A 72,089-nucleotide genomic window follows, 5' to 3' on the forward strand; every position below is an offset into this window, starting at 1 on the left:
TCTACTATCTCAATTTTTAAAACTTGTTCCTGTTTTCTTTGCCACAGGTGTAGGGAAGAGCAGTCTTCTACTGCGCTTTGCAGACAACACATTTTCAGGTACCAGTATGCTCCATTTATAATTTTAATATTATATTTTATTCAGATTGACCAGTAAAATGCATAACACTTGAGGGTTCTTCTCCTTATACTGGCTTGAATATATACAGTCATGTGAATATATACAGTCATGTTAAAAAAAAAAAATAGGTACACTCTGTGTGTGTGGTTTGAAAAAAAAAAAGCAAACATTTCATCCTCTTTGAAACCATGCCTATTAACCTCTTAAAGCTCTTGTAAAATTAGCCTAAAGCGCCTATCCAAGGCATACCCAAAGTAAAATTAAAGCTGTTCTTGAACCATTTGGAGTACATGCATGGTTTTGGTCTCTTTTGAAAGATGACACACTGAAGTTTTTTCCCCCCAGACTCAGAATCATTGGTAGTGCTACTGGTATTTAATAGAAGTTTGAACACATTGAAATAGAAGGGTTTTTTTTCCACCTACTTTTTTTTTTGCATATAGATGACTGTAGACAAGTGCATAGGTTTGATTTTGACATGGGTGGGGACATAAAATCAGTTCGTGGACACAGAGACAACAACATGTACCTATTCAAAGCTTTCATTTCAAACACACATGGATGAACCATACAGTACATCTGCCTAACATTTGTCACAATACTGAATCTCACTGCTAACATATCACCATTCATTGTTCGGCCTCAACTGTGACCCTGCACCTGCCTCTCTTCCTGCTCTTTCCAAGATACTACCTGTCAGGACTGCTTCTGTCACCTGACCTGACAAAATAACTCATTGAAGCTTGTCACATGAACATCGAGGGAAAACATATATGGCTTAGTTAAGTGTTATTATTGCCATCATTGTTGACTCTACACATTGGAAATTGAGAAAATATTTTAAGTGATTTACACTTTGACTTGTTGTAAAGTAGTTCCTTATGTCTGTGTGTGTGTGTGTATGTGTGTGTGCCAGTTAGACTAATTTGGTGATATACTGAGTCAGGGTGGTGGCCAAAAACAGAAAGGTGGGCATTAGGAGCTACTTTACAAATCAAAGTGCACACACACAAACTAATGTTTAGGCTCGTCACTCATCCCGTTAATATGGGATTGTCACGCATTGAAAAAATGCACTGTCCCTGAATGAATATGAGACACGATTGATTTGTCCTGCATTTTCGTGTACAGAACTGTTAGTATAAGGATGGTGTCTTCCTCACGTACTGGTAACCTGCATGATGCACATCTAGTTGACGGAGCTTTGGCACTTCGTACAACCAGATGTAGATACGGCCTCAAATGTTAGGAAGAAATGGCAAAGCCAATCCTATTAGCGACGTGGGTTAGGGAGGCGGGACTCATAGTAGAGAACGAGATCTGTTAACCGTTTGTGTACCTCAAATTGTGCTGCTGCCTGTCTTGGCCAGACTTTTCCTGCTTAAATAAAAGTTAAATAGAAAAAAATAATAAAAACCACAAGATACCAACAGACAACAGTGGTTATATAAAAATGTATTTTAATTGTTTGATCAAAATTATTTCTAGGAACAATTCAGTAGTCGCTGGATATTGGTAGGGACATGTCCCTAACGTCCCAGCTAAATTTGATGCCCCTGCCTGCAGATGACTACAACTGGAAGCTATTAGCTGGAAAACATAATTGGACCACAGCATGAAGCCTTTCCTAGTCCAAGTTCAAATTTGATAATACCAAAGAAAATTAATATTTTACACCTTTTTCTAATGGTATGTCCATGCTTTTTACCAAAATCACCTTTTAGAGACTCCAAAGGGCCCTTGGTAACCATGTACACATACCTAGGATAAAAAGGCTACTACTCTTGATTTTTCTCATAATTTTGGGCACTAATGAAAGGTGACACTAAGAGCTATCATATTACATATCCAGCAATCTACAAAGTGTGTGTATTTGTGTAAACATTATATATATTTGTGTGTGTGTGTATTAATTGTATAAAAATCATATAGTCATAGTGCTCTCCACTAATATTGGCACCCATGGTAAATATGAGCAAAGAAGGCTGTGAAAAATTGTCTTTTAACTCTTTGATCTTTTGTTTAAAAAATTCCCACAAATACTCTGCTCTCATGGATCTCAAACAATTGCAAACGAAACACAGGTTTATATAAAAAAAAATCTTTGTTAAATATAGGTGTGTAACAATTATTGACGCCCTTTTAGTCAATACTTTGTGCTACCTCCCTTTGCCAAAATAACAGCCCTGAGTCTTCTCCTATAATGCCTGATGAGGTTGAAGAATACAGGAGAATACAGGGATCTGAGACCATTCCTCCATATAGAATCTCTCCAGGTCCTTTAAATTCTGTGGTTCATGCTGGTGGACTCTCCTCTTCAGTTCACTCCACAAGTTTTCTAAGTCACGGGACTGGAGTGGCCATGGCAGGACCTTGATTTTGTGGTCAGTAAACCATTTTTGTGTTTTTGATGTATGTTTTGGATCATTGTCCTGCTGGAAGATCCAACCACGGCCTATTTGAACCTTTCTGGCAGAGGCAGTCCATGTTGCCATGTATCCTAACAAAATGTCCAGGTCCTCTGGCAGAAAAACAGCCCCAAAACATTAGTCACCATATTTAACCGTGGGCATGAGGTACTTTTCCATATGGCTACCTCTCTGTGTGTGTCAAAACCACCTCTGGTGTTTACTGCCAAAAAGCTGTATTGTGGTTTCATCTGACCATAGAACCCAATCCCATTTGAAGTTGCAGAAGTGTCTGGCAAGCTGAAGACGCTTCAGTTTGTTTATGGATGAAAGTAGAGGCTTTTTTCTTGAAACCTTTCCAAACAACTTGTGGTGATGTAGGTGACTTTGGATTGTAGTTTTGGAGACTTTTTGACCCCAAGAACCAACTAACTTCTGCAGTCCTCCATCTGTGATCCTTGGAGATTTTTTGGCCACTCAAACCATCCTCTTCACAGTGCGTTGAGACGATATAGACCTACGTCCTTTTCCAGGTTGATTCATAACATTTCCAGTTGACTGGAATTTCTTAATTATTGCCCTGATGGTGGAAATGGGCATTTTGAATGCTTGTACTATTTTCTTAAACCCACTTCCCATTTTGTGAAGCTCAACAACCTTTTGCCGCACATCACAGCTATATTACTTGGTCTTACCCATTGTTATGAATGACTAAGGGAATTTGGCCTTTGTGTTATCTCATATTTATACCCCTGTGGAACAGGAAGTCATGGTTGAACAATTTCCTGTTCCTAGTCACCCAGGTTTACTGAAATGTAAAATGTCAATGGGAATATACTTCAAATATATTTTTCTCATATAAATTCATAGGGGTGTCAATAGTTGTTGCACACTTATATGTAACAAAGTGAATTGTGTGGTGGTGTTGTTGTTGGGTTTTTTTTGATAAACCTGTGTTGTGTTTGATATCCAAGCAGAGTTTTTTTTTTATTTTTAATTTTTTTAAGGTTTAACAATAAAGACAATTTTTCACAGCCCTCTTTCCTCATATTTACCAAGGGTGCCAATATTAGTGGAGGGCACTGTGTATATGATATCAGAATTTTTCGCTAATAAATTTTGGTGCCAGCCAACATGTCTGGGAATGGTAAAGTTTACAGGACAATCAGTTCGTTTCGGTGTTTATTTTGCACTGTAACGTTTTGGACTATGCTTAGTACGTGCGGTTGTGGCGGCGGGGGTGTGGTCGAGTGTCTGCTGTGGATGGAGAGGAGGTGGCTCGATCCAGCAGGTAAAGCATGATTCCTGTGTTAGATTAGCCCGAGTTAGATTTACGTGTGTGTGTGTTTGTTTGTGCTTTTAGTGACCCCCGTAATGAGAGGGATGATCACCACAAAGATGTGTGTGTGTGTGTGTGTGTGTGTATGGTTGAATGAGTCTGCTGAAAAGTGAAAGTAAAAATAGAGAATAAAAAGGCCTTTTGCCTCGTCCTCAGCCTGCCTCCCGTCGCCTCATCCCCAATCCAGAAGTGTTACAGTGATACTATTTAAAATAACAAACGGCAGTCATGGAATTAGCGTCTAATAAAACCAACATTCAAAACAAAAACAAGGCGCAGCAAAACATTAAACTTCAGTTTGCCACATACTTTTTCGTTTACAAAGAAATATTAAAATAATGAAAATCGTATCACTTCCCACTCTAATTTGTTTCTCCTTATTTTTGTGACTATTTTCTGTGATTTATCATGGCAAAGAAGTACTCTGCTGCCGAAGTGAAATCGAATGTGTCCAGTCTGAAGCTTGAGAAGCGCATCAGTCTGCTGACCTTCTCCTCCTGAAGGTGGCTACACAAGGCTGTTTTGATGCGAGCCAATCAGAGTACACATTACAGGAGAAGCATGTGAAATAAAATAATTGCGCAGACACAGAGACCTTATTTAGGTGTGCAATTGCGAACATACTTTGTCTAACGCATGTCTGCTTTGTGTTAATATTTTTACCGGACATTGTGTCCGACAATTTTTGATTTTTTCGGATATTTTGAATTTTTAACTGTCAAAAAACAGTATTTACCCGCTAACGGAAACTCTGATATATATCAATGAGGGGTAAAAATTCTCATACAGTTGTTGTGTTGTGCAGGTAGTTATATTACCACTATAGGAGTTGACTTCAAGATCCGAACAGTAGAGATCAATGGTGAGAAGGTGAAGCTACAGATCTGGGACACAGCGGGCCAGGAGCGCTTCCGAACCATCACCTCCACGTGAGTAACAACAACCAGCACAGTAATGTTTGACATGTGATCATATTCAGTCAATAAATTAGTGGATCTTAAAGACACTTGCTCTAGAACTGGAGTCTGCTTTACTTGATTGTAGGATGCTATGAAAATGTACATTTTTAAAAACCATACAGTTCATGAGGGTTTGTGGTATTGAAGTAACTTAAACATGTTTTCACTGAGGGCATTAATTTACAGAACACACTGTCACATCAATACATGCATTAAATTGTTTGGCTTCAGAAACTGCTAGAATTTTTTAAAGCATGTTTGATATTAGGATTTTTCTCAGTCTTTTGTGGTTGATCAACACTATAAAAATATATATATTTTTTTTTCAACGTGGTCTGCAGAATCGATTCTACAGCAGTTGCAATCATTACATGTCACTGTTCTCCTTATTTGCTGTGACCATTGGCAATAGACATACCACGTTTCCTCATACACGAAGCACAGCGAGTCTGTAGAAGATAAAGGGGTGAAACAATTGGCCTCATTTATCAGTCTTAGTAAAGTTGTGTGTAAATGTTTGTGCAAACGAAACTACAAATTTCTGCTGGATTTACACATTTCAGAAACACTGATTTTCTTTGTACTTGCACATGTATATGTTGTTGAATTTAATTTAAGGGTGATTGGCAAAGCATATACACGGAACAGCTGATTTGCCTGTAATGATGCCCACAAAACTGCAAAAAGTTCAAGTGCACAAACAGCTTTGAGCATGAAACAATTGATCAGGGTAAAGCCTGGAAAACAGAACTTGAATTTTTTTTTTGATGCATTACAATGTCAATAAAAAATATGTAATGATGTATTAATAATAGCAAGGGTGTGTTAAATGCTTTATGAGCTTCTCCATCTTTTTTAATACTTTGTTGCAAAATCATTTACAGTCAATGACTGCCTGAAATCTGGAACCCATAGACATTCACCCAACAGATGCTGGGTTTCTTCCCTGATGCTCTTGACAGACCTTTACTGCAGCTCTTTACTGTCAAGAGCATCAGGGAAGAAACCCAGCATCTGTTGGGTGAATGTCTATGGGTTCCAGGCTTCAGGCAGTTCATGCTTGTTCTTGAGGCATTTTGCCTTCAGTTTTGATTTCAGCAAGTGAAATATTCTCAACTGAATTCAGATCAGGTGATTGACCTGGCCATTGCAGAACATTCCACTTCTTTGCCTTAAAGACTTGGGTTGCTTTTGGAGTATGCTTTGGGTCATTGTCCATCTGCAGTGTGAAGCGCTGTCCAATGAGTTGAAGCACTTGGCTGTAATCTAAGCAGATAATATAGCCCTATATATTTTTATATTCTATCCTATATTCTTTTATTTTCTATTCTAATTGGTCAATTACTTTTGGTCCCTTAAAAAAGGGAGGGGGGACCACATATAAAATGTACTTTAATTTCTACACTGTTCATCTGATTTGGATGTAAATACCTTCAAATATGAAAACCTGGAAGTCTGTACTTCAGCTCCAATATACTGTGGTAGACAACTAAAATAAACAATAAATTTATCAATGTTCAAATATTGATGGCGTTGACTGAACATTGTCTTTGAAGTTTAGAAGTTTGGTCAATGAATCATGATCTCAATTCTAAGCCAAAAAAATCATGATTTCTATTTCATTGAGACTCATGCAGCTCTATTCAGGGGAGCTGTATCATGGCTGACCCTGCGCTCTGACCCCAGCTTCCTGACATGCTGGGGTATGCGAAGAAAAGAATTTCACTGTGCTTTATATGTGTGATCAGTAAAGACTCATTATCATTTTCATTATTCTGTATGAGTCCATGGCTCAGCTGCAAGTATAGCTGCTGTAATGTTTCCTGTATGATGTTCCAAGCTGGAGCTGAGTTCAGTCAGAACAACACCTAAAAATTAAATTGTTTTTGGGTTTGTTTTGTTTTGATCATGATCCAAGGTGATTCATTTCTGATATTAGTCTATAAAATTGTAAAGTATGTGAACAAAACATTTATTAGTAGTATACACAGTGCATCCGGAAAGTATTCACAGCACTTCACTTTTTCCACATTTTGTTATGTTACAGCCTTATTCCAAAATGGATTAAATGAATTATTTTCCTCAAAATTCTACAAACAATACCCCATAATGACAACGTGAAAGAAGTTTGTTTGAAATCTTTGCAAATTTATTAAAAATAAAAAACAAAAAAAAACACATTTACATAAGTATTCACAGCCTTTGCCATGACACTCAAAATTGAGCTCAGGTGCATCCTGTTTCCACTGATCATCCTTGAGATGTTTCTACAACTTGATTGGAGTCCACCTGTGGTAAATTCAGTTGATTGGACATGATTTGGAAAGGCAAACACCTGTCTATATAAGGTCCCACAGTTAACAATTCATGTCAGAGCACAAACCAAGCCATGAAGTCCAAGGAATTGTCTGTAGACCTCCGAGACAGGATTGTATCGAGGCACAGATCTGGGGAAAGGTACAGAAACATTTCTGCAGCATTGAAGGTCCCAATGAGCACAATGGGCTCCATCATCCATAAATGGAAGAAGTCTGGAACAACCAGAACTCTTCCTAGAGCTGGCCGCCAAATTGAACGATCGGGGGAGAAGGGCCTTAGTCAGGGAGGTGACCAAAAACCCGATGGTCACTCTGACAAAGCTCCAGCGTGTCTCTGTGGACAGAGGAGAACCTTCCAGAAGAACACCTTCCAGAAGAACAACCATCTCTGCAGCTATCCACCAATCAGGCCTGAATGGTAGAGTGGCCAGACGGAAGCCACTCCTCAGTAAAAGGCACATGACAGCCCGTCTGGAGTTTGCCAAAAGGCACCTGAAGGACTCTCAGACCAATGATTGAACAAAGATTGAACTCTTTGGCCTGAATGGCAAGCGTCATGTCTGGAGGAAACCAGGCACCACTCATCACCTCGCCAATACCATCCCTACAGCAAAGCATGGTGGTGGCAGCATCATGCTGTGGGGATGTTTTTCAGTGGCAGGATCTGGGAGACTAGTCAGGATCGAGGGAAAGATGAATGCAGCAATGTACAGAGACATCCTTGATGAAAACCTGCTCCAGAGCACCCTGGACCTCAGACTGGGGTGAAGGTTCATCTTCCAACAAGACAACGACCCTAAGCACACAGCCAAGATAACAAAGGAGTGGCTACAGGACAACTCTGTGAATGTCCTTGAGTGGCCCAGCCAGAGCCCAGACTTGAACCCGATTGAACATCTCTGGAGAGATCTGAAAATGGCTGTGCACCGACGCTCCCCATCCAACCTGATGAGGCTTGAGAGGTCCTGCAAAGAAGAATGGGAGAAACTGCTCAAAAATAGGTGTGCCAAGCTTGTAGCATCATACTCAAAAAGACTTGAGGCTGTAATTGGTGCCAAAGGTGCTTCAAAAAGAATTGAGCAAAGGCTGTGAATGCTTATGTAAATGTGCTTTTTTTTGTTTTTTATTTTCAATAAATTTGCAAAGATTTCAAACAAACGTCTTTCATGTTGTCATTATGGGGTATTGTTTGTAGACTTTTGAGGAAAATAATGAATTTAATCCATTTTGGAATAAGGCTGTAACATAACAAAATGTGGAAAAAGTGAAGTGCTGTGAATACTTTCCGGATGCACTGTAAACATGAATTGTAAATGGTGCAGAATTATTGATTTGTTCTTAGTTACTCAAGCTAAAATAATGTAACCACAACTAGCTAACAAAAAAAGGAGCTATAAAGGCAACAAATAATTCACCATTATTTTCTTTACTTAATTATTAGCTTCTATAGAATATTCCTAATAACCTGAGTCTCTTGTGTAAGCTTTTTGTGTTTGTGCATATCAAATGGCTGTTGTTTGCTAATTGTATGCTGCTACTTGGGTCGTTTTGATCCTTCCCATTAGTGCTGTATTACTTTTTCCTGGACTGTGAATAAAATCTATAAATCATAATGAATGCATTTTTATGCATTCATTCATCTTCAGTAAATGCTTTTTCTTCGCAAGTGTTGCGTTATGGAAATTGACTAGAACAAATAGTTAATTGGGTCAAAGTCCAATTTGAAGCAATTGTTAAAATCTTCTTAAAATGAATAAATGTTAATTCATGATGTTAATTCCCATGACACAGACTATTTTCTCTCTCTCTCTCTGTGTCTCTCTCTCTCTCACAGGTATTACAGAGGAACCCATGGGGTCATAGTGGTATACGATGTTACCAGTGCCGAATCTTTTGTCAACGTTAAACGATGGTTGCATGAAATTAATCAGAATTGTGATGACGTATGTCGAATATTAGGTAAGGTTGATCCTGTTCCTCTTTGTCATAAATTACACACCTACAAAATACAATTATTACAAAAATGCTCCAAAGAAATAGGAAAAAATATTCAAACCAGAACCCCTAAAAGTATTTCTATAGTGGTCATCACTTTTACTTTCTTTTGATTGGTCAGTGCAAGACCAGCTGTAATATAGAACTCTAGCACAGCCTTAGTAAATCAAAAGCTTGCTTCCTAATGTGCCTTTGTTGCTCTTTGTTTTTAGTGGGTAATAAGAATGACGACCCAAACTCTAAAGTTGTGGAGACAAATGATGCACAAAAGTTTGCAGAGCAGATGAGCATCCGCCTGTTCGAAACAAGTGCAAAAGAGAACATTAATGTGGAGGAGGTGAGTGATTTGTAATGCGTTTTAAAGTTCAATAAAACCACCAGAGTGCTACAGGAAAATACAGTATGTTCAAGAACAACAGCAGTCTGGTTCAGAACTCTTTTATTGATGTTAGACTATGGAGCTTTTAAGTGATTTTTTTAAATTGAACTTGTACATTCATTATGGGAAGTACGTAGACAGTAGATAATTGTTTGTACAGTACCAGTATATTTTTGCCAGTTGTTATGCCATTGACAAACCACGACACCAACCATATAACCATCATGTAACAAATATGGTTTGTGAGGGCTTTTATTAATAGTATAAATCTGAACTTTGTGGTAGTAGTGGCATAGTGAACTGCAGTAACTGGTTGTGTGCACATTTTCTTTGTGTCTCTTTATGTAGATGTTTAGCTGCATCACGGAGCTGGTGTTACGGGCAAAGAAGGAATCTGTGGCCAAGCAGCAACAGCTGCAACAAAATGATGTTATTAAGCTCAGCAAGAACAGCAAACGAAAGAAAAAGTGTTGCTAGTTGATCTCAAACCTGACCGCAGCACTCACTCCAGAATCCCTATAGAGAAAAGGACTATGATCACCTAAATTAAGAGTGGAGAAAGCTTAATAAAGATAATCGTGAAATGCAAAAGAGAAAAACATGTCCCTTTTGGACATATACAAATCATGAAGACTTTTTAAAGAAAATGTACAGATTTTATTAGAATTAAGGAATTTTTAAGTGGGAATTCAATAGATGTGGTATTTAATAAAAGATCCTCCTTCTTTCTTGAAGGACCTGCAAGCTGACATGTTCACTGTAATGTGCAGATTTTTATATGCACAGAGTTATTCAGCCATGTCTGTCTTTTTTCTGTTTCTCTTTGGGTCTCCATCTCAGGAGTGTGTTTCTTTTTCTTTTTTGTTTATGGAATAGATTTATTTTCTAGAAAGAGTGAAGAGAAAAAGCAGTTTTTCTCCGAACATGAAATCTTAGATGCCAACAACTCATGATTTTTCACCTTTATGAAGTTGACAGAAACAAAGAATTACTTTGATTTGTATATCCAGTGACACTGGTGGTGCAAGTTTTTTGTTCTTGTGGATTTTTTTTTTTGTGTGTGTGCTCCCCAAGGTTTTTTTTTTCCTGGTATCTGCAGTATAAGCACACAAAATCAGTGCCATAGTGGACTGGTGTCATTCTTTAATGTTGCCATGCTAATGCATATGGCACTGCCAAATTGGAAGACTTGTTCTGGTGTGAATCTTCATCACAGAGGTCTGAACATTCATATCATCTGCCACTGTTTTCCATGTTCAGTCTTCTAGCTCTCCTTTTCTCAAGATGAACACTCTTTACCCGTGACTGAACAAGACTAAACAGTTTCCACCAGGTAATCAGAAACAACTATTTGATAGTTGCAGGAAATTCTGAGAAGGAGAAATGATGCTCATTAAACATCCTGCTTCAGAGTGACTCATTTTCTGTTTGAGGAAGGAATTGAACTAAAAGGTCATGTAAAAAGTAAAAGTATTGAGTCTTTATATCTATATAATTGCAGTTGAACTTGTTCTCTTCACACAACCTCATAACCTTAATCCACTATAATTAGAGCTAAATACCCAGAATCATTTCTGTATTAATGGCAGGTTGGTTTGATGTTCTACAAGGGCCATGTAGTGACCCATTAAACCAAGTAAAGGAATCATGGCAACATGTCTATCTGACTTTTTATCCATTATGCACGTGTGTGTGTGTGTGTGTGTGTATGTATGTGTATATATATATATATATATATATATATATATATATATATATATATATATATATATATATATATATATATATATATATATATAATGTGTGTAAATACACATTTTAAGCTATCTCTTTTCATCAGATTTAATCTATATGATCTCCATATTTGCACGTAGCCATGCGAGTGTGTTTGTGCTAGGAAGCACTTTCAGATGTGGTTCTGCTGTACACTGGAGTAAAGAAAATATCCTGAATCTCTTTCCCCTAATGAAGTAAAATGATAATAAATATTTTAAGTGGATTAACATTTGGCACAAACACTTGTCTGTGTGCCTTTATTTGCCTGAATCTTCTGCTGAATGTTTTCCAGTGCCAAATTACTTTTATTTCCTTGACTTATTTTCTGAGTGTCAGCAGTGATGACACTTTAAGACATTCTTGCATATTCATTTTATTATATCACATGATGATACACATTTACTGTATACTTTTCATATAATGAATGTTTTTTTTGTAAATTGTATGTTGTACACTAACTATATTATCTTGCATGAAAACTAAGAAATTTGGATCATATAAAAACCAAATGCTTCCATAAGTGGCCTTACATATGAATTATTCTCAAATTCTAAAGATGTGGAAAATTACCTAACATTTTTGCCATACGCTGAAGAAATTTGGGTTTGAGATCTAAAGATGAGCAGACAGATCAGAATTTCAGCTCTCATTTCCTAATCTAGATGTGTTAAATGGAACCCCGACTATAAAGACTTGTAGGCCTTAACATGCAATAATTGCCCGCTCCTACTAAAATACATTGTTAGAAACACGTGAAAAATGTATTACTTTAAAAATCCTTAATGTTTAATACATATTTTAACCTACGGAGGCCCACATTACATTACATGCGCAATTCAGTCTGAGTCGATGACGTAAAATGGTTGCACTTGAGCATTCTGAACCACACTCCAGCATAGCAACATTAAACAAAAAGAAGTTACTAGCCCCTGCAGCAGGAAAAGAATGCCACACTGTGCTGCTTTTGGTTGGAATTTTCAAGTTCTTGTGTGCTGTGATACACGGGATATCTAAATATAATCAAACCCAAAGCATCTTGTTAGTGAGTTTTTCTGTATATTCTCATAACGTAAAGCACCTAGCCAAGGCATATCCAAAGTAAAATTAAAGCTGTTTTTGAACCATTTGGATTACATGCATGGTTTTGGTCTCTTGAAAGGTGGATTAAATATTTTTACATAATTGATTTGTTTGGAACTTTGCCAGTGTAACAAGGCTGTTTTTGTCAGGATGTATTGGATCAGTCGATTACTAAATGGAACCCCGACTATAAAGACTTGTAGGCCTTAACATGCAATAATTGCCCGCTCCTACTAAAATACATTGTTAGAAACACGTGAAAAATGTATTACTTTAAAAATCCTTAATGTTTAATACATATTTTAACCTACGGAGGCCCACATTACATTACATGCGCAATTCAGTCTGAGTCGATGACGTAAAATGGTTGCACTTGAGCATTCTGAACCACACTCCAGCATAGCAACATTAAACAAAAAGAAGTTACTAGCCCCTGCAGCAGGAAAAGAATGCCACACTGTGCTGCTTTTGGTTGGAATTTTCAAGTTCTTGTGTGCTGTGATACACGGGATATCTAAATATAATCAAACCCAAAGCATCTTGTTAGTGAGTTTTTCTGTATATTCTCATAACGTAAAGCACCTAGCCAAGGCATATCCAAAGTAAAATTAAAGCTGTTTTTGAACCATTTGGATTACATGCATGGTTTTGGTCTCTTGAAAGGTGGATTAAATATTTTTACATAATTGATTTGTTTGGAACTTTGCCAGTGTAACAAGGCTGTTTTTGTCAGGATGTATTGGATCAGTCGATTACTACAAGGCTTCATATAAGGTGAGTTGCCTCCGTTTTGTAAGTGTTTGTTTGTATGTCGGTGGTCTGACAGAGATGTTGATTGTGGCTGCTTTTGTGATCGTATCTTGAAACGGTCTATATCAATCAAATCACAAGAATCTTAGCTTTGCAAATATATGAGTACTTTTGTACACACAGAAGCTGTGTAGATAGCATAGATTTGCTCATAACAGGGTGACAGCATGCTGTTAGGCCGTCTGCATTTTAACAGGATAAAGTATACAACGGAGAGATGGCTGATCATCTCTAAAATTATTTATATTAGAATACGTTTGATCATAAAATGATAGTTTAATTCATATGCTTACCTTGAACAACAAACACTCTCGGCATAGACAGTTGCCAACAGACACCATTGATTTTGCCCCACTCCCGCCTCCTCACCTCTCTGATCGTCTTCATTTTGATGTACATTTTGAGTAATGTCTTCTATATTAGCCTCCTCGCTTATGTTACGCTCGGGCTCAGATTGAAAAGGCTAAAGACGTTTATATCGCTGTACTGGAGAATCTAGACCGTTGCAACCATAGACGCTGCGTTGTCCACTGGATCATAAGTCAATGTCGTCGCCATATTGGTCTGGGCAACAGTAATAAGTCTCAGTTTATATTATAAACTAAATTGGCAATAATTGACATTTTCATCTATGCTGCCGTTTTTCTGCAAACTGACTTTTATGACAAGCTCCTCATTTTGGCTGAGTGACTGACATATTGTGAATCTTACTGTAGTTAGTTGGCTAGTTAACTTTTCTCATACGGAAGGTTTCCTAAAGAGAAACAGTTGAGGCAGTGCGAAGTAGCTGTATGACGGGAAGGTGTTTCTGCAAGTGAGTCCCCCATGCTGTGCAGTGAGCGCTTCAAGCCGGAGGACTTTGACAGGACAGGTCAGACTGTCAGGATTAGAGCTGGCGATAAACCATCTGTCTTCAGTTTCCCCACTCATCTCCAACAGTAGGTGTATTGATAGGCTATAATGATTTAATAGCTTGTCATCAAATCGTGGCTTATTATTATTATTATTATTATTATTATTAAGTTGTAATCACTAATAATAATAATAATCATCATCATCACATATTTTTACCACTGTAATTGTAAATGTTTTACTGGATCCATAAAGGATAAGCTTATAATTAATTATCTTTGTAATTGTCTGTTTTGGAGTATGTCCGTATCCTTTTATTGCTATTAAAATATAGAAAGCAGACTGACTGCCAGTGTCTCACTTTTTGGTTTGTATTTGCCAATTTTGTTCCATTTTGGTACAATGATGGTCAATTATTAGTACTTAAAGATACACAATTTTTTTGAGTATTTAAAACGAGCTTTGTTAACAGAATTCTGACCTGGAGTACAAGAAAAGCTAAAAGATGTGGTTGAAAACAGAAAAATCTATTTCCACAATGTAAAAACCCTATTCACATTTCATGTACATTAAATTATATTACATTAGGGATGTCTCAGCATTTATTAACCAAGAAAAATAAGCCAAATCTATGCTTGACAAGTGTGAGTTTTCACAATTCCTTATGACAATGAATAATTTTCCAAGTCTAACTATTGAAATTCTAAGTAACTGGAGACAGAATTTTTTGTGTACTCCACGTAGATCATAAACCATTGAAATCATTTGAGAAATCTAAACTTTATTGTGCTTTTTATCCAGAAAAACTGCAGCTTCCCCATTTACTTGTATTCATTTAAAGGGCACTCTTGCCCTGCTCAACATAGCGGACACATTGACCTATCGCAGCAATGGGCCAAAGCAGCCAATGCGACGTCTGTGTATGTCTATGGTTGCAACCATTTGATGTCAGTGCCCAGAATGCATTGCGACGTAAACAGCAATAGTGGCCTACAAGTGAAAGGATTTATTTATTTATTTATTTTTTTTTTAAACTGACATCTAGAGTGTTTTTGTATAGCGGATTTATATAGCGGATGTCAGCGTTAATCTAATAAGCCATACAAGACTTCATAGTATTTGGTGGCAGACCACCCAATTTTTAGGTGAGCAAGAGTATTAAGTCTTAAAGTATTTTTTTTTGTTCCTCTTTTGGCTGCTCATGTTTAGGGTCACCACAGTGGTCAGCTTTTACACCAGATGCCCTTCCTCATGCAACCGTCCCCATTTTCTGGGGGCTGGGACTGGCACTGAGAGTGCACTGGCTTGTGCCGCCCTCCAGTGGCTGGGGTTGGTTCTCTGACCTGGAATCAAACTTGGGCCACAGTGATGAGAGCGCCAGGTGCTAGATCTAAATATCAGGAAATGAAAGCTGAAATTTTGATCTATTGTCTCATATTCATCCTTTGATCTTGAACCCAAATGTCTTCAGTGTATGGCTAAAACAAAACAATTGGCCTTGCTATTCCAATACTTTTGGAGGGGACTGTATATGTGTCATGAAATATATGAACAACACAGCACAGTCATGGGGTGTTTGATCTTGATTAAATTGAATTTGCATTTGTTTTTAATTTGTGCATTCAAATCCAGTTGAATTTGATGTTTTCTTTCATATAAGTAATTTATCGCACTCTTTACTCTTGATAAAACTGAAAGTTCTTGCCATGGATATGTTTTTATAAGCATTGTGTTTCTCAGATCACTGTTTATTTCCAGATCTTATATTTGCTGTAGGCTACTTTGTGGCCATGTAATGTGTGCTGCAAGTGACTCATTGTCATATCATTCTCACATGCCATTTTACACAAATCTTTCTGAATGTAAAAGTCTAAATGTATGTAAAAAAGTTTTGAGTCAGAACCTTACACATGTAGTCTATGGAACTGTTTTCAATGTTGTAGGCTATAGGTTTTGTAAGTCTTTCCATGATTGTAGTAAAACTGTCATGCAAACATGAAAAATCCACACATGGCTTTAAAAGAGTTTCTTGTTTAAATGATTGCTAAAAATGTATGGTGTGTTTATTTGGTATGAGAGAAAATTATGCATTTATTATGCATGATTATGCAATCATACACAATTATGCATTAATGAAAGGGGATTCAAGACCCCAGAAAGACTTTTAAAAACAGTTTAAATGGCAAAATAAGAGGATCAAATGATTGACATTTACATTGAAGGAACATTGAAGTGACATTGAAGGAAAGAAAACTAAGAATAAATAACAAACAAAGACAGATATACATGGAGGGGTTCACACTCTACTGTCTGGTTCGCAACTGTGGAAGCCTAAAATTATGGTTCAATCACAAATGACTCCCTATTGGATATAGTGTAAAAAGCTAGTTGTTCTGCACTTATGTTTATGTAGGGAGCCATTTGGGATTCAGCCAACTATTCATATTCCAGTAGAAAATAGCACAGTAAACCCTATCAAACATTTCTTGATATTGATCAAACAGTAGCTTTTGCCATTCACAATTGTATCAATGATCGTATCAGAGTGGCTGTATATATCCTAGTGCCTGTGTCCTGCTGAGTAAACCAAACCTACTCAATTTTCTCTCAAAAGTGACCACTTGCAGCATAAAGAGAGGGGTGTATCAGAGGAAGTGGAAGAATAAATTGGAATGCTTCTGCCATTAGCAGTGATTTCCTTGGCAATTTGTAAACTGCTCATTGCCATGCTAAGCCTGCTGAAAAATCCAGCCTTTTCTGCCAAAACACAGAGTTGGTCAAGTTGGTAGATCACTAATTGCTTAAGTATTGTGCTATTTTCTTAAAACAACTTGACTACGATTTCATTAGTAACGGTTTCTATGGGCTTTACCAGCTCTGCTTGTGTTTTAGAACAAGCTGGGTTTTTCTTTTTTCAGAAAATTATTTCATTCGTTTGTTTGTTTTTTATCAACATCTTCATTTGCATTTTTTTTGGGGGGGTGGGGGGTGTTTTTTAAATTGGATCAGATTGGATCAGAATGACTGACTCCCCATCCCAGGGCTTATCAAACAAACTACACTTTAACTAAAAATATATGGGAATGCAGACAGTAAAGCAGAGACTCTGCTCCATGGCAGGACATTGCATCTCACCGGGGCTTCAACATTTAATCACAAACAGCAACTCACAGACAAATGAAAACATAGATTGCTCTAGAAAATACTTTTATCATTCAAAATTTTACATTTACAAATATATCAATTCTATTTTTTCCCCTTATATTTCAAACCTCTTAGTATAAAAAGTCATTCTTTGGGTTTCTTCAAACCTTCAGTTGTTTCTATTGTTAAGTGAAAAAGAGAAGACATCTGCATAGCTTCACTCAAAATGGGGCCCAAATGGTGCATTCACCCAAAAAAACAACATAAACAAAAAAATGAACAAAATGAAACAAAAAAAATCCTCTCCTCTTCCTCAGACACCCAAAATTTGTCTAACTTCCACTATCCATTGCAAGAACATAACCCACACCTAAAATGGCCCTTATGTTTCCATAGGCTGTTGTATGGTGTGTGTGCCATGCACACATTCAGGTTCAGGGGCAATACACATTTATTTATGATTAGTTCACCTGCAACACAATCCTTTAAACCTGGCTGTCCAATATCTAGAATATCTAGCTCTCACACCCTTGAAGACAATCTGGAAAAATATTTTTCCTCAAATGTAGGAGCACAGTTTACATTTTTTGTCAGTCAGTTTGTAGTCTTATAAAATAGCTTAATTTTTGTAACTTTACTCTACTGTGGGATCGAACCAGACAGGCTTCTGCCCAGGCAGTCTCAACCAGACTCCCCACACACATCAGTAAGCCTTGGGTGCCCATGACACTGTCACCAGTTCATCGGTTATGTGTCCTTGGACCACTTTTGGTAGGTACTAACCACTGCATACCAGGAACACCCCAACAAGACCTGCTGTTTTGGAGATGTTCTGACCCTGTCATCTAGCCATCACAGTTTGGCCCTTGTCAAAAATTGCTCAGGTCCTTACGCTTACCCATTTTTCTTGCTTCCAACACATCAACTTTGAGAACCTTGACAGGTGCCATTGTAACGAGATAATCAATGTTATTCACATCACCTGTCAGTTGTTTTAATGTTATGGCAGATTGGTGTATTTCCTTTTAACTGTTAACTGATTCTTGTTAATAATATGTTTCTTTTTTATTCAAGCAATAGCTTTTATCAATTATTGAATCACGTTATTTTGATTCAACAACAGACTAAATAAGAGGCCTCTGAAGCATCTTTACAAATGCAGCAGTGATTGCAGCTAATTCACAAACTACAACCTGCAGCCTGACTTTGAATCAGTGAGAACCCTGCAGAGTTTAGCTCATCCTGAGTTAAAGGCCAAAAGAATCCTTCAGTTTGACAGAGCTAAATCTGACATTTCCTTTGAAACCCTTGGCAGTGGGGTGAGGAGAATATCTGAGGCACTAGGATGGGAAGTTGGCCTCAAAATTATTTAAAAGTGGTAATCCTGCACATATCACCCTGAAGCTGTAAAATATATAATGTCTTATTCTCTATGCAAGTTTCTTGAATTTACATTTATTCATTTAGCAGATGAATTTCTACTGACTCTCTTGTGCCTCATCTAGAATTATCTGAAGGAGAGGAGTGCTTAGGACAGCTAAAGTGCAAAAATAGCTCCAAGTTTTTGTTCTTTACTGATTATTAATTTTACTGTCTTTGGCTGTGTCGATCATGGTATGCCACTGCTTTCCTTTACACTCTCAGCGTCTATCTTCATCTTTCTTCCTCTTTTCACCTAGACAGATTCAGTTCTTCTTGAAAAACGAGAAAAGGCGCTTATCACCATCGGAGAGGTGGGATGCTCGCCTGGAAGAAGCTCCCGAGGAGCCGTACGTACGAGGCTTAGCCCCAGAGAAAGAGTTTGGAGATTCCAGCAATTCCCCCTGATGCTTATCTATCAACTGCTGATCTATCACTCTGAGAATATCATCCTGGGAGAGAGTGACAGAGAGAAAGAACTTAAGGTTACAATTACATTTTTATTGGTGTATAAAACAAAGAAAGTTAAGATAAGATGAATATGAATATTATATGGAAAACTGAAAATGGATGGAAATATTTGTATTTGAGGGATAAGGATAAAAGTTTCTGTTAAATTGATGGATCTCCGTGCCATGGCAAATTCCCACAGAATAAAGTGTGGCTTTGGATATTTATATGGGTCAAGAGGCATACAAAAGCTCACCTCTAAGGCAGGAAGGGTCTGCCACAGAGGAAGAGGGAGTTTGTAAGGAAGCTGAGAAAGGCCACTAGATAAGAAACCACAAGAGCCACACAGTGAACAGCCCTGAGGAGGCAAACTGCAGACAAGGAGAGAGATAGTGGAGCTAGGAGTTACACAGGGAGGGGAATCGAGATATATATATATATATATATATATATATATATATATATATATATATATATATATATATATATATATATATATATATATATATGTATGTATGTGTGTGTATATATATATATATATATATATATGTGTGTGTGTGTGTGTGTGTGTGTGTGTGTGTGTGTGTGTGTGTATATATATATATATATATATATATATATATGTATATGTATATACATGTATATATATATATTAATCCTGAAAACACAGGAAAAATAGACAGAAAATACAAACAAACTAAAGACACAGAAGGCACACAGAGTTGGAAAAAGTAGAAGATCCTACTGAGCATATTGTACATATCTCCCTAGTCTTCTAGTCCCAGTATAAACTGACACAGACTATGTTTAAAAATATTTTTTTAAATGGTGTCCTGTTTTGTCTGTATGTAAGGTGTGTGCTAATGGCATTCCTGACCCACCTGCCAGGCTTCTAACTGCTGGGACAGATTAAACTTCTGCTGGATAGCATCAAGAAGCTGGCTGTTCAAAGACATAATGTCTACCTTACACTTCGCCAGCTCCATCTCCACTGCTTTCTTTCTGAAGTACACATAGAGAGAGTGTTAAAAAAATAAAGGATTGAATCCCATGACAGTACATGATATGCTTGACAGAATAAGGTTGTGATTATAAGCATATGGGAACACATTATTTTTGAACACCTGATTCTAATTTTATAGATTTGAAGGTGTGATAAATGTAAGGGTATATTTATTTTTTTCCATGCGACTGATCATGTGAATTTAAACTGTGAAAATTACTACAAAATGTCATTTTTATGTGTCATTTGCTAGAGTGTATCAACTTTATATATAGTTTCAAAGAGGATCAAATGTTTGCTTGTTCAAATATGCCAAATATGCCGAACATGCCCAATAAAAATTAAAAAACAATTTCAAAATGGTGTACTTATTTTTTCACATGACTAGTATAAACTGTTCTTAGGCTTCCAATATAAGTGAGTTTGAGTAAACAGGTTTTTGATTCTATGTCCTTGTATTCCCTTCCCTAGTATTTGCACATACTATATTTTACAGATAAGGTGGTTACAGCTTAGTAAAAAAAACATTGTGTGTTACTCATTGAACAAGTTATGATATGGACAAGTTAGTCTATGGAATGAAGGCCTACTTGGCAATGGCATCATCTCGGTCTCGGATGGCATTTTGTAGTTGTTCACTTGGCTCTCGAACCTCTGACACTCTTAGCCTCTCGTTCTCCTCCCGTGTTGAGCACACTTCTAAGGAGAGAAGTGCAATCTACGAGAAGACACAAGAAGTCACAGATCAAGTGAATAATAAGCCTAAATGTGCCTATGCTTTAAGGCATATCAAACTTCACTGTGAGCCTTTTTTCCACTTTCATTTTTGTTTCATTGTCTACTCTACAGTAAGTGTGTGTGTATTTGATATGTACCTGATTATGTAGTTGCAGCATGTCTTCCTGAGTGCTCCGTACCCTTTCCTGCTCCTTTTCGTAAAGCTCTCGCGCTTCTCGCAGTTCCTCAACAAGTTTCCGCACCTGCTCTTCTAGCACATCCTCATCACTGCGGCGTGATCCCTGATCCCAAACACACACACACACACACACACACACACACATACACACACAGTATAGTATTACTACAGTCTTGTATCCATTTCCTTAGGTTCCATTCTACCTAAATAATGATACACAACAAAAATAAAACAAAAATGGAAACAAATAGATCTAAATGAAAAAAGAAAATGTGTCCAACATACTAATTTAAATAAAGTAATTGAGTTTGTTTTCATGAATATTTTTTTGTTTGTTTGTTTTAGTTTTTCTCTGCACAGAATTTGTGTGACTGGAGTTTAAGTTTAGTGAGAAAAATAATGATTGGCAGGAAGAGAATGATATTCAGTGCTGGCAGTAAAAAACAATTTTTTTTCTTACTCACGGACACACAAATACATAAACACAAACATGGCTAGGCTCAGCTTGCCCTAAAAGAACTCAACATGACCTCCGTAAATAAAACCCCACATATTCGCCGTAATCACACATGGGTGAGAATCATCATGCATTCCTTTGAGGTTCAACCCACCTCTCTGCAGCTGATGCTCCACCACGCCCCCACTGCCACACCTCCATAACTAACGTAGTACGTAAAGTCATTCGTAAATTATATGAAGCTAGTGTGCAGTTCTACCTCAAAAAGACAGAGGCCACTAATTTTGTGTGATCCATTGCCCTATGGATGCACTATGGATGCAGTGGATGCAGGTTCTGCATTCCCTTTGGGAAATCCACTCCTCATTTCTGGTCTCAGCTAATAGCTCAGTGAGTTTTCAAGTTCTCCAATGGATTAAAGGTTAGCATAGAGCAGTGGTTCCCAAACTGGGGTACGAGGTGACGGAGGGGGTACGGGAGCAAAATGCTGAGATTTACTGCTCATTTAATTCCGCCTCACTAAATAACATTAAAATTCTAATTCATGTTGGCCAAAAAAAAAAAACGTGCTCCCTCCTGTGTACAAACAGCAAAATTGAAATGTTCTAAAGGTCAAATACATGACATCCAATCAAATTATCCTGTCTTTCACGGTCAAAACTGCATCCACTCACAGTCATGCATCAGTGTGCATCTTACCGCAGGTCAATTTATCGCAAGCACGCGGCTATATGATGAAGTTAAGTAATAGCTCGTAACATTAAAATGGAGAAGTACAAAGCTATCAGCCCACAACCACAGCAAGAACTGCTGATCCACAGTCCTCTGACAGCAGTGGCCCAGGTCCCTCTAACACCGCATCCATAGCAAGCATAAGTGTACTAGCCCAGTTCATGCTGATACAGACAACAGTGTATCCGAAGTTGAAACGCCACCGCTTCTTCACCAGCAATTCGCAGAAAAAACCATCAAAGAGGCGCAAATATGATGAGAAATTTATTTCTTTGGGCTTTACATATGCTGGCAGTGAAGAAAACCCCCAGCCAATGTGTGTATATGTGCAAACGTACTTTTTCATAAGTGCATGAAACCAGCATTTCTGCGCAGATATTTAGAAACAAAGAATGCTACTTACTTTTTGCTAAATAAACCTTGAGAGCTTTTTGAAAGACATCTAAGACAACTCAGGAGTAGTAAGACCCTTATAACAGCGTAGGAAAACCTAAATAGGAAGGGTCTCGTAGCATCCTACATGGGCAGTTGCAGAGTGGCTAAGATGGGCAAACCCCATACTATTGTGGAGGACTTAATTCTTATTGCTGCAGCTGACATACTGTAACTGGTGTAATGCTTGGGGAAAAGGCCAAAAAAAAAAAACCCAAACAATACAGAGGATGCCATCGTCCGACAACACAGTTTGAGAGAGGGGGTACGGAAAAGGATATTAAATGCCGGGGGGGGGGGGGGGGGTGTATTGGGGGTACACCACTGTAAAAAGTTTGGGAACCACTGGCATAGAGCATAGCATAACATCCTGTATTGTTCAGTTGTCATGAATCTGCTCACTTTTAACAAGCACATCATCTCTGGTTGACAGCCATTTAAGTCCTTCACACACTGTTGCTTGGTTAAATTATACTGACGTGTCTTCTACTTTTCATCCTCATAAGAAACGTTCTTTGTGAAAGCATTCAATGCATAATTTGTGTTGATGGGTATAAAGGTGGATTTGGGATAGAAACAAGTGATGGATCACTATTTAATTGTGCTGTCACATTGCCAGGCCTCTGATGGTGGCACACTTTAAAATGTAAACTACAATAAAATCTGTAGAGGAATACCTTTGTGTAAAACTCATTGCCTAAATAAGTTGTGTAAAATGAGACGCCTTTGAATAGATCTGAAACACAGTCAATTAATAAGGGAAAATCTGAGATGTTAATCACTGCCGTTCTCTCTCCTTTTATTGGGCCCTTGATATAAGCAACAATTGCTCTCTCTTACCCCTTGATGTTTTCCTCTTTTGTTTCAGCTTTGTGTCCTGGGATGGAACTCTAAAAAAAAATCACTTGAACCATGAATCACAGTTGTCCATGTTGGCCTGCAGTCCACTTTGGGCCCATCTTCTTTATCTGTACTAGGCAGACTAAATGAAACAGATTGGCTTTTAGGCCCCCTATCATAGACAGCATCAGTAATATAGTCATCCTGTTCCTTGTGAGATTTGAGTAACTGCAAACAGTCCACATGAGTGCTTGGTTTTGGAATCTTTGCACCAAAAGTGGGATGAGCCAAATTTCCTTTTCGCTGGATGCATTTAAAACTGCGTTCATGTAAAGCAATTCACATGGAACCAGAAAGCTAACTGACTAAGTCAAGTGTAAGAGGTGTATTTATGTTGAAGTAACATATTTCATTTGTGATCTGATATAAACATTTGAATCAAGTAAATTCATATAACTTTTTTAAGTGTAGCTTTTGTGCTCCCCATTTGTACTTCTTGTTCTGTACACTGAAAAAAAAAAAAAGTTTAATTGAATTTACTTGATTCAAATGTGTACATTGCTTCCATGTGAACACTGTTTTTGAACAGACAACGTGATTTGATAATGTATATTCAAAGCCCTGGAATAAAACTGAACTCTTCACAGTTATTCAAGCTCAGGTTCAAAGCCAGTTCCCTGTGTCTGCAAGTCCACAACATGACCCACTGTACATTATAGAGATAATTTAATTTAATTTAATATTAGTCAGTGCCAGCACCCTCAAGAGACTTGACAATGTGACTGGATAGACCAATGGATTAAATTCCCTTTACATAATACAAACTAGTAGATTAAATTTTTGTTTAAAATAAATTTAGTGAAAGCAATGAAATCACCTTCTGCTGAGTAACTAAATATTTTTAATATAAACTACACACTATAGTTTTTCTTAAATCTGACCAACATTTTCCCTTCTTTCAGTATTGATCTTCCAAACAAACGTAATTTCTGTACTTGCTTGCATCTATAACCAGCTATTTATGAATATTGTACTTTCCACCTGTGTCTATTTTTGCTATTTAAGTCACTGATTGATCTATTAAATTTACCTCAAGACTGTGAATTGTTTGTTTGTCTATGGACTTGTGCAGCTTTTCTCCTGAGTCAGGCTACGCAGAGTCAACAAAAAACTACTTGTTTGTTAAATCTCTGATAACAAAGGTGTTTTTTTTATTTTATGTATTCTTTAAGTTGTTTGCTATTCACTAAGATTCATTGTTATCAGGAAACCATCCCAAACAGTTCCCTGATTTTGGAAAGACATCACTGTTATGAAAGATTTTCTGCAAATTGCTATTTGTTGTTACAATTTGTGAATGAAAAATTACTTCTTTTTCCAGCAGCCCTGGGTTTTTTTCAGTGTCTCCAGGGGCATACTGGTAAGGTTCACAAAAAAAACAAAAAACAAACTAAAACAAAGAAACCCCTCCCACCTCCAGTTTACATCCAAATACAGATAAAGATGTAAATATTTTGAGCACTAAAGAGATACAGATACAGGGTTACACCCTTAGTATATTCCATGAGTGTATGTACTGCATGTTGAGTCTGTGAGTGTGTGTGTGTCTACTGCATGTTCAGTGTGTGTTTGCATGTTGCGTGTATTGCATGCTAAATGTGTTTGTGTATTGCATTAATGAATGTGTGTATTTGTGTATTCCATGTGTGTGCTGCATGTTGAGTGTGTGTATTTGTGTGTTGTATGTGTGTTGCATGTTGTGTCTGTATTGTATATTCAGTGTGTGTGGATTGCATGGTGAGCGTATTTATATTGTATGTTGAGTATGTGAGTGTTGGTGGGTCTGTGTATTGCATATTGTGTGTGTGTGTGTGTGTGTGCTGTATCAAATGTGTGGGTATTGCATGTTGTGTGTTTATTGAATATTGAATGTGTGTCTGTATTGTATGTTGTGTGTGTATATATTCCATGTTGTGTTTGTACTGCATGTAGAGTGTGTATTTGTGCATGTGTATGTATTGAATGTTGAGTGTTTGTGTATTTGCGTGTTGTGTGTGTGTGTTGAAGGTTGCATGTTGTGTGTGTGATTCGGTGCCATACTGTAGACTCGTTGCCATCCAGCACGTTTTGTGTGAGTCTGCGAAGCTCAAGTAGACTGGACTGCAGGCTGCCCATAGGCACGTCTTTAGCTGATGATGTTTCTGATGACTCATCCATGGATGAGTCCGTGGACAGGGCAGAGTCTGTGATGTCATTTCCTCTCAGCTGGGAGCAGATAGAGCGAATCTGGCAGTAAGCTTCCCATAGCTGCAGACGCAACTGCAGAGAAAGAAGATAATAACATTGAGAGATAGTGATATTCAGAGTGTCAGACTGGCATGTGTGGGTGTCTGTTTCTGTGGCGGAGAAAGATAGGGAGTGAGAAAGAGTGTGTGTGGCCAACTATACCTGCAAGTCTTTACTATGTTATTCATCTTGTGTGTGTGTGGGTGAGCTGGAATCTGAGTCAGAGCTCAGTATCTCTGTATCACATGTGCATATGTATGTATATGTGTGCACCTGCTCCCTCTCCTGCTCGAGCTCCTCCTGCTCCATGCTTTGCTCTATCTCACTCAGCAGTGAGTGACTGTTAGAGCTGAAGCCCTGAAGACTTCTCTCCTCAGTCATCTCCGCCAAATGGGCACTTAACTGCCGATGAGACACACGCACCTCCTGCAGCTCCAGTTGATTCTGCCGCAGCTGAGGACACACGAGATACACACTGAAACTGATTGGCTAGGAATAGCATAATGGTTTATATGGTTTGCTTGCAGACCCATACAGTAAAAGGTAACTGGGGAGCTAAAAACACATAAACAACTTTAGTGAACATGCCTTACATCAGTGTTCAACCTGTGGACAGTCAATATTTCTTAACATAAAAAAATCACATAGATTATGTCTATTTAAATGTCTATTCAGTGAAAAGCACAGAAAAAAAAATTAAACTGAGTTGAACTGAATATATTGCTGGTTATCGTTAGATATTTACAATTAGAATAATTGTTCGTGTAAATCACTTATACAAACTAGTTTTAAATCATCACTTACCTGCAAGTCCTTCTCGTGGCATAGCTTCTCCAAAACAAATGTTCGCTCTTTCAAGTTGTCCACAGTGCTCTGCAGCTGCTCATTCTCCTCATGCAATTTGGTTAAACATCGCTCAAGTTCCTGCTTTCGCTCAGACAGCATCTTTATCTGAGCAAGATAAATGGACAGAGCACTGGGTCAGATACATTGCCACACACAACCTAAGCAACTGCACTTGACCTTTTAAAGCACTTTCTGTTAGTTTGAATTTCCTATAAACCAAACAGCAAATACTGCATAGCTACATGGCAAGGCTACAACCACCCCCGGTTTTAGGAATGTTTAACTTGAACCACTGCCTACTGAAAGCGTAAGTGAGTGACATTGATCTGTCACTGTCTCTGACCCAAAATGTTTTCACTCTGTGCTGGGTAGTGAGCCTACAAAACAGCTTAGAACATTAAATAAACATCAGCCTACGTATGTCCCTCATGCTATGACCTATATCTTTAAATTATTATAGTAGGAGCTTGACTTTATTGAGTTTATCTAAGGGCATTCACAGATATAAGATCTACCTGCTTCTGTAGCTACTGTTTTCCCCTTTATATAATTAACCATTTGTAATGGCTAATTAATTGACAATGCAGTTAAAAGCCAAAATAAAAATATTGTACTTACAAACTAAGTCTAAATTATGATTCATAGTCCTGTGGAATCAGAACAAATCTTCAAAAAGGAAACACGTGCAATTCATCTCCATTCTGCACAGTTTTTTTTTGGAACACCCAGACACTGCAGCATCAAACAATAGCTTATCCACACTCTGCTACTGCTCTAGTATTTCACATTTGAGACATCAGAAAGAGAGGAAAGTCTGATACTTTATGTGTAATATTTAATTCATTTTAAATAAATCAACATTGAGGTTCATTATTTTGACAGTGCTGCAATTACATACTTCAGCATGGTAATAAATCCAGTTATAAAGTCCGTTATAACAAACACTGGCTATAATAATGGTGAAGGTTTTTTTTAGAATTGTTTTTTAAAGTGTTTTTATGTGGTTAACCACTTAATATCAATCCACAATTCAATGCACAAATTTATCACCATTGTCCCTGTGTTATAATCCAATAACGCGTGTATGAATAGTCTATAGAAAATAAGTCTGTTTTGTCTTACAGTTAGATTTGGCAGTATTTGGAAGTACTGCATTTATACTTCCAGGGAGAGCTACTGGATTCTGTTCCAGAGACAAGAGTTGAGGTATTTCACATGAAAGAATCAGACAGACAGCATCTGAACTTATTATCTAGTCTCAGTCAGTGAGTTAGCTATTTTTAATCCAAGATGAGAAGATAGTAAACAATAAACAAATATATGTGTTACGGAACGAGACTATAGCGGAAGCAGGTGCAGATTCAAGTCTTTATTCTCAAACCAAAAATTAATAAACATGAACGCAGTCAAAACTGGAAGAGATAATTGAGGCATCGTATGACAGATAATTAGAGACGTCGTCTAAACATGAAACTAGAATCGAGACATGGAACAAGAACAGGACACGAAAACACGACCACTTAGCATCCAGGTGGCTAACACCTACCTAACCTACTTAAACGTATTCACCTATACATTCATTTAATACTGCGCGAAGTGCACAGCAACACGAGGGGTTTAAATAACAAACATAATCATGCTTGAATACAGACAGCTGGAACCAATAATGACACACCCTCGAACGCCAACCAATAACTAAACAGGGAGGAGACATTACAGAAACCAAAACAAGTGCACGTGTCCATTGTAACAAAGTCACCACCGTCCATGCGCACTCACAGAGCGTGCACGTGCGTGCCCATCGGCTTTCCATGCATGTCGCGCACCGCAGCGCCATCTGCAGGGGAGATCGTGACAGTATGCTGATCATTAAGATATATACCGTGTGATGATACTGAAACATCACACCATGAGATAAATATAGTTTTATCTATGTTCAATACTGTGATAATATTGTAAACTATGACAGAATTTTATCATGATCAAAAATATTTGGTTTTAGCGCTTGGAAAAAAATCATAGAGGCTTGGGGTGAAAATTATCAGCTTTGCGCTTGAATCTCAGTTGCACTGAAATTTAGTTGAAATCAGGCAGAAATAAATACTGAAACTGAGAGCAGAAAAACAATTTATGGATCAAATGTGCATTGCTAATGATTGATTATCTAACGAGTCTTGCTTGATGTTTAATAAGCATTTTATACTCTATGAACGTTCACCGAGTATTCATGATGGCTACTATATATGACAATGCAGAAGAGTTGCACAGTGTTGGCCTGTGTTGCCAAATCAAAGACTATGGGAACATATCACATGATATGGCACCTGTATCTCTGTGATATTTTAATGAGATGAGTCTCTATTATGAATAATCCATTTGGATGAAGCTCTTGGTTTTTTTTTTTAATGAAAATGGAACATCAAATGAGTGACAGATATGCAGATGAGAGGACTGCAATACATGCCCACTTACTTCTAGCCCTTGCTGCTCCCAGGAAAAGAGAATATAAGCAAAAATAATTAGAAAAGGTATGGCAAAGAGAATTATGTTGAGCAAAATCTTTTTTGCAAACACAAATGCACATATTTCCCAGCCACTATTTCCTTTTGGAATTGTTACTGTAGGCTACTGTGTGCTAAATTCATAATGATTTTATTGCTCTAAATAAGAAAGATTACATATTCCACTGTCCTTCACCTCTACTTGTAGGCTCTCTAGTTGTGTCATGTGCTGTTTTTTGGAGATGTCCTTCTCTCTGAAATCATCCCTCAATGAATGTACCTGAGTGCACAGCCGTCTCTCCACATCAGCAGCCTGTGGAAGCATGTACACACACACACACAGACACACACACACACACACACACATTTGTATTACTATTGTTGTGGGGTATATAATGCTATGCCTACACCTACCCCAACCTTAACCTCAGTAACATAAAAATTTTGTACAGTTTTTGCAAAATACATTTTTTTTTATTTTCATATACACAGTCTGAACTATTTTCTATTTAGTTACAGCCATATGGTCAGTGCCTGATCTACTGACCCTCACATATTGCTTTGTGCTTCTTCTTGGATCACCATACAGCCCCCTCTGAAAGTATTGGAATGGCAAGGCCAATTCTTTTGTTGAAGTTCATCTTCTGATTTCAAATCCAAATGTCTTCAGTGTCTAGCAAAAACAAAGAATTGGCCTTGCTGTTCCAGTGCTTTTGGAGGGGACTGTATTTGTTGGACCACAGACATTAGGTACTTAGCCAGAGCCATGGCTGGTTTTCTGTTTCCCCATTTTCTGTTTGTTTCCCTGTGTCTTCCCCTTCCTCCTGTTTCCAGTGTTTCCTCTGTTTATGTGTGTGTGTGTGTGTGTGTGTGTGGTTGGGCATAGCACTCCCATTTGTGCCTTTTCTGATTGCTCTAGAAAACACACCTGCTGCCCATCAATTCATCAACCAGCAGAGTATATCAACCCCAGTTCTCCAGCCATTCTTCGCCAGATCATTCCGACTTTCAGTGCAGTACATGTCAGACCTCCTTGAATTTGTTTAGCTCTTTTTCTGTGCAGCATTCTGATGCTTCTTCACCCTGTCATTTTCCCTGTGTGTTTTTAGGATAACATCTTCACCTGCCTATAGTCAGCTACTACCTACTTCACCCAGCCTGGCTATTTTTCCTTGATAACACACTTAATTCCCAAGCCACTGCCCCGAGCTCAAGCCCCAGCCAGGTCCAGCACTCAAGCCTGCTCACTCCTTGCTCAAGCCTTGCTTCCCTCTCACCATGGCGCTTCAGCTCGCCTCTCACACAGACAACCCGAGTTCGAATCCCGACCCACCGACACTGGTCACCAGCTTCTTTCACATACACCCCTACTTCCCCTAACCTATCGTAAACCCGTTGTACCTTCAGCCCCAGTGTCTGTGTTCTACTTTTGGATCCTCTCATTCCTGTGTTTGTGAAAGTACTGACACAGTGATTTGTAATCAGTGGTACAACCCACTGGAAATTACATATACAGTGCTGTGAAAAAGTAAAACCTATTTGTTTATCTTCTGTTTTTGCGTATACCTCGTTCTAAATTGTTTCAGAAATTAAAACAAAATCTAATATAAAACAGGCAACCTGAGTAAACACAAAATACAGTTTTTAAATGATAATGTTATTTATTGAAGCAAAAAAGTTATCCAATACTAACTGGGCCTGTGTGAAAATGTATTTCCCCTGTAGTTACTAATTCCCCAAATCTATGAAACTGCATTCATAATCGGGTTCAGTTGGACAAGACGCAACCAGGCCTGATTACTGCAAACCCTCAAATCAACACTTAAATAAAACAGCATGAAGTTGGTTAAAAGATCTTACCCAGTGGAACACTATGCCAAAGTTGAAAGAAATTCCAGAAATGATGAGGAAGAAAATGGAACTGTTTGGAAGACAGGGGTCCCGTTACATCTGGTGTAAAACAAACACAGAATTCCAGAAAAAGAACATCATACCTACGGTCAAGCATGGTGGTGGTAGTGTGATGGTGTGGGAATGTTTTGCTGCATCAGGGCCTGGGCAACTTGCAATAATTGAGGGAAACATAAATTCTGCTCGCTACCAGAAAATCCTAAAGGAGAATGTCTGGTCTGTAAGTTTAAACTCAAGGGCAACTGGATTATGCAGCAAGACAATGATGGAAAGCATGGGAGTAAGTCCTAGTCTTGGATGTAAGGGAAAGACTGATCTCCAGTTATTGGAAGTGTTTGGATGCAATTATTGCTGCTAAAGGTGGCACAGCCAGATTTTAAGTTTCACATTGGTGATAAATGTTGGATAACCTTTTTTGCTTCAATAAAAAAAATATAATAAATAAAAACTGTATTTACTCAGGTTGCCTTTGTTTTATGTTGTATTTCATTTGAAGATCTAAAACTATTTAGAACGAGATATACACAAAAACAGAAGAAATCAGGATGGTGGCACAAATGAATGCAAGGCAGAGTTATGTTTGTGACATAAAAACGTATTTTTAAAAAAAAATGTATTTGCAAATCTCATTTTATTTATTTATGAATTAAATTCTTTTTTGTGACTTTTTCACAGGACTGTAGTTCACTCAGTGGCACCTCTAGAATTTACCCTGTGACTGTAGCCTTCCCTCTAATATGTTTCTGCCCAGTTACTAGTGTTTGTTTGGGCTGTATTTGTGACTAAGTAGCTAAAGGTGACAGATTAGAAAGGGAAAGATGGTCTTCTACAGGAAATGTCACTGCACAGCTCCCACACACTATTGTATTTTATTATATTCCAGAATAATGAAAGAGAAAATAAGGCCAGTGCCATACACAGTCTGTGACTCATAGATTCCCTGCAAAATATAGAATTTCACATCCACATAATCCCATGCAAGCACATTGGTTATCTTTGGCAATTCAGAACATTCACAGGTTCTTATCAAAGCTCATTGTTCAGTCAGGATCAGGCTATTACTTATTTCAGTGCTGAGACCAATAGAGAGTCATTTGCATGAATGAAACAGCACCCTTTAAGCAATGTGTCACATCATGGCTGACTATCACCATGGCAACTCTGGCCATCCTACACAGTTTTTTTTCTTCTATGTTGCCTGAGACAAAACAAAGTTATATCCAAATCAACTTTTCAGTTTTTCAGCTACCTCCTGTCATTTAGAATTCTAGCAGAAAGGACAGCACTTAAACATTGCATGTTTCCCTCAGAATGTATATCCCAACCTATACAGAATAGCATTGTTTTCAGTGGGCCTATGATTATTAATTTATTTTGATTGATTGTATTATTTGTTCTAGAGCTGTGTCAAAGCTCTTTTATCTCGTCTGATCAGGTTTTTGATCCTTCCAGTTACTATCACAGTCCACTGTATCCCCCAAACCCATCCACATTCTACCCAACATCTCTGTTCTAACGGCCTAATGACTTGGTCTTTGCCCATACTTCTTTGCATGTCTTTTATACCTCATGTTATACTCTGCCTTCTTCAAAACAGTATGGAGATGAACACTATATTTATTTTTCAACTAGAGAAATAGAGGTACATCCTTTTTTTCTTCCATTCAAAAATCACGGGGAGTTTGTCCACAATTGTAGATAAATATAGCTTCTTGGAGTCCCAATTGTGATTCACTTTCTTTATGAGGCAGGCTGACCTTTTCTCATGAACTTGTAACAGGCTCACAGAAAACACAGTCACAACTGTGACTATTACCAGACCATTAACTATGGGGTTAGAATTGTTTCATATTTCCAAATAAATAGATTACTAAATAAATGTAGCGAGATTCACAAAAATTAAACAAATTCACAAATAAATAGAATAAGATCCACAAATATATGTTAGGAAGTTCACAAAAATGAATTAAATTCCCAAATAAATAAAATGAGATTTGCCAAAAAAATGTATTTTACAAATATGTTTTTATGTCACAAAAACAACTCTGTCTTTCATTCATTTGTGACTCACGTCCTGTGCATTTGTGGATTGCTGCACACATTTGTGGGTTTTGAAACATTTCTAGCATCAAGAGTGCACACAAATCCACATATAGGTGGATTCCAGCCACATTGCACTGACCAATCGTAGTACGTTCTTGCTCCAACCAATCACGTTTTGTTTTACAATCAGGACAGGAATAGAGTCATATTGCATCGAACTCACATATATCATGGTCTGATGGATTAGTAATGATTGATTCACTGATTCAGTAAGTATTCATTTCAAAACGAAAACTAATTCAACTTAGGAAAACTCCTAAGGTTCCTGAGTCTTTTAGCATGGTTCATTTAGAGAATGTAATCATTAGCTTGTGAATTGGATGACACTGGTCACGCTGTGTTTTGACATGCAGCCTGTGTCTTTCAATCTCACCACACTCAATTTACTGTAAAATCACAACTCGGGTTTCACCATGGATCGGTAGCAATGCAGGAAACACTGGTGAAAACACATATATTCCCTTAAAATAAAGAATTTATGACCCATAATGTTGCTTGTTTTCTTTTAGATGGTAAGATTCACTCTCCTGTCGTCATTCCTCCTGATTGGCCATGTTAGAGAGCCTTAATAGTATGAGAGTTCAGTGCAATTTGACTCTGTTCCCACCCTGATTGTAAAACAAAATGTGATTGGTTGGAGTGAGAACGTGCTACGATTGGTCAATATGGCCGGTATCTGATTGACTTGCGTAGTCGGTAGGTGGAGTCCAACAAATTTGTGGATTTTTGTGCACTCTTGACGCTAGAAATGTTTCAAAACCCACAATGCATGCATGCATGCATGCATGCAGCAATCCACAAATTCACAGGACACAATCCACAAATGCAAAGGACGCAATCCACAAATGAATGCCAGGCAGAGTTGTGTTTGTGACATAAAAACATATTTGTAAAAAAACTATTTTATTCGCAAATCTCATTTTATTTATTTGTGAATTTAATACATTTTTGTGAAACTTCTAACATATATTTGTGGATCTCATTGTGTTTATTTGTGAATTTGTTTAATTTTTGTGAATCTCGCTACATTTATTTGTGGATCGTAATCTATTTATGTGTCTATTCTAACCCCATAATTAACTTTTAACTTGCTCACAGAAAACAGCACAGTCACAGCTGTAAAAACATGTCATTTTACAAACACAGACACATGTACAGACTCACTTTAGGAACACAAAGCTCTTAACCTGATTAGAAGGTCATTTCGAATTAGGAGTTGTTGTTGTTGTTTTTTGTAACACAACTCTCTCTTTGTCACAATTTCACATTTTCCTGGCTCTGCTTTTGATGTTCACCCCCTATGTCTAATTTCTAAGAAATGCAAAAACAGCAGGATCAGTATGAAATGTCATGTTATAATATAATGTCTTCTGACAAAAAGAGGGATATTATAATCAAATTATATGCCTGTGTTTATAAGAATTTCCAATTATTATAAATGTATTGTCTCACTGTCACCAAATGTACATGCTGACACAATCTTCTTGGCTCACGTCTGAAAATAAACCCATTGAAATATTAGTATGAAGAAGAATCTAAGATGTAGCCTCCAAAACAACTGGCTTTATAATCAAATTTACAGGTAAAAAGTTGGACAAGGTTTCATCTACATTATGTGTGCATAAACAGAAATTGTAGTTGCAGTGGTGTTTGCAGTTGCAGTTGCAGAGTCTGCCAATTCATGCAACAGTGTGACAAGGTACATGCACACCCTTACAAAGTATACAACTTTACAGTCAACCTGCTACACTTATATTGACTGTAATTTTTTTGCTGGTATGATAAAATAATTGGGCCACAGTAGAGTGCTTTAGTGCAATTCAGATGCGTTTTCATCAGATGATGGTATCTAAGAATGCAGTCAATGCTAATTTCTTGAAAATTTATTGACAGCATTAATAATGTTTGTTTACCTGCCTATGCCTTCTCTCCTTAACTCACTTAAAATTGCAAAAAAAAAAAAAAAAAAAAAAAAAAAGGGATTTTGGAAAACACAATAAATTATTCACTTGAAGAATACATGAACACACACTCATACAATGCACTGATTGTGCTAACAAATATCTGCAAACTACTCTGCAGTGATTTATATGGGCAAACTCTGTTTTCATATTCAGATTACCTGGAAGTGGGTGTGGTCTGTACTAGACTTATTTTTATGCTAACCCTACCACGATGCCCTAGAAACACTGGAAAGCACTGTGGGGAAAAACAAGGCTCTAGGGAAAAAAGGGATTTTTCATTCACAAATAATACCAAGCAATTTGCAGAACATAACTTCTCTAATAAGTACTCATGAACCAGACACCCTGTTGAACTTTTTGTAAATGAGTAAGCAAGCTAATGATGTTTCAAAACAACAATGTCTTTCCCAAATCAGGAAACTGTTATTTAGGATGCAGTTGACAACATTAACCATCTAATAATATTTTATCAGAATTACTTTAGTTTTGGGTTTGCTACATTCTAAAAGATCAATAAAGTCTGCTGGCCATGCTATCAGTATCTATTGTAAAACTGGGACGCAAAACAAGGAGTGCAGTGCAAATTTTTGCTAATATACACATAAGTGCTCGTTAACATGAACAATTCAGGTGCAGGTGGTCATGTGACTGTGATGCAGTGAGGTGCAGCGGCTGCTGGGAAATGGAGTCCAGAGTACCTTATCTGTTATTACATGACACACACAGAACTGCTGTGAGTCAAAATGGATGGATGGCAAGGATCCTTGAAGTGGCATTTCATTATAATTCCCATATGATTTTCTGAAAATATTTGCTTTTAATAACTATGGAGTATGAGCATTTAAGAATGATGAAAACATACATTACATAATATTACAATTTCTACAATATTTTAAAAAAATGTATTACTTGATTAATCGTTCATGCAAAATTATTTTGTTTGTTTGTTTCATCCAGCAGTATTCCACTTAATTTTGAAGTATGCCTCTGAATTTGTATTTGTTTAGAACACATTAATTGTTCAGTCCAATAGTATATCTTATGTTTGGTTATAACTCTAGTAAATACTGTAAAATTACTGAAGAAATAAAGGCCTCTCCTGTATTCCCGAGTATTGTGGAAACAACATCCTCCACAGCTGTAATTCTATACTAACCATGAATCTCTACAGAAATCCAGTTAAATTGCCCGAGGCCTAGTCTCATCCCATGCATTCTTCTGTTCATTTGTAGAACCACCCACTCTGTCTCATGTGCCCAACTACCCAAAGTGCACTCACTCTGCTGAGCTGCTCGAGCAGACTGTGGTTTTGTTCTGAGAGTTCGGTGATGGTGCGGGTCTTGTCCCGATCAGCCTCACGCAGCTGTACCTTGTGCTTCTCCAGCTCACCCTTGAGCTGCTGCACATCAGTCTCCAGCTCAGCCACACGACCCTCCCACTCGCCTTCTCGTCTCTCCAAGCGTCGCCGCAGCTCATGCTTCTCCTGCTCCAGATTCTGCAGACAAGAAAGGAAAATGCAAAATTAAGTCAGACATTCTTGCACAGCTCCAGGGTCCCTGGTTTGATCCTGAGCTCAGGTTACTATCTATGTGGAGATCTGCATTTTCTTCTCATGACCAGATGGATTTTTGGATTCACCATGACCCTGACCAGAATAAAGTGGTTACTGAAGATGAATGAATGAATGAATGAATGAATGCAGGATGTTATGAATGTGAGGGTTCGCCAGTGTTACTTCAAGTTCCTGGTATTGAACAAATTTTAATCCTAATAGTGCAGATGTAGGACTGTCAGTGGTATTATAAGGACAACTGCAATTAATGATTTTTGATGCATAGCCCTAAAAAACACCTAAAACAAAATAGGCTACTGTAAATACTGCTGCAGGCAGTAGAACATGCAGGCAAGATCTAATGAGTAATGAAAAGGGCAATGTGAGACAGTCAAAGCCACGCCAGAAATCAGTCAGTGATCTGGCCTTCAGAATAATAATGGGTACCCAAACACATGAAAATTACTTGCAGCATTTTCAAATGAGACTAATAAGAACCTTACAGTATTTTATGTTCTTGTATGTTGTATACTGTTAATCCCTAGTCTGACAGCAGAGGTGAAAGCAGATGAGGGAGAGAGGATAGGGTATGAAGCCATCGTACAGATCAGTAGCAGATGTACGCACAGTTGCCCTTGGAGTGGCTGGGGATTAGGCTTTGTTGTACTGTAAACCATGCACTGAGGGAAGAGGGCTTTGGATAGCCAAATAACTGTGTCAAGCAAGCTTACTGTGTCATGGATAATTTTGCTGTTACGCACAGCAGGTAGCATTTTTCCACCACACAGTTCCAGGGTCCCAGGTTTGATTGGGTTACTGTCTATATGGAATTTCTTATGTTCTCCCTGTATCTTCAGGGGATTGCCCTGGGTTCTTTAGTTTCCTCTCACTGTCCAATAACATTCTGATAGGTGGCTGCTAGGTGTGAATATATGTATGCCTAGTGCCCTGTGCTTCCATCTAGGGTGTATTCTCACCTTGTGCCCTGTTTTCCAGATATAAACTCTTGATTCACTGCACCCCTGACAAGGATAAAGCAGTCCCTAAGGATGAATGAATGAATAATTAAGATCTGAAGCTACTAGAATAACTAATAGAGGATTGCTATAAGAACACTTTATTCCATTTTTAATGGCTATTCATATAAGCACAACAGTATTAATGTTTTATATTGTGATTACAGTTTTATACACTGTATTATACAGTTATAAATGCACTTTTTTGCATTCATAAAGAAAACTTTTATAAATATAGCTTGTCAGGGTAATTAATTTATCACTACAGTGGTTTTGGTACATTTAAAAAAACTGCTTGAGTCTGGTTCCTCTCATGGGTTCTTCCTCTTTTGTTCTTTCAACTGTCACCTCAGTGGGCATCTAAATTTAAATCCAGATTTCTTTATAGTAGCTTTGTGACAGTTTATATTGTTTAAAGAACTATATTACTAAAATCTTATTAAAATGATATGAATTTAAATGAAGATCTGAACATCTCAGATTAAAAATCTGAGTTAGGATTGGACACATTATGGTATTGATATTGGTATTGTCATAACATGTAAGAGTCTGCAAATGCAGGCAAAACATGGGTTGAGTTTATTTACAAAAACTATGAGCTAGATCATAGATGGAGGATCTGCAATACTCTTTTTACTAAGGACAGCTTTATCATTTCTTGTTAGATCACAAGTTTCAGTAAAAGGTTATTTCTTAAGCCTCATGAAGCTGAAGTATAAGCTGCAAAAAAAGACCAGAGCAGCAGGCAGGAGTCTACAAGTAAAAATATATTTTACTCTGATATCAGAGAACAGAACTTTTTCTAATAAAAGTTCTCCTTGGTGGTTTTCAGGAATAGCAGCTTGCTATCATCTGTAGCTCACCTATCTGATTGTTAGTGGCTAACATAACGATAATGAGTATTTATTTATCACATATACATATGCACAGTGAAATTCTTTTCTTCACATACCCCAGCATGTCAGGAAGCTGGGGTCAGAGCACAGGGTCAGCCATGATACAGTGACCCTGGACCAAAGAGGGTTAAGGGCCTTGCTCAAGGGCCCAACGGTGGCAGCTTGGCAGTGCTGGGGCTTGAACTTCCGACCTTCTGATCAGTAACCCAAAGCCTTAACCGCCAAGCTACCACTGCCCCTACACATGAGCTATTTGCTTTGTCACCAAGTACTAGTGTGACCAAAATGTTCAATTTGGTATGCAACATAAGCTAATAAAAATATGGTACAAATAAAAAAGAGGCAGTAGCTACATTATGTATATTACAGTTTTTGTAATATTTACACACAACCTGCATCATGCACTCACCCATGAATGTAAGGGGTATTTGGCCACACTCCCTGTTACATACCTTACATACACCACAAAGTCATCCATAAAAGTTGACACTGGAGTGTGAAGAGAGACTCACATGGCAATTCCAGACAGCTAAATGTGAAGCTTAGTTAGTTACATAACCTGCTCACTGGCTACTGACAACTTGACCCTACAAATAGTGACTGATATATGGAAAAAATAATTTAATAAGTTACTTGACCCACCTGCCAGTAGTTGTTGATCCACTGGCACTCCATCAACCTAAGGCATATACACTCACTGTTCACTTTAACAGGAACATTTTTACACTCATTTATGCAGTTATTCAATCAGCCAATCATGTGCAGCAGTGTGATGCATAAAATCATGCAGATACAGGTCAAGAGCTTCAGTTAATGTTCACATTAAACATCAGATTGGGGAAAAATGTGATGTCAGTGACTTTAATCATGGCATGGTTGTTGGCACCAGATGGGCTGATTTGAGTATTTGAGAAACTACTGATCTCCTGGGGTTTTCACACACAACAGCCTCTAGAGTTTATACAAAATTGTGTCAAAAACAACAAAAAACATTCTGTATGTGGAGGGTCTTCAGGCTGAAACACCTTTTTGATTAGAGAGATAGAGAGATCAAAGAAGAATGACCAGATTGGTCTGAGCTGACAGGAAGTCTATAGTAACTCAAATAAGCACTCCTTACAACCATGGTGAGCAGAAAAGCATCTCAGTATCCACAACACATCAAACCTTGAGATGGAGGGGCTACAACAACAGAAGACCACATCTGGCTGACAGGAGTGGAACCCAATATGGTCTTCTGCTGTTGTAGGCCATCCATTTCAAGGTGCAATGCTTTGTGCATGCTGAGAGGCTTTTCTGCTCACCATGGTTGTAAAGAGTGATTATTTGAGTTACTACATCCCTCCTGGCAGCTTAAACCAATCTGGCCATTTTCCTCTGACCTCTCATCTCAACAAGGCGTTTCCACCCACAGAACTGTCTGTCACTCAGTGTTTTTTATTTTTCACATAATTCTGTGTAAACTCTAGAGATGTTGTGGGTGACATTCCCAGGAAAGCAGCAGTTTCTGAAATACTCATACCAGCCCATCTGATACCAACATCCATGCCACGATCAAAGTCACAGATCACACTTTTTCTTCATTCTGATGTTTGATGTGAACATTAACTCTTAAGGTCTTGATCTGTATCTGCATGATTTTTTGCATTGTGCTGCTGGTACATAATTGGCTGATTAAATACCTGCAAAAATGTCCAGTTGTACAGGTGTTCCTAATAAAGTGGATGGTTAATGTAGCTCCCAATGAAATTGTTCCCCTAACTTTTATTGCAAACATTTGCCAGAGATGTATATGTTTGGGCTGTTCTCAAATGACTTTCATAGAATCTAGATTTCTTGATGAAGGTAATAGCGTAGGCATGATTTCCTGAGTCTTTTTCTATTTTTTAATTATATTTTTGTGCAACTGCAATGCTAAGCATTCAATATAGAAAAAATTTTAATCTTCCAAAGAACGTTTGGGTGAATCTAGCACATAATTTTGTGTTAATTGTCTTGAACTCCTTGGTTGTTTTATTTAGTCACTTCTTTCTTTAGATGATATGGTCAATAATGTTGATGCCAAAGCTCAGTTTTATATTAGTAAACTATGACTTTTACTTCTTGCTTCTTTACTTCTACTTCTTATTGCAAATAAAAGTGCCTTACCTCTAGCTTCTCGTTCAGGTCCTTGGTCATTTTTTCATATTGCTTCGTGAGGTCCTGGTTTCTCTCGAGCAGCGCTTTCCCGAGTTTTGCAGCCAGAACCAAGTCCTTCTCTTTCTGCCGGAAGAGTGCTAAAATATCGGCATCCTGCTCGTTTATGACCAAATCTTCTTCCCGTTCCCGTGTAAGCATGGCCAGTTCTTCCTCCAGAACCGTGCCGAGGCCTCCGGGGCCGTTGTGAAGGAGTGACTGATGCAGATGAGTGAAGTCTTCTCGTGAGGCTGGAGGAGTTTGCGAGTCGCAGTCCGCGCAGGCGCTGTCCAACTCAGCTGGTGCTGAAATCTCGGCCGCAACGGACGAAACGGATTGTAGACTGATGCCGAAAGCTGACATCGCAAAATAAACCGAGGGATCAAACTGCTCTACAGCCTCTGACTTTTTAGCCTTTTCAGCGGCTCTGTGAGATCTGATACTCTAAGCGCCATGGAGGATGGTGGGGAGATTATGGAATATACCCACTGCCTGCGAATTATATCATTGCCTTAAGCGTGCATAGCCCTATCGTGTCACTCCTTCTTTCAGACGTCTTCCCTCGTTTGACCATATATCTAAACCCTGTGCCCCTGTTAATCTCCCCGGTAATCCCAGGGAATAAAGCCGCCTCCACAATTGTTGGATTGTTTTTCGTTTCCCGATTTCTCCGTTATCCACCTTGACGCACACTATCAACCGTTTGCTGTGTCCATCTTAATGCATCTGGATCTTGTGTCGCCATAACGTGGGTCCTTACACCTGATACATTTTGAGAGTCCTCTGACCTGAAACACATATACCAAGACTGTTTCTGATGTTTGTGCCCGGGCTCTGCGTACGTCGCACCTTCTCCGTGAGCGCGCCCGCACCCGTGACGTCAGTCCTACAAACTGCTAACCCATTGGTTGAATGTAATAACGCCATATGTCAGTGCGCTACGTGCCTGACACACATATTGATGATATGGAGATAGGGTATGTCCAAAATGGAACATAACTCATTAACAATTTCCATAAACTGCCGTAGATTTTCATCCACTCAAGAGAATAGAAAAAAAACATTGAATATGTGTCTCACATTATGTCTACTGGGTGTCGCAGTAAATATTGGTGGTGGTGGTGGGGTGCTATTACTACAAGCTACTCTGGCAAAATACAATATCACATTCACACAATCTGACATGGCACGGGGTGGTACTCCATTATTGTGCAGTAAAGTAGATTCATGCAACGTGGGACATCAAGTAAAATAAGACACGTGTTGGTGTATGGAAACAGCAGCCAATAGTTAAGCTGTGCTTGAATTGTTGCTATAACCACAGCTTCACTGGGCAAAGCCAGACATGTCAACAGCAGCAACATTTTAGAGGAGACAAGTTTCCATGTAAGATTTATTGATTTGACAAAAATTCACATATTTCCTCCAGAAATGTTTTTTTTGGAATAAAGGCAGACATTAATTAATTTAATTAACTTAATTTAAGTCCCTGGCTAGGTGAATTTCAAGTTTAGTATACTGTTTAGAACTGTTAACCTTTTCCTAAATGTAATGTGTTAGCTAATGTCTTGTTGGTAGTAAGAAACTTAAGGCAGTTTATCACACTTGTTTATCAGGATGTAACAATAGCTAAGCATAGATTGATATGGAAATTCAGTAGAAATGGTTACTTTGAATCCTCTCTGATATTGTGAGATTCTTCTAAGAACCTTTAACCCTTAACCCTAATCCACATGACACTATACAACATGAAGCAACACACAAAACACACCAACCCACCCTGAAACACACTCAGATGTCTCCACACACTGGACTTTTGCTACACCCACATAGGAGGAGCTGTACCAGGTCCAACTCTACCCAATGGACTTTTTGTTCTGTAGCCAGGGTTACAAGGATTTCCTGGCATTTTCCAGCAGTTAAATCACTTGCAATTAGCAGAAATCCATGATGCCTATAACTCTGATATAAAACTGTATAAAACTATGATATACTTTTATGCTCACACTCATTAACATGTCATTACAGTGACTTTCTAAAATTTTTTTTTTTTTAAATAAGCCCACTGAAACACCTGTGACTAAATAACTAACTCACAACCTTCTAATTAGCAGTCCAATGTCTTAAGCACTGATTGAATTATTCAATTGTTATTTCATTCACTTTAATAAAATTGCTAATTACAAATATGCTACACAGTAAAATAATAAACAAAATCCATCCATTTTCTGTACCACTTATCCTACACAGGGTCGAAGGGAGGCTGGAGCCTAACCAAATGATGGGATGCCAACCCAGTGCAGGGCACAATCAAACACACTTTCACACTACGGACAATTTAGAGAGGCCAATCAGCCTACAACGTATGTCTATGAATCCCCAGTCCAGGAGGTGCGAGGCAAACATGCTAACCACTAAGCCACCATGGCCCCTATAATAAACAAAATGCAAAATTAAAACATATTACACAATTTAACAAGTAACAGACAGAGAAAAACAAGAAACTATGTCTAATACAATTTCAAAAAACAAAAACAACAACAACAACAAAAAACAACCAAAAACAAAGATAAAGTTTTTTTGTTTGTTTGTTTTTTTAAAACGCCCTCATCTCTATGCATTGGAAAAAAGAGAAACACCACCCTCTGGTGGAACACAATTGTACCAAACAGTTTCAAAACTTCAGCTACAGTCCCCTCCAAAAGCATTAGAACAGCAAGGCTAACTCGATATACAGATATGAAATACAGACAAGATAAGAAATGCAGAGATGAGCCACATATGTTCTGGAACCAAGATTAACCTCTACCAAAGTAATGAAAAGGCCAAAGTGTATGTATGGATCTGCTCATGATCCAAAATATAGAAGCTCATGAGTCAAGCATGGTGGAGGTAGTGTCATGGCTTGGGCTTGCATGGCTGCTTCTGGAATAGGCTCAATAATCTTTACTGATGTAACATATAGTGGTAGCAGCAGAATGAATTCAGATATATACAGAAACAATCTATATTCCAATTTACAGAGAAATGCATCCAATCTAAATGAGAGGAACATCATCATGCAATGATCTAAAAACACTACCAACACAACAAAGGACTTCATCAGGGGGGAGAGAGGAAGGTTTTAGACTGGCCAAGTCAATCACCAGACTTTAACCCAGTTGAGCATGCATTACACCTCCTGAAGAGAAGACTGAAGGGAGAAACCCCCCAAAACAAATAACAACTAAAATAAGCTGCATTATAAGCCTGGAAAAGCAACACAAAGAAAAATGCAACAGTTTGGTAATGTCAGGTGGTCACTGGCTTGATGCAGTTATTGCAAGCAAGGAAATGCAACCAAATATTAAGTGTTATTTACTTTAAGACTATCTGTTCCTATACTTTTGCTCACCTAAAAAATGGGTGGCCTGCCACAAAAGGTGCCATGTTTTAACACATCTAGACATAAATATCTATCGTCTCATATTCATCTTTGATGTCAAACACAAACGTCTTTAATGTATAGCAAACGCAATACCACTGTCCTTGCTGTTCCAATACTTTCATATATATATTAGAGATGCACCGATGTATCGGCCGATAATCGGTATCAGACGATAAAGGCTATTTTTCCCGCTATCGGCTATCCGATAGTTTAAAAACATCCGATGATCAGGGCCGATTATATCCTTTCAATCAAAAGAGGGCAGGAAAACACATCGATTTTGTAAAGATGATGTCTCTTGTGTGGAATGATGACAAAACTGCAGTTTGTAAGCTCTGTAAGCGCTACACTGCTAAAATTTTACACCGGATGCTGCAACAGTTAAATGAGTTAAAAGTTTTTATTTGCATTTCCTTCAGAATTGTGGAATTAATTATTATTAATGTTAAAGAAGGCATAAAAGGCAGAACTATCGTTATCAGTTTCGGCCGATATCACTCTGAATAATCGGTTATCAGTATCGGCTGAGAAATTTAGTATCGGTGCATCTCTAATATATATATACATATATGTATACAGTGAGGGAAAAAAGTATTTGATCCCCTGCTGATTTTGTACGTTTGCCCACTGACAAAGAAATGATCATTCTATAATTTTAATGGTAGATTTATTGAACAGCGAGAGACAGAATAACAACAAAAAAAATCAGAAAAACACATGTCAAAAATGTTATAAATTGATTTGCATTTTAATGAGGGAAATATGTATTTGACCCCTCTGCAAAACATGACTTAGTACTTGGTGGCAAAACCCTTGTTGGCAATCACGGAGGTCAGACGTTTCTTGTAGCTGACCACCAGGTTTGCACACATCTCAGGAGGGATTTTGTCCCACTCCTCTTTGCAGATCTTCTCCAAGTCATTAAGGTTTCGAGGCTGACGTTTGGCAACTCGAACCTTCAGCTCCCTCCACAGATTTTCTATGGGATTAAGGTCTGGAGACTGGCTAGGCCACTCCAGGACCTTAATGTGCTTCTTCTTGAGCCACTCCTTTGTTGCCTTGGCCGTGTATTTTGGGTCATTGTCATGCTGGAATACCCATCCACGACCCATTTTCAATGCCCTGGCTGAGGTTAGGGGGTTCTCACCCAAGATTTGACGGTACATGGCCCTGTCCATCGTCCCTTTGATGCGGTGAAGTTGTCCTGTCCCCTTAGCAGAAAAACACTTCCAAAGCATAATGTTTCCACCTCCATGTTTGACAGTGGGGATGGTGTTCTTGGGTTCATAGGCAGCATTCCTCCTCCTCCAAACACGGCGAGTTGAGTTGATGCCAAAGAGCTCCATTTTGGTCTCATCTGACCACAACACTTTCACCCAGTTGTCCTCTGAATCATTCAGATGTTCATTGGCAAACTTCAGACGGGCATGTATATGTGCTTTCTTGAGCAGGGGGACCTTGCGGGCGCTGCAGGATTTCAGTCCTTCATGGCGTAGTGTGTTACCAATTGTTTTCTTGGTGACTATGGTCCCAGCTGCCTTGAGATCATTGACAAGATCCTCCCGTGTAGTTCTGGGCTGATTCCTCACTGTTCTCATGATCATTGCAACTCCACGAGGTGAGATCTTGCATGGAGCCCCAGGCCGAGGGAGATTGACAGTTCTTTTGTGTTTCTTCCATTTGCGAATAATCGCACCAACTGTTGTCACCTTCTCACCGAGCTGCTTGGCAATGGTCTTGTAGCCCATTCCAGACTTGTGTAGGTCTACAATCTTGTCCCTGACATCCTTGGAGAGCTCTTTGGTCTTGGCCATGGTGGAGAGTTTGGAATCTGATTGATTGATTGCTTCTGTGGACAGGTGTCTTTTATACAGGTAACAAGCTGAGATTAGGAGCACTCCCTTTAAGAGTGTGCTCCTAATCTCAGCTCGTTACCTGTATAAAAGACACCTGGGAGCCAGAAATCTTTCTGATTGAGAGGGGGTCAAATACTTATTTCCCTCATTAAAATGCAAATCAATTTATAACATTTTTGACATGCGTTTTTCTGGATTTTCTTGTTGTTATTCTGTCTCTCGCTGTTCAAATAAATCTACCATTAAAATTATAGACTGATCATTTCTTTGTCAGTGGGCAAACGTACAAAATCAGCAGGGGATCAAATACTTTTTTCCCTCGCTATATATATATATATATATATATATATATATATATATATATATATACTGTACATACAACCCCAATTCCAAAAAAGTTGGGATGCAGTGTAAAATGTAAATGAATGTAAATAAAAACAATGCAATGATTTGCAAATCTCATAAACCCATATGATATTCACAATAGAACATCGAAAACATATCAAATGTTTAAACTGAGTAAATGTACCATTTTAAGAAAAAAATCTCACATCTCACATCTCAAAAATGTTGGGACAGGGGCAACAAAAGGCTGTGAAAAGTAAATGTTACTAAAAAGAAACAGCTGGAGGTTAACTGGCAACAGGTCAGTAACATGACTGGGTATAAAAAGAGTATCTTAGAGAGTCTTTCAGAAGTAAAGATGGGCAGAGGTTCACCAATCTGCGAAAAACTGAGTCTACAATTCGTGGAACACAAATTTCAGAATTTCAGAATAAGGTTCCTCAATGTAAAATTGCAAAGACTATGAATATCTCATCATCTACAGTAAATAATATCATCAAAAGATTCCAAGAGTCTGGAGAAATCTCTGTGCACAAGCGACAAGGGTGAAAATAAATATTGCATGCCCATGATCTTTGAGCCCTCAGGCAGCACTGCATTAAAAACAGGCATGATTCTGTAATGGAAATCATTGCATGGGCTCAGAAACACCTCCAGAACTCATTGTCTGTGAACACAGTTCGCCGTGCCATCCACAAATGTTGGTTAAAACTCTATTATGCAAAGAAGAAGCCATATATGAACATGATCCAGAAATGCCACCATCTTCTCTGGGCCAAAGCTCATTTAAAATAGACTGAGACAAAGTGGAGAACTGTTTGTGGTCAGACAAATCAAAATTTCATATTCTTTTGGAAATCATGGATACCACATTCTCTAAACTAAATAGGACTAAAGAGAAGAGGGACCAGCGCGCAGTTCAAAAGCCTGCATCTCTGATGGTATGGGGCTGCATTAGTGCCTATGGAATGCAGGGCTCCAGATGGCGACTAAAATGGTCGCCAACGCGACTAACTTTTTAATTTTGCAACCATGTTTTTTCTGCCAGTCGCCAGTGGCCACCGTTACCCACAAACAAAATGTAAAAACAAATTAAATAGAAATGGCCGTACGTCTTGCTGTGTTAGGCTACTGAACCCTCATCTCCTCTTGCGCCTGCGTCTACCTGCCCTATCTCGTGCACACCTGTATGGGTTCCAATAATAAAACTCTGCACTCTTGTCCTACAGTGGTCGAAGCGTCGGCTGTATAGACGAACAGAAACACGTTTAACGGGTTAAAAAGTTCGAAGTGTTAACTTTATTAAAGGTGTTTAATTTAGTTTGATGTGGTTTAGTTAGTTGGAATTTAAATTTATCCGTTATATGTAGGCTAACTAACTGTGTAGTTAACTAACGTTAGCCAACTGACAAGAAAACGAAATGCGCAAATTAAAAATATCAGACTTTTCCTCATTCCCTGCCCGTCCAATCCCTGCCCCCTCTACATCAGATGCCGACGATGTTGAGACCAACTCGACCAGTGAAAGTTCTCAAGTGACATTTGAGTCATCCCAACCCATTTCAATCGGTGTGCAATCTTTTACAGATGATGACAGCCAAGCGCAGCGAGTCGAGTCTTCTCCCGTCCCTGTGGCTCTCATCCCGACAAGACCGTTTAAATCAGCTTGGCTACAAGAGCCTGGTTACGTTATGACAGTGAGAAAATGTACTGCACCTTTTGTGCTAAAGCAGGACAAGATATTGCTGGTAAAACAGAGTTCATGACCGGTTCGAGTCATTTTAAAAAAGAAACCGTGAAGAAGCATGGTGACAGTAAAAAACATAAGAACGCCAGGGATTGTGTCATTGCTAGCTCTGCCCCTCGTGCCACCCCAACCGTGAAAGCAGTGCAACGTGCTAGTGATAAAGTCCCAGAAAAACAGATGAGGGAATGGAAAAGAAAATTCAAAACAGCCTACATGACTCTGAGCCTGAATAAGCAGGAAACAACTAATTGTACATAGTTGAATAAAAAAATGAAGAAGAAAAAAAATAGAAACAAATGACTGCACATTTAAGTATTTAGGGTAATATGATTGAACACGGGGCAGTGGTGGCTTGATGGTTAAGGCTCTGGGTTACTGATCGGAAGATCGGGGGTTCAAGTCCCAGCACTGCCAAGCTGCCACTGTTGGACCCTTGAGCAAGGCCCTTAACCCTCTCTGCTCCAGGGGCACTGTATCATGGCTGACCCTGTGCTCTGACCCCAGCTTCCTAACAACCTGGGATATGCAAAGAAAAGAATTTTGCTGTAATGTAGATGTGATCAATAAAGACTCATATATTATAATATGATATACTGAATATTGCACATATTGTGTATGTAAAGAATACATTGTGTAAACTATGGGAGGCAGAGTAAACAAAGGCAGCCAGTACAGAAGGGAAAGAAAAGGCAGTGTGAGGTAACCGTTTAACAATGATATCATCATATGATATCACATCACTATATTCTGGCTCCTGAAAATTGGATTTGGCAACTAAATATTTAGGGTTTAGGAGCCAATGGCTCCTAGATTTTTTTTTTGCATGGAGCCCTGGAATGGGCAGCTTGCACATCTGGAAAAGCACCATCAGTGCTGAAAGGTATATACAGATTTTAGAGCAAAATATGCTTCCATCCAGATTCCATCCCATCTTTACTTCTGAAAGACTCTGCCTCTATCAGATATAACCTCTATCTTTTTTATGCCCGGTCATGTTACTGACCTGTTGCCGATTAACCTAATTAGTTGCAAAATGTTCCTCCAGCTGTTTCTTTTTAGCAACACTTACTTTTCCAGCCTTTTGTTGCCCCATCCCAACTTTTTTTGTGTTGCAGCCATGAGATTCAAAATGACCTTATTTTTTCCTTAAAATGGTATGTTTCCTCAGTTAACATATGTGTTTATGAGTTTATGAAATTTGCAAATCATTGCATTCTGTTTTTGTTTATATTTATTTACATTTTACACAGTGTCCCAACTTTTTTGGAATTGGGGTTGTATATATATATATATATATATATATATATATATATATATATATATATATATATATATATATAAAAGGGGTTGTACATATGAAAATATGTCCTCTCACATTCAACTGTTTTTTTACCCCCAAAATTTCTTAACATGTGTCATTGTTTCTATTAACATAAAATCATTCAATAACTGAGACATAAACTGTTAAACAAGTTTCACAGACATTTGATGAATAGAAATGGAATAATGAGTCCCTGAACAAAGGGGGGTCAATATCAAAAGTAACAGTCAGTATCTGGTGGCCGCCAGCTGCTTTAAGTACTACAATGCATCTCATCCTCATGGATTGCACCAAATTTGTCAGTTCATCTGTGAGATGTTACTCCACTCTTCCATCAAGGCATTTGCAAGTTCCCGATCACGTCTGGGTGGACATATGGTTACATGTAATTTTCAACTACATGGACTATCGGCTATCCTTCCTGTCTCCCTGTAGTACTGTCTTAGGCGTCGCACATTACAGACATTGCAGGTTATTGATCTGGCCACATCTGCAGTACTCATGCCTCCCTGCAGCAGGCCTATGGCATGTTCATGCAGGTGAGCATGCCCCCTAGGCATCTTGGATTTTACAAAATTATCTTTAAAATACAGACTCCTGAAAAAGAGACATTTCTTTTTTTTTTTTGCTGAGTTTATATGAGACCAAAAATGGTTATTAAACTGGGCCTAGGAAAGGCAACAGTTTAATCACAATTTAGCAAAGTGCATTATCCTGTGAACTGAATCTTAGCCCATATGTACACTCACCATCCACTTTATTAAGAACACCTGTACACCTGCACATTGCTGCAGTTATCTAATCAGCCAATCATGTGGCAGCAGCACAATGCAAGTCATGCAGATACATGTCAAGAGCTTCAGCTTAATGTTCAGATCAAACATCAGAATGAGGAAAAATGTGATCTCTTTAGCATCAGTGATGTTTCTTTTACTTTACAGTGGTTGCTTCTACCCTCCATTTCATTTTTTTTTCTGCTGGACTGTCCTCCGAACACATTTTCTTGATTCCACATATGTCATTCCCTGCAAAACCTTTTTGTTTTGGATTTCCAAAGCCTCATTCCTGACCTGGCACCCACCATATCCACTTCTGAAAGACTCATCCCACCATCTTCTTTTCCTCTGGTCTTTTATAGCCCAATTCCAGGAAGTACCACACTCGTAGAACCCAGTAGGTCCACCTGGTGGTGGTTCCACCTATTGACAAGGAGGACAGACAGACAGATAAGACAAGACACAGCCATAGAATACAAACTGTTCCATAACACCTCCACCACCAAAAAAAAATTGAGGTGGCCAGAGTTTGACACAGGGCATCTGCAACAATATTCTCTGTTCCTCTTTTATGCTGAATGACTATATGGAAAGGTTGAACAAATATGGTCCACTGCATTAAACATTATGCATCTGGAAAAGAAACACAAGAGAAACATGATTCAGCTTGTTCCATGTGCAGATTCCCCCCACCCCACCCCTTCCAGCAAGACAGGAAATCTGCCACCTTCATCTGTGCCCCTGGCCTGTGAACCAACTCAAAATTAAAAGGCTGAATTGCCAGATACCAATGAGTGATCCACATGTTGGCATACTTGATGTGGTGGGGCCACTCGAGTGGAGCACTGTCCCACCAGAGTGTGAAGGCCTGTCCTAACAGATGAGCACTGGGCACTACTCTTTCTCCACTACCTGGGACAATATGGCAAACATGGCCTTTCCTGTTCCGCTGAGGACGTCGCTCTGCTTTCCTGTTCCGCTGAGGACATCGCTCTGCTTCCCTGTTCCACTGAGGACGTTGCTCTGCTTTCCTGTTCTGCTGAGGACGTCACTCTGTTTCCTGTTCTGCTGAGGACCTCGCTCTGCTTTTTAGTTCTGCTGAGGACGCCGCACAGTCTCCTGGGTCAGCTGGGGACATTTTGCCTAGGGGGCCGGGACCGCCAATGGAGATGGGTGTTTCATGGTGACCCTTGGGGGGGGGGTTATGTCACGGTTTCCCCTTTAGGCAGCGCGCTTGGAGAGCCGGAGGGCACGAGCAAGGTGCGCGAGCGCCAGATCTTCGAATGTTGACAACCGTGACATTTTTTACTATGGACACGTGCGTTTGTTTTGTTTCTGTTTTGTCTCCTCCCTGTTCGGTTAGTGGTTGTGGGTCGTGGGTGTGTCTTTATTGTTTTCAGCCGCCAGCACTTAGCGCTGATTATGTTCGGGATATATACTGCTCGCTTCCCTGTACACCTCGCGGAGTATTATAGTTAAAACAGTTAGATAGTTGATGTTATGTTCCTTGATAGATTTAGTTAGTTTAAACTTTAGATTAGTTCATTTAGTCCACGTTGGTTTTTCCACTCCCAGTTCATAGTCATAGTTCATAGTTTCTTGTTTTGCATCTTGACCCTGTTTTCTGTGACCGCGACTTTGATTCCTGCTTTGCCCCGTTTATGCCTGTTTGCCGATCGCCCGACCCACTGCCTATTTTTGACTACGCATCTGTTTCACATTTTGGATTTGTCTGCCTGCCTCCTTTAATAAAAACGTCTTTACCTGCCCCTGCTTCCATATTGTAATCCCTTATGTCTCGCGACATGACACACTGGACCAGATCTGACACTCCTTTTTCAGTGAGATCAGTCAGAGGGCTGGTGACATCTGAATAATTAGGCACACACCTGCAATAATAATCAGCCAGCCCCAGAAACTGTCTCACCACGGTTTTGGGCAGGCTGCAATTGCTGCTGTGTTGTCCACAACCTGCACCTGCCCTGGCCCAAATGAAAGCCTAGATACCATACTTCTGCCTGCCCTATTGCACACTTCTTTGGGTTTGCTGTGAGTTGTGCCCATCTCAAGGATCTCAGGACAGCCTTCAGATGTTGAAAATGTTGCTGCTAGTCACTACCTTTAACAATAATATCGTCTAAATAGGCAGCTTTGTAGACAGCACATGGATGGAGAGTTCTGTCCATGAGTTGTTAAAACGTGGCCAGTGCTCCCAAAAGGGAGGATGACAAATTGGTGTGGAACCCAAATGGAGTGGAAAAGGCGTTTTTTTCCTCAGGACATCTGAGTCATGGGGACCTGCCAGTATCCCTTAGTTAAATCCAGTGTTAAATAAAAGCGAACCATACCTAACAGATCAAGTTTGTCAATGCGTGGCATTGGATATGCATCAAATTTAGAGACCGCGTTGACTTTTCTAGTCCACACAGAATCAGACCGACCCATCAAGCCTTCTGAACCAGGACCAGTCACTGTGGGATTCCTTGATTATATCCATATCAAGCATGGCTGTGTGCTCCTCATGAGACACCTGTTTTTTGTGTTCAGGCAAATGGTAGGGGTTGCTGCAGAAATGCCCAGAGGCGGGAGTCCGGCTGAGCATGTGAGTGAGAAGGCACGCGTGGAGTGAGCTCCCGAGCATTTTATCTTTTAATTGTGCTTTTCAGGCAACCTGAATCTTTTCTAAGACATTTGGTGCGTTCATTTTCAATTACTCTGTGTGCGTGTGGGCAACTATATCAGTTTCCATGTGAATCTATAGGTTGTCTGAGATACATGGTCACTGTGGCACCTTTTATGCTCGGGAGTGACTTCACACAAGAATAGGTATGGTTTACAAGTATCGGATGTTCCTGTGTTGTAGGGTTCTGCCTCCATTGTTTGGGAATGGAGAGAAGTTAACTGATGTTCAGAGTTGGGAGGGTGGGGTGGGGGAGGGATGTTGTGTTGTTGTTTTTGTTGTGTTTTTTGTTTGTTTTTGTTTTTTGTGGTTTTTTGTTGCTGTTTTTTTTTCTTTTCCCCTTTCCTATTGATATCAACCTCTCTGTACTCCATTCTGTATTAATCTAAATTGATGGAAAATACCCGAAGCTCGATCAGATTCCTAAGTTGGAATGTGAAAGGTCTGAATGGTCCCATTAAAAGGTCCAAGATTTTCAGACTCCAAGCTCGCTGGACATCGCATATGTTCCACTCCAATTTTGATTCAGGTCCAGGGGAGTTTCTATCCTGATAAGTAAGACTGTGCGCTTTTCTTTTGATAAAGTTATTTCTGATGTAAATGTGTGATTGTGGAAGGGAAAATTTCACATACGCCAGTAGTTTTGGTGAATGTATATGCCCCGAATTTTGATAATGCTCATTTTGCTCAGCATTTGTTGTCAAAAATTCCTGCTTCGAACACACATCTCTTGATATTTGGGGGAGATTTAAACTGTGTTATTGACCCAGTTTTGGACAAATCTAGTGCTGTTGCAAAGGCTCCCTCTGCAATGGGAAAGGTATTCTCTGAGTTTATGGTTCAGAATGGTTACATTGATCCGTGGAGGTATTTTAACCCCACAGTGAGATAATATTCTTTTTTTCTCATGTACATAAATCTTTTTCTCACATTGATTACTTTTTTTTTATTAATAACTCTCTAATTTCTTGGGTTGTAAACTCTGAATATCTACCAATTGTTATTTCAGACCACGCTCCTTTAAGTCTTGACATTCTTTTACCTTCACATCGCACCTTTTGTCCACCATGGAGGCTTAATTCTCTACTTTTATCCGATTCAGCATTTTGCAAGTATATCTCTACTTCGATAGATGATTTTCTTCTTACTAATCAAACTGATTCAATGTCTTACTCTTTATTTTGGGAAACTCTAAAGGCCTTCTTAAGGGGACAGATAATCTCTTATTCTGCTCATGCCAATAAGCAATGCAAGGATAAGAAAAAAGAGATATCCGATAATATTCGAGCTATTGATGACCAATATGCTCTCAACCTGACCCCTGAGCTGCATAAACAAAGGCTTAATTTGCAGGCGGAGTTTGATTTGTTATCGACAGGTGAGGCGGAGAGGCATTTGTTACATACGCGTGGCAATTATTATGAATATGGGGACAAGGTCGGTCGGTTGTTGGCTCACCAACTGCGTAGCCGAGCGGCTTCGCGCTCTATTGCTCAGATTATGCAGTCCAGTGGTGCAGTAACCTCGGATCCTGTAGAAATTAATTCAACTTTTAAAAGCTTTTACTCCTCTTTATACACAGCTGGAGCTCCTGACAATTCAGGTAACATGGACCATTTTCTTAGAAATATTGATTTTCCCAGAGTTGACCCTTTATTGGCATCTGAACTTGACAGCCCCATCACCTTAGATGAGATCATTAACTCAATCAATTCATTGCAATCTAAGAAATCACCTGGCCCGGACGGGTTTCCTTCCGAATTTTATAAGAAATTTCATGTTACATTGGCTCCATTACTTCTGGCTGTATTCAAGGAATCCTTAGAACTAGGTACGCTGCCACAAACATTGAGAAAAGCATCTATAACTCTATTGCTTAAAGATGGGAAGGACCCAACATTATGTAATTCGTACAGACCTATTAGCCTCCTCAATGTTGATGTCAAGATTTTAGTCAAACTTTTGGCCTCTTGTTTAGAGGGGATTCTCCCTAGCATTATTTCAGAGGAGCAAACCGGATTTATAAAAGGACGGCATTCCTTTTCTAATATACATACTCTACTTAGTATTTTATATTCAAAACAAAACAGCAACTCCTCTGAAGTGGTCATCTCTTTAGATGCAGAAAAGACGTCTGATAGGATAAAATGGGAATATCTTTTTATGGTGCTAAAGAGGTTTGGCTTTGGGGATGGACTGATATCATGGATCCGTTTATTATATGTGGAACCACAAGCTTCCATATATACCAACGATGCTAAATCTGACTATTTTACTTTGTCACGGGTTACGCGCCAGGGATGTCCTCTGTCTCCCTTACTTTTTTCCATAGCAATTGAGCCTCTCTCGATAACGCTTAGAACTCTTCCTGTATTTCAGGGTATAATTCGCAAAGGAATTGAACATAAACTAGCCCTATATGCTGACAACTTACTACTTTATGTTACGGATCCAATTGCATCTATTCCAGAGATAATACGCGTATTAAATGACTTTGGGAAATTTTCCGGGTATAAACTGAACCTACAAAAGAGTGAATGCTTCCCCATAAACCAATCTGGCCAAAAAATAAAACAGACTGAAATACCTTTTCATTTGGAGGATTCAAAATTCAAATATCTCAGAGTTAATGTCACCCGTTCCTATTCTGCATTAATGGCGACGAATTTTACACCCTTAATTTCATACATGAAGTCAGCCTTTCAAAGATGGGCAGCTCTACCACTATCCCCTCTTGGTAGAATAAACACGGTAAAAATGAACATTCTTCCAAAATTCCTCTACCTTTTCCAGTCCATCCCTTTGTTTTTACCCAAATCTTTCTTCAAGAATATAGACCAATTAATCTCCTCTTTTATATGGGCAGGAAAAACTCCCAGGGTTTCCAAATTTTCACTTCAAAAAAGTCAACTAAGTGGTGGCCTCTCCTTGCCCAATTTCATGTATTATTATTGGACGGCTAATATTCAGAAACTGGTGCTCTGGGTGCAGGCCCCCTCTCTTCCATGGTGCCACTTAGAAGCAAAGTCTTGTATTTCATCCTCCCTCACTGCTATGGTGTTCTCCTCCCTTCCTATACCCCTTTCACAATACACGAATAATCCAATAGTATGTACCTCTCTAAAAATTTTCTATCAGTTTCGCTGTCATTTTAAATCCATCTCGGCCTCAACCATGGCACCTATATGTAATAACCACCTCTTTCCCCCCTCCTTTATAGATTCCACATTCTCTTTTTGGGAAAAGAATGGTCTGAAATGCTTTGAGGATCTTTTCATTAATAATGTGTTTGCAAGCTTTTCTGAATAATCCTCGTCATTCAGCCTGCCTCCGTCTGACCTATTCGGTTTCTTTCAAATTAGGCATTGTGTCTCCTCCCTATTCGCTGGTTTTCCCTCCTTACCTACAAAGTCTGCATGGGAAGAGGTGTTCAGGCTGAATCCTCATAAGAGTGGCATTATTTCACGGATATATGCAACAATCTGGTCACAGGATGATTCTTACAATATCAAAACCATTAGTGATTGGGAAGAGGAATTGGGCCTGGAGCTTGAGGATGATTAATAGGGCAGAGTGTTAGATAATATACGTACCACCACGTCCTGTGCTAGACTTAGTTTCATACAATTTAAAGTGGTCCACAGAGCTCACCTATCTAGGAGTAAACTATCTAAAATATATCCCAACGTTCCGGACATGTGTGAAAAATGCAAACTTTCACTCTGTAACCTCAGTCATATTTTTGTACTCTGTCCCAAACTGCAGAACTTTTGGAACTCTTTCTTTGAAACTATGTTCTTAAACCACGAAAAACTACGTTCTTAAAATCAAATTGGATGATTGTCCTTTAATTGCCATCTTTGGTGTTCCATCTCAGCGTCACCCTCTGAACCATAATCAAGCTAGTGTTGTGGCTTTTGCATCATTACTTGCTCGGCGCAGAATATTGCTGTCTTGGACCTCTCCACAACCTCCCTCTATATCAGTCTGGCTTAAAGATTTAATCTTCTTTTTAAAACTTGAAAAAATCAAGTATAACATCAGAGGCAGTGGTGAATCATTTTGGGGAAAATGGCAACAATTTATTACCTACTTGAATGATGTACGCACCCTGGAGGTGGATTGAGGAGAGGTAGATGGTAAATACTAATCATCTTACCCTTTTTTTTTGTTTGTTTGTTTTGTTTTGTTTTGTTTTTTGTTTGTTTTTCTGGTTGTTTGTTTGTTATTGTTTTTTGTTCCCCCCTTTCTTTTGGTTTTTGGCTGTGATTGTTTTGTTGGGGTTGTTGGGTGGGGTGTTATAATCTGTAAAATGCAAATTTCCAATAAAAATTCTATGATCAAAGAAATGCCCAGAGGCAATAGGGTGTTCTATGAAATGAGTGTACCCAGGTAGAGACAAAAACAAGGTGGAAAATTCCATGATATTTGGGTTTAGGAGAGGTGGTCTCCAAATGGAACTGGAGTGGATTGATCTACATGTTTTAGACTCACCTCTGGTCCCAGTTCCTCCCTCTCAGGAATCACCATCGCAAAGCTACAGGGACTAACTCTCTCCCTGATTTGAGGAGATTGGGGTGGTATATTTTCAGTGCCCCACCTCTATCTGTTCGCCTCACCTCATAATCGATGTGTGGTGTGACCTCTAAGGTCCTTTGCCTCTTATAATTTAGATCTCAATGTGGGTAATACTATGAGCACTTCAGCTCCTGTGAATTCCCATAGCCAGGCACCCCTATTATACAGCCGGGGTAACAAATTGTCCTGTTTTAATTGACCCAAAGTGTTGTGTATTGCTCTCAGTTCAAGAACAAAATGAACTTAATTTTTACTCTGCGAAGGTCCCTCCTCCAAATTTTCTTGGATGATGTCTAAGACAACGCAAGGCTTGTGGCCATAGAGTAATTCAAATGGAAGAACCCCACGGAGGCTTGCAGGAATACTTTTCCTGCAAACAATAGGGATTTGAGCCACTTATCCCAATTCTGAGAGTTATTGTGCATTAAGCATCTAATTAAATCACTAAACCAGTCCATCTGTTTTTGAATGCTAAATGCTGGTACGAATCAATTTAATCCCCAATAATTCATACAGTTTCTGAAGTGTCCATGGCATGAAAGACATGCCTTAGTCAGTCAGTATCTCTTTTGGGATCCCAACTTGTGAGACAACTTGTAAGAGTGCACTCCATACTAACGGCCTGATGAGGTTCACACCAATTCTTTCAAAGGGGACCTTGATTAAAGGAAGGGGGAGGAATGGCACTTTTGGGGTGGCTGGTGGGTTCACCAGCTGACATTCACAACATGCCTCATACCACCTGCAAACACTGCTGTAAAAGCCAAAAGAAATGGGTCATCATGCCTCAGGGTGTTGTCTTGTCACTGCTCCAAGGGGAAATCCCTGAGGCGAATCCCCTTGAAGGGGGGGTGGGTACAGCACTATCCACCCTCTGTGTCTCCCTGATGCAGCACTGATGTTGGTCCTGGAAATGCCCAGGCTCCCTGCTGCACCAACACACATGGCTGGGCCTCACCTAAGGGCTCCCTGAGCATGGAGAGAAAAAGCTCAAGATTGGAAAGAAGAAAAGGACTGGAAGATCAGGGAGGGAATGGGTCAATTCTTATCATGGGCCCGAGGAGAGGGTTTCGGAGGGACAACCCCTTGTTTGTGGTATATGGTTTTTATAACCATGAGTATGTATACAAGTTGAATAGGCCACCAACATGTCACAGAAGGATGAGATAGGTTAGATAAGATAGGTTAATACATGATGTGAGGAAGATAATTTTAAGGAAGATAGGATGTGGTATGTTAAAACAGGTTAATCAGTGTATTCTGTCATCCAATAGGATGTCGATTCCTTTGTTCTCTACAAATTTAATAATGCATGAATGTAACCATATATACTTCAGCTTTCTATCTCAACCCACGTAGCACACTGAGGTAAGGTATGGTTTGGTAAAGTAAGAGTGGCTACCTGGGCACATGAGCAATTGCTGATTGAATAAAGTCAGGTAGTGATCTTTTATTTAACAGGTGAAGTTCCAGCACCACAAGGTCTAGCATCTCTTTGGTAATGCCCTTCTCTGCCAGCACCCACTTCCATCATGCGACTTGGAGCTGCTGGGTGAAGGTGAGAGAGAGCAGGTGTATTTATACTGACATCATGTGGTCCTTTCAGAGCAGGTGTGTTTATACTGACATCATGTGACAAATCATGTGACACTTTGATTGCACACAGGTGGACTTTACTCAATTAATTATGTGATTTATGAATTAATTGGTTGGACCGCTCAAATAAAAAGCTGGGCAAATAAAGTATGTAATTCTGGCTCAATATGCAATTATGTATTGAAGGGTTGGCCAGCAGAGGTGGAACCTCAATTGAACCCTTACCCCAGAAGAAAACTGGAACTGAGTGTACGTCATGGATGTGTACTCTGGGGAGCCAGAGTGATTGTACCCGGGCAGGGTCATGCAAAGCTTCTGAAATTGTTACACCAATCACACTCAGGGATGTCTAAAATGAAAGGCTCGATCCTATTTTTGGTGGCCTGGGATGGATAAGGAAGTAGAGAGTGAGTCCCAAATATGTGAGGAATGTTTAAAGCACAGCAAAATGCTGCCGGTAGTGCCATTGCATCCATGGGAATGTCCTGAGACCCCCTGGTGCCGTATTCATGTGGATTATGTGGGTCCTTTCCTGGGAAAGATGTTTCTGCTAATTGTGGATGCGCTTTGGATGGACATTTATCCCACAAGCTCATAGACATCGCAAGCTACCATTGAGAAACTACGCCAAAGTTTCAGTATTTTTGGATTACCTCAGATCCTAGGTTCTGACAATGGGTCTTGCTTCACAAGCACAGAATTTGAAAAGTTCATGCAAAGTAATGTGATTAGGCATGTGAGATCCACATCATTCCATCCTTCTTCTAATGGATTAGCTGAGCGTGCTGTTCAAATGTTCAAAGAGGGTTGGAAACCAGGTTGGCAAGATTCTTATTTAACTATCGTATCACACCACATGCCACAACAGGTGTGTCACTGGCCGAGATGCTCATGTTGAGAAAGCTGAGATCTACATCTGATCTTCTCTTGCCAGATGTTAAAGCAAATGTGCAACTCAAACAACAGAAACAGCAAGAGAGTCATGACAAAAGTGCTAAGCTGAGAATTTTCACAACTGGAGATGATGGGTTAGATTGTAACTACAGAACCCAAGTGGATTCCTGCTGTCATCGTGAGTCCTTCAGGTCCTGTATCATATACAGTAGTTGTTGGAAGTGATCAAATCCTGAAGAGGCATGTTGATCAAATTTGAGTTTGACACACTGCCATGTTCCAGGATTCCACCCAGTTAACACTGCCCTCTGATCACGAGCCCCTGCCATCTGAAATTTCCTGTCCTGCTGTAACAGAAATAGTACCAGAGGAAGGCACTTCAAGTTGGGACACAAAACATTTGGGAATGGAAAAAAAATCAGAACTTAACTGAGAAACTGGATATACCTGATGTACCAATGTTGTAACATTCTACAAGAGAGAGACGTTCTCCTGTTCGACTCAGTCACTATAATGTCAAATAATTAAATTGTCTTTGGATTTTTGACAAAAAAAACCTTGACTTGAATGTTTGACAAAATACTCAGAATTATTCTGAGATGACTAGGTGCTATGTTCTAGTGTGTTATTTAGGAAATAATTACCTTCTCAAACAATTGTCATTCGAGTAGTTGAATTTATTAGTCATAGTTTTGGTAAATATGTCTAAATTTCAAGGGGGGGGGGGGGGGGGGGGGCTGTTGCAGGGATCTGGTATCTTTCCTGAAAGCGCTATGCACAGTATGTCCTCAAGAGGGGGCTAGGTTGTCATATATGTTATGTTGCTACCTTATGTGGTGCTTCCTGGTGAGTGCTTAACAGTGTGCACATTTCTCCGCATGATTGAAAAGCTATGTTATTGGATATATACTCATGTACTTAAATCTGCACGATCATTCCACATGGTCTTTCATTTCTCCCTCCCCTGCAACTCACACCCTGAGAACAAGAACCACATTATCCACAGGTACACGCTCATTCCTGGAATTACTCACTCCTTTTCACAGACCCCACCCTGCATTCAAAAACAGCTCTCGAAAAGTTATGAGGTGAAAAGGTATGCTTAAAAGCCAATTTCTATGAGTCCAGTGCTTGCTTGTGAAAGTTTGCTTGCTTGAAGGGCAGTTTATGACAGTTAAAGTTACAACCCAGCAATTAAAAACTTTAAACCACCACAACGTTCAAATAATAAGTTTGGAAGGAAAAACCAGGGAGCATTATCCTCCATGTATACACTGACTACGTTTACATGGACAGCAGTAATCTAATTATCGATAATTATTATTAATTGATAAAACTAATTATTAATCTTACTCTGATTATGATAATAATGTGATTAAGGTGTTTACATGAGTCGCTTTTAGAATACTCCTATCATGTTCCCGTTTTACGTTATAGAACATAATTAGATTAACAGCCCGCGTCATTACGTCACTGTGCCACACCGTCCGATGTCCCTCCAGAATTTCACGTATCAACATACAGTTCGTCTTCGTTATGGTACCGTATACAGTTTTGGGTGTTTTTATTTAATTTTTTTTACGAACGCTTTAAGTGCGGTTAATTATTTGTCATGCTATACATGCTAATAGACAACTGATTGAAGCCGTGGGCTGCATCTCAAACCGCGTAATTACTGTCTATATAGTAGCCGAGATACATGTATTTTTCCCCACTACAGTCCTATAGTAGGCAAGTATGCGGTTGGGGACACAGCCGAACTCTCTTGTTTGCCGTAAAATGTAAAACTGCCGTGTGTGATCATGTCCTGTCGCAAAATGCGGTGAAAACTCTCACACGACGTTCATAAAGTGATTAAGGTGTTTACATGTCTGTAATACACATCCATAATGTGACTAAAACAGGAGTACTCCACCTGTCTTAATTCGATTAGAGCTTGATTCGATTATGACCTTAATTAGATTAAGGTAAGTAAAAATTGCTGTTTACATGGTAGTTTCTTAATCAAAGTATGGTCTTAATCGGATTAAGAGTAGATTATTGTTGTCCATGTAAACGCAGTTACTGTTTGACCCAGTTGATTTTAAACACCTGGTTAAGAGTTGTGAAATCAGTAGCATTGAAACCTCCGTCAGCGTAGTCCCTAATCAACGTTTTACTTTTAATGTATCCAGTCTTGTTTTTGTAAATAATATTGAACAAGAGAAAGTGTCCTTTAGCTTTAGACCCTGTGCTTACTGTAATTTTTATCATGTTAAATGTTCTTTATTGCAATTGGAGTATTTATGCTCCACTGCACATCTTTGTACACACCTCAACTGTTTCCCATACCCCCTCCCTGCATGCTTCTTATTCCTGTTGCACTTTATTTATGTCCTGTCAATGCTGTGTATTTCATACATGTGTCTTGCACCTTGGGTCCAGGAGAAACGTTATTTCATCTTGCTGTGTACTGCACACTGTATATGACTGTGAAGACAATAAAGTTATATTTAAATTGACTTGGCTTGAAAGAACTGCCCATGAAGCTTTGAGAGGAAGTTCATAAGAGCACAAAAGCAGGAGAAGGTTATACAAAGATCAGCAAAGCTTTGAACCTTCAAAGGAGCACTGTGACATCCATTATAACAAAGTGGAAAATATATGGCACAACCCAGACACTACCAAGTCAAGAAGAGCAATTGCCAGAGAAGTATAGTAGAAGTATAGAAGTAGAGTCCAGCTACAACACTGAAGGGGTTACATTGGCTGAAATACGAAGAACCTGTGCAGACCTCAACAATATCAAGGAAGGAAGCCACTTCTAAGAAAGGCCATATTTAAAAATAAATAAATAAATAAATAAAAATTTAAAAAACTGAGAGCTTTTGTAGAGATTTTATAGTCTGGTGAGACTAAAGTGGAGCCATTTGGTCTAAAAACAAAGCATAATGTCTGGTGCAGACCAAATACAGCCCAACATTCAGGTAACACCATTCCTGTTTTCAAGCACAGTGGTGGTAGCATTATGCTTTAGGGTTGCTTTCAGGAGGAGAAACTAGAAATCTTGTTATCACAGGCAACATGGCTGGAGAAAAATACAAGCAAATTGTTGAGGAGAGCCTGTTCCAGTCAGCCAGACATCTGCATTAAGGGTGAAAATATATGGTCCAACATGACAATGAGCCAAAGCATAGGGCAAAACTACAAAGAAATGCCTTGGAAGTTTTGTGTTTTGGAATTGAAGTTTCACAGCCCAGACTTAAGTCCAATTGAGAATCTGTGGAGAATCTGAGTTGGAGAATCTCTGCATTTAGGAATGGAAGCAAATGTGCAAATTTCATAGAGACACATCTGAATAAACAAAGAACTGTAATCACTGCAAAAAGACAATTCACATCAAGCGGGTGAATCAATCAATTAAGCCATTTGAGAAAATCAAAATAATTTATTTAATGTTATTTTGGTAGGAGCAGAAAACAATCCAATTCTGATATGCTTAAATTTGATGTTGCAATAAAAAAAGGACTTTTACTAGTGAATGCTAAGCCATTGCACTGTAAGGAGAAGACAGAGTCTGAAAAGGGGGAGATGCAGTAAAATGTGATGTGTATTGTTCTAACAGTGTCATGGTGTTATGTAAATTGAACTGTCTGCTAAAAAAACAAGGTAGCAATGCATAGAATAGGCCATGTGAAAGGCTTGTGTGTGTAATGATCTCATTCTTATCAGTAAATGTACATCAAGGACTTTTTACTGACATGGCCCCTAGATATTCCAGCATAATTCCAAATCACGGTTTTCCATTTAAGTTGAACTATATTTTCAAAATCTAGCATTCAATATCTTGGCATACTGACAAAGCTCGTGACTGAGCTGAGAGCCTAGTTATGAGAGTCTGCCCAGTTTTGGAGACCATACTGGAGACCGATAAGTTCCTGGTGCCCAGGAAGGGTCTCCTTCAAGAACTTTTTGGCCTCCAATCCCTGCAGACATTCATCTGGGGTAAGGCCAATAGGAGTCTGACTGTTTAAAATGGGAGACTGAAAAAAGTTTTCTACCTATAGGCTCCTGTTCTCTGCCCCTGGTCTCCTGGTCTCCACTGCCTGTGGCCTTTTGGTCTCAGCTTCCTGCTGGTTTTGTGCCGAAATAGATTGGTATTTGGAGCTATCCATGATTCCCGCTATCTTGACTATAGTCCCAGCTGAAGAAAAGCAGTCCCATAGTATGATGCTGCCACCAGTATGCTTCATTATGGGTATGGTGATCTTTGGGTGATAAGCCGAAGATAAACCAAAACATATCTTGTTTCTGCACTAAACATATATTTTAAAATTATGCCAGAAAAGTTCTACCTTAGTCTCATTAAAACAATTTAATTCAGTTTTAGTTGTATTGTCGCTTTTAACAATGAACATTGTCAGATAGCAGCTTTACAGAAATATATAAATTTTATTCTAATTCTAATGAGCAGAGTGGCAAGGAAAAACTCCCTGAGATGACATAAGGATGAATCCTTGAGAGAAACCAGACTCAAAAGGGAACCCATCCTCATCTGGGAGACACTGGATAGTGCAATTATAAATAATTTCCCTTCTATAACTGTATACTATATAGTCAAATAGTGCAATTGTGTAAACTGAAACTTATAAGCTTATGAGCAACTTATGAGTATGAGCATCAGAGTCATTTCTGAATTCATTATAGTTTTAATTTAAAGTCTATTGTGTTGACTGTTTAATAATGGAGATTGATTGCAAAACTGTTCTGAGCAATTGCAGTCCTAAGGCTATCCAAGGAAGAACATCCACAGCCATCTTTATGGTTTCTATGGTGCTATTAAAAAGTTTTTTTTTGTTTCTGTTTTTGTGTATATCTCATAATAAATAGTTTTAGATTGTCAAACAAAATACAGCATAAAACAAAGGCAACTGGAGTAAACTCACAATACAGTTATTTATTTATTTATTTTTTATTTTAAGCAAAAAAAAAAGTTATCCAATATCTATCACCCAGGTGAAAAACTAATTTAAAACTAACAAATTTTCCCTTAAACTTAAAATCTGGTTGTGCCACCTTTAGCAGCAATAACTGTAAACAAACGCTTCCGATAACTGGAGATCAGTCTTTCACTTACTTCTAGGACTAGAACTTACTCCGATCATCAGAGGTGGACTTACTCCTCAGCTTTGGATCATTGTCTTGCTGCATAATCCAGTTGCGCTTGAGTTTCAATCTATGGACTGAAGACCAGACATTCTCCTTTAGGATTTCCTGGTTAAAGAGCATTCATGTTTCCCTCAATTATTGCTTGTTATTATTAATTAGTTGCCCGGGCCCTGAAGCACAAATATCCAGAGACTACTGAACTGTCCCTAGAAATAATTTTGATCAAACATTTAAAATACATTTATATATAAAACCACTGTTGTCCATCAGTGTCTTGTGGTTTTTATTAAAAAAATTATTTAACCTTATTTAACCAGGAAAAGTCTTATTGAGATTAAGAATCTCTTTTACAAGAGCATCCTGGCCAAGACAGGCAGCAGCACAATTTGAGGTACACAAATGGTTAACAGATCTCGTTCTCTACTACGAATCCCACCTCCCTAACCCATGTCGCTAATAGGATTGACTTTGCCGTTTCTTGCTAGCATGTGAGAGGCTGTAGTTACATCCGGTTGTACGAAGTGCCAAAGCTCCGTCAACTAGATGTGCATCATGCAGGTTACCGGTACATGAGGAAGACACCATCCTTATACGAACAGTTCTGTTCTGTACACGAAAATACAGGACAAATCAATCGTGACTCATATTGATCCAGGGACAGTGCATGTTTTCAATACGTGACAATCCCATATTAGCAGGATGAGTGGCAAGCCTAAACATTAGTTTGTGTGTGTGTATACTTGTTGGACTTGTAAAATAGCTCCTAATGCCCACCTTTCTTTTTTTGGCCACCATCCTGACTCAGCATATCACTAAATTAGCCTAAGTGCCAAACACACACACACACACACACACACACACACACGAGAAGACATTAGGAGCTACCTTACAACGAGTCAAAGTGTAAATCTCTTAAAGTATTTTATCAATTTCTAATGTGTAGAGTCAACAACAATGGTAATAATAATACTTAGCCATAATTAGTAATTATTAGTAATAATAATACAAAGCCATAAATGTTTTTTTTCTCAATGTTCATGTGGCATCCATCAATGTGTTATTTTGTCAGGTCAGGTGACAGAAGCAGTCCTAGACAGGTAGTATCTCAGACAGAGCAGGAAGAGAGGCAGGTGGAGAGACAGGGTCACAGGTGAGGTCAAACAATGACATGGTGATATGTTATCAGTGAGATTCAGTATTATGACAAATGTTAGGCTGATGTACTGTCTGATTCATACATGTGTGTTTGAAATGAAAGCTTTGAATAGGCACATGCCGTCTCTGCGGACTGCTTTTATGTCCCCACCAAAATCAAACCTACACCCTTCCTATGCCCTTTCCCACACCATCACAATTCCACCACCCTGCTTTACTGTAGGTATGATGTTCTTTTTTGTGGAATTCAGTGTTTGGATTATGCCAGATGTAACGGGACCCCGTCTTCCAAACAGATCCACTTTCGACTCAATCCACAGAACATTCTCCCAAAATGTTTGAGGATCATCAACGTGTGTTTTGGCAAAATTCATATGAGCCTTAATGTTGTTCTGGGTTAGTAGTGGTTTTCACCTTGCCACCATGGATGCCATTTTTGTCCAGTGTCTTTCTGTTAGTGGAGTCATGAACCTTTATTGATGCAAAAGAGGCCTGTAGGTCCTTTGATGTTGTACTTGGCTCTTTTATGACTTTCTGTATGAGTAGTTGCTGTGCTCTTGGAGGAATTTTGGATGGTTGGCCACTTTGGGGAAGGTTCACTACTGCATTGAGTTTTTACATTTGGATCATAATGGTTCTCACTGTGGTTCTTTGGAGTCCCAGAGCCTTTGAAATAGCTTTGTAACCATTCCCAGACTGATGTATTTCAATCACCTTCTTTCTCATCATTTCTGGAATTTCTTCCAATTTTGGCATAGTGTATTACTGGGTAAGACCTTTTAACCAACTTCATGCTGTTGAAAAAGTTCTATTTAAGTGTTGATTTGATTGAACAGGGTTTGCAGTAATCAGGCCTGGTTTTGTCTAGTCCAGCTGAACCCCATTGTGAATGTAGTTTCATAGATACGGGGAATTAATAACTACGGGGGCAAATACATTTTTACACAGGCCCAGTTGGTATTGGATAACTTTTTACTTCAATAAATAATATTATCATTTAAAAAACTGTATTGTGTGTTTACTCGGGTTGCCTTTGTTTTATCTTAGATTTTGTTTAATTTATGAAACAATTTAGTATGATATGCACAAAAACATAAAAATCTGCAAATACTTTTTCACAACACTGAATGTGGTACCATCCACAATAATCTTATGGTGGTCATAATTTTCAGGTGATGAGAACTCCAAACATAAGTAGAAAAAACTATTAACAAGGGTTGACTAAACAAATATATTTTCAGCCTAGACATAAACACTGAGATTGTGTTACCAAACAGTACCAAACAGTAATTGGAAGGCTGTTCCATAACTACAAGGTTTTGTAAGAGAAAGCTCTACCCCTGCTGTAGCCTTCATTATTCAAGGTACCAACAAAGAGCCTGTACCTTTTGATCAAAGCAGGTGTGGAGGATCATAAAAGACCAGAAGTTCACTCTAGTTATGTGACGCAAGACCATTTTTTTATAGTCTGTTTTTAATATTTCTAATATTTTTGTGTGAGTACCTCTGTTTTGCTATTGTAAAACCACAATTTTTAAAATTTTACTTGTTTTAACTATAATGGCCATCGTTGTGTCATGGCACACAACAAATTTTGGTTATACAGCTGTTTACGGAAACCTCAAAATCTCGGCTCAGGATGGGCCTAGCTCTTTGGAACAAAAACTGATCTCTAGAGCACATTGAAGGGGAGTAAAACATTCTAATTGCTGATCTGATATCGTTGTATGACAATGCATGCTTCTGTGGTGATCTTATTCCTAGTTAACTTTTACAACAGTGTTAAATAAGAATCTAGGATTATTTTTTGTTATCTTCTATTAGGGTGGAGAGATACAGTCCTCTCTGACAGAACAGCAAGGCCAGTTCTTCAGACATTTGCATTTGAGATCAAAAGATGAATATGAGACGACAGATCAGAATTTAAGGTGTCATTTCCTGATATTTACATCTAGTTGTGTTAAACAACTTAAAGTAAGCTAAAGTAAATATCGCTTAAAATTTGATTGCAAATACCTTATTTGTGATAAGTGCATCAAGCCAGTGACCCACTGACATCACCAAACTGTTGCATTCTTCTTTTGTGATGTTTTCCTATGCCTGTAGTTCAACTTATTTCAGTTCCTACCGCATATATTGGATGCATTTCTCTGTACATTGGCAGACAAAATGTTTCTGTGGACTTCTGAATACATTCTGTTGCTAACATCATGAGTTCCATCATCAATAGTTTAGTAAATAGTAAAAGATTAGTGAGCTAGTTTTTTTTTCTCTATATTTTGTTAAGTGGAGCTACATTATCTAGAGTGTAGCAGAACATTGAGTCTAAGCATTCAGTCACCTGATCAAGTTCTGTGGGGTCAGGTGGTGATCCAAACAAAGTTGAATTGACTGGGTAGACGTATTATATGTGGCCACATATGTTAATATAAAGAATTTAAAAGCTTCAAACGCATTTAATTTATGTAAACGTTTTTGTGTGATGCCTAGAATATCATTATAAATAACTACAATGCCTCCTCCTCTGCCAGTTAGATGAGGCTGTTGTATATAACTGTATATATAGTGCACCCGGAAAGTATTCACAGCGCTTCACTTTTTCCACATTTTGTTATGTTACAGCCTTATTCCAAAATGGATTAAATTCATTATTTTCCTCAAAATTCTACAAACAATACCCCATAATGACAATGTGAAAGAAGTTTGTTTGAAATCTTTGCAAATTTATTAAAAATAAAACATAAAAAAGCACATGTACATAAGTATTCACAGCCTTTGCCATGACACAGAATAAGGCTGTAACATAACAAAATGTGGAAAAAGTGAAGCGCTGTGAATACTTTCCGGGTGCACTGTATGTAAAACTAGCTTCATTTAATGATACATACTCAGACCATTAGACCTTATATTATTTTTAATTGAAAATGGCTTCCATCTTGCCACCCTGCCTCATAGCCAAGATGGGAAGAATAGAAGAAGAGTTATCATCCTGTTCTGGGTAATGTCACTGTGATGCCCAAGTTTCTCCACTTGATGATGGCCTTCACGATGGTCCAGCTAAATTTTTGGAAATTCTTTTTACCTGATCGATACCTTTCAACAATGAGATCCCATACATGCTTTGTACAGTCAGATGTCAGATCTCTGTCTCCTAACTCCAGAGGATGTTGGTCCATGCACTGCCTTGGTGAAGGACATTACTCTTTGTCTTGCCTTTGTGGAGGAAGATGCTCCACACCTTGCCTTTAAGGTGGAAGTCACTCCTCATCCTGTCTTCGCAGAGGACATTGTCGCTCTGAAAAACAATTGACAATTGATCAAAGTTGGTGAATTATGAAAATAAATAGCCTTGTTCATATCCAAGCAGTAACTCACTGCAGCTCCTTGTGAGTTTTAGAATTGTACAATAAGTGGAAGACCCACAGTCACAGTCCAGTGGTGTAGGCCAGTCTGAAGTAGTACAACCCCAATTACGAAAAAGTTGGGACAGTATGGAAAATGCTAATAAAAACAAAGAGGAGTGATTTGTAAATGTACTTTGACTTGTATTTAAACAAAAATGTATAAAGACAAGTTATTTGATGTTTTACCTAATCAACTGCATAGTTTCATAGAGATCTGACATCTTGCAAAGCATCTATGGGATCTCATTGTCAAAAGGTATCGATCAGGTAAAGATATATGTTTGTAATAACCTCGGCAGTAGAGAACTTGGAGAACACACTTCTTTTTCTGCCTGGCTTTAGCTTTGCTCTACTCATGTCCACACACACACACACACACACACACACAGAGCTCTCTATAAACTAATAATCTAAGGCTATTGCTCTTTTGTTAAACCTTGCTTCATTGGTTATCTCTAGAGTTTGTATGGCATTTTAACGGTTTATTTAGAAAAGTACACAAATTAAAATATGATAATTGTACTTGGTCATAGCATGAAGGGAGTGGTAAAATATTTTTAATATGTGTTTACTTTACAAATATAAAGTGAATAACTGTATAATATCATTTCATCACAATAATGTCATTACAGTAATGTTCACATAAGGAATATACACTCACCTGTCACTCATTTATGCAGTTCCATCTCAAGTGGTCCAGTGCAGGTTGTGCGCCTGTTTTTAATTTTCCTAATTTTTTTGTGTGCCATGACATAAAGATGGCTGTTGTAGTTAAAACAAGTAAAATAAATAAATAAATAAGATTTGAAGGTATTTTGCAATGCCAATACATATGTATTGGCATTGCAAAATCCCTTTTATTATTATTATTATTATTATTATTATTATTATTATTATTATTATTTTATTTTATTTTATTTTTTTTTTACTTGTTTTAACTACAGTGGCCATCTTTATGTCATGGCACACAACAAATTTTGGTTATAGCCTACTGTACAGCTGTTTACAGAAACCTCAAAATCTCACTTCAGGATGGGCCTAGCTCCTTGGAACGAAAACTGATCTCTAGAACACATTACAAGGTACGTGGAAATATATAAACATTTTGCATATTTATGTTCCTTAGACTTAGAAATTAAATTAAAATCCACTTTTATGGTCACTTTATAATGGGAAGGGTTCGAGTCTCAGTCTTAATATTTTAGCGGGTACCTAGGCAAGTACATTTCAAGTACAATGCAGAATATTTCAGGCTCTCTCTTTTTTTATGATGGCAAGAATGTGCAATTGTTTTAAAAATTCCCCTCACTTTCGAGTTGAATATCTCTGGTGGGGGACCAGATACGAACCTGAAATTTTAACAGAAATAAGTCCTCTATAGTAGCATTCAGCTGTAAAAATTGTGAGTTTGAGAATGGAGGTAAACTCTGCAGGACAGTGGACCTTGAGGGCCAGATTTGAAGAACCAGCCTGATCTATCATGTTGATAAAGGTTTATAGTTGGTATGCATGAATAGATTTTATCCAAATATGAAAGTACAGTGTTCAGTTGGGTATTTTACAAATTCTCAGTGTCATAAACAGAGCTGTAATGTGACTTCTGAGCTGTAGACACTTACTGCTTTTATCACAGGAGAAACAACACCACAGCTCTGTTTATGACACTGTTCATTTGTAAAACACCCAACTGAACAAACCAGCCCTTTGGGTACCACCATCAAAATCACAGATATCACACTTTTTTAAAAAAAAAAAAATCTGATGTCTGATTTGAACATTAACTGTATCTTTAAAATAGTTTAAATATGTTTATTTGTTAACATTACATAATAACTGTAACATTACATAATGTCTTGGGAAAGTGTCAGTCAATCTGCACACCAGTTACAATGATGATACAAAGACGGCTGTCAGAGTAGACTCTTAGCTAGGGCACCTTTAAATGGATTCATTAGTACGATGAAGGTCAAGGGGTGTCTTTTGTCAGTGAGGAATGTGGTGTCTGAATAGAACTTTCTACCTCCAAATGGAGATAAATTCCTACTTAGATAGCAATAAACATAAAGCACTGAGTTTAGGCAGTGACTCAGTTGCTATGTAGAGCTACTGCAGTAAGTGAGAGAGAGAGAGGTGAGTGAGAGCACACCGTGGGAGAGAGTACGAGGGAGAGAGGGAGCGCTTTGCCAAGCTCACTGTGCCAGTGCGTATGTCTGAGCTGCTTGTGAGTGTGATTTGCTGTTCTACTCTAGGATGCTGTTTCTGTCTCCCCTCTTCTCTCTTAGCCCATCTCTTAATCTTCCCCAACAGCACTGCACTCTGCTCTGAAGATGACTTCTCTGAATGCATCCAGACCCATAAACCCATCTCACTGCCTATGGACATCCAAGAAGCTACACCACTGGTCATCCTTCCAGGGGACCTGCCCTCTCTGAAGTGGAACCTCAGTCATTAGTCTTGGCAAGTGAGTACTAGATGGGAAATAA

General features: G+C 38.6%; 3 protein-coding genes across 3 annotated transcripts in view; 2 read left to right on the plus strand and 1 right to left on the minus strand.

Moving 5' to 3' along the window:
• The window catches only part of rab35b (RAB35, member RAS oncogene family b), a 19,096-nt gene extending 7,854 nt beyond the window's left edge, over window positions 1–11,242 (plus strand). Inside the window, exons 2-6 of the mRNA XM_053624869.1 lie at window positions 48–98; window positions 4,673–4,796; window positions 8,979–9,103; window positions 9,352–9,476; window positions 9,867–11,242. Of these exons, the coding sequence (XP_053480844.1) occupies window positions 48–98; window positions 4,673–4,796; window positions 8,979–9,103; window positions 9,352–9,476; window positions 9,867–9,995 (554 nt within the window). The 3' untranslated portion in view covers window positions 9,996–11,242. The remainder of the gene's footprint in view (window positions 1–47; window positions 99–4,672; window positions 4,797–8,978; window positions 9,104–9,351; window positions 9,477–9,866) is intronic.
• A 7,115-nt stretch (window positions 11,243–18,357) lies between these two features.
• bicdl1 (BICD family like cargo adaptor 1) lies at window positions 18,358–41,491 on the minus strand. Its single transcript, XM_053624870.1, has 11 exons — window positions 40,653–41,491; window positions 36,320–36,535; window positions 29,259–29,375; window positions 29,034–29,045; window positions 26,520–26,666; window positions 25,989–26,168; window positions 25,530–25,748; window positions 20,928–21,071; window positions 20,643–20,770; window positions 19,931–20,051; window positions 18,358–19,051 (listed from the first exon to the last, which is right to left on the minus strand). The coding sequence occupies exons 1-11, from the start codon at window positions 41,040–41,042 to the stop codon at window positions 18,866–18,868; spliced, it is 1,860 nt and encodes a 619-aa protein (XP_053480845.1). The 5' UTR covers window positions 41,043–41,491; the 3' UTR covers window positions 18,358–18,865.
• Window positions 41,492–71,587: 30,096 nt separating this feature from the next.
• Window positions 71,588–72,089, plus strand: part of LOC128607739 (citron Rho-interacting kinase) — a 137,159-nt gene continuing 136,657 nt past the window's right edge. Inside the window, exon 1 of the mRNA XM_053624878.1 lies at window positions 71,588–72,067. The gene's annotated coding sequence lies outside the window, so the exon portion shown is untranslated. The remainder of the gene's footprint in view (window positions 72,068–72,089) is intronic.

This window comes from Ictalurus furcatus, chromosome 5, assembly GCF_023375685.1.
Source record: "Ictalurus furcatus strain D&B chromosome 5, Billie_1.0, whole genome shotgun sequence".
Taxonomy (NCBI): Eukaryota; Metazoa; Chordata; class Actinopteri; order Siluriformes; family Ictaluridae; genus Ictalurus; species Ictalurus furcatus.

What these genes read in the sequence shown, in the direction of transcription:
- bicdl1 (XM_053624870.1), bottom strand. Translation starts at nt 41,042, where the DNA reads ATGTCAGCTTTCGGCATCAGTCTACAATCCGTTTCGTCCGTTGCGGCC. An exon ending in CGAGATGATGCCATTGCCAA is followed by an intron (nt 20,052 to 20,642) that starts GTAGGCCTTCAT and finishes TGTGTACTTCAG; the next exon opens with AAAGAAAGCAGTGGAGATGG. An exon ending in AGCAGTTAGAAGCCTGGCAG is followed by an intron (nt 19,052 to 19,930) that starts GTGGGTCAGGAA and finishes ACTCTCTCCCAG; the next exon opens with GATGATATTCTCAGAGTGAT.